The sequence below is a fragment of the Monomorium pharaonis genome, chromosome 6 (genome assembly GCF_013373865.1).
Source record: "Monomorium pharaonis isolate MP-MQ-018 chromosome 6, ASM1337386v2, whole genome shotgun sequence".
In the NCBI taxonomy this organism is placed as follows: Eukaryota; Metazoa; Arthropoda; class Insecta; order Hymenoptera; family Formicidae; genus Monomorium; species Monomorium pharaonis.
The window spans coordinates 1097004-1169092 of NC_050472.1; the positions used below are offsets into that span (position 1 = coordinate 1097004).

Here is a 72089-nt window from a genome sequence, read left to right on the forward strand (position 1 = left end):
CCTTTGTTCTAACATCTTCCTTGTCTATCCCTACACTTCCATTTTTTCTTCCTTCTCTTACTTTTTCATCTGGCTTCTTTTTACCTTTAGCTATAACTATTTCCTCCTACTTTTTCCAAATTCCATTTATTTTTACCCTGCCTGTACCTATCTTGACTATCCTACCTTTTTCTTTCTCCTTTTTTACCTAGCTATGTCTCTGCACACTTCTCTCTTCTCACGTTAAGTCCTGCTCTATAAAAATACACTCCCCAAGATGAGATATATTATTAATTGTAATAATTAATTTTATAGATTGTGTGTATGTGTGTGTTGTTACAAAGCGTTACAAGTCTTTTGCGGTCTTATTTGCATTCACTTATTCAATTGTAATATATAAAAAAATTGTGTAAATTTTCTTTAGCCCATTTGTGTCAAATAAATTATACTTGTTATTTAAATTTTATTAATTGTATGTGATCACTATTTGTAATTGTAAATATAAAAATATTCAAATTATTTAATTCCGATAAAATAATTGTTACACGTCATTATATTATTGTGATTTATTTTGACGGATATTTTGATATTACTATGATATCTTCACAATATTTCAACAACATTCATGCGCTGTATGTGTATATTATAGTTATTGAATCCCGATTGAAATCCCACAGTTACTTTTTATTAGTTTTGATTGTTATATACTATTAGTAATTTGTAGTGTTTATTAGTAATTATTAAATTACTGTTACAAATTATAACTGCTATATACTTTTGCCTTAGATTTCAGCGAAGCAAGGTATGGAGGTAGTCAAAATCGGTGGACCAGTTTATCGAATTGGTGTAGGCGGTGGATCCGCAAGTTCCATGGAAGTGCAAGGTGATAATAGCATGGAATTGGATTTCGGTGCTGTACAACGCGGCGATCCCGAGATGGAACAAAAATTGAATCGCGTTGTGCGAGCGTGTGCAGAAATGGGTGATAGTAATCCGATCCTTAGCATCCATGATCAAGGTGCTGGTGGCAACGGAAATGTCCTAAAGGAATTAGTGGAACCTGCCGGTGCCGTCATTTTCACGAGAAAGTTTGACCTCGGTGATCCTAGTATCAGCACATTGGAGCTCTGGGGTGCGGAGTATCAGGAGAGCAATGCTATTTTATGCAAGCCAGAGGACAGTGATTTGCTGAAGGAAATTGCTGTTCGTGAAAAATGTCCAATTAATTTTGTTGGCACTGTCACAGGAAATGGGAAAATTATTGTTTCTGAAGAAGAGAATTGCGATATTTCAAAATATCTTAATGATGAAAATAAAAATTTAGATGGCAGTAAGCATCCGGTGAATTTAGAGCTAGAGATAATTCTTGGAAAAATGCCTGGCAAGGTTTTCAATTTATGTGATATGCCGTTGCAGAGATCTATAATGAAATTGCCTAATGGATTAACCGTACTTAGCGCATTGAACAGAGTTTTACGACTTCCATCGGTAGCTAGCAAGCGGTATATATTTTATTTTATTATTATATACTTTTATTGCATTATGTTTTTTACCAATATACTTTATTTAGTCGAATTTTTTAATTCTTAATTTGTCAAGATTAAATCTTTCTATTATTAAACTCTTTCTTGGAATCTAAGATCACATGCACAGAATGAAAGTATCATTTTCATAGTTGACAAGTTAGAATGTGTACAATATAATTTTCATAGTTGACAAGTTAGAATGTGTACAATATAATTTTCATAGTTGACAAGTTAGAATGTGTACAATATTTTTTAGTAATGTGTACTTTATCTTTTAAAGATGTCAATAATAAGTATTAATATAACAGTATTAATAAAGAGATTCAATTGTAATAGTATAGTATTTGTTGTTTTATTATTCTGAATTATTTGTAGCAATTAATATTTATGTTGTGCTTCGATTATTCATATATTTTGATACAAATAAAAATTTTAAAAATTTCTTATTAAATTTATAATTGAATGATTCCTAGAAAGAATAAGCACATCTAAAGATTAAATTTTTAAGAAATAGAAAACTTGTCATCTTCATATACAAATATGATTCATATACAAATTCAAATATGATAATTTTTCTCAGAACGTATAATAAATGTAAAAACAAAGATCTGTAGATTTTTTATGAGTATTTTGATAAATCATTTAAAAGAAAGAAAGAAAAAAATTTTGAATTTGTATGGTTCTTGCCGAAATTTTATGTTCATTGGTTATTTATATTTTCTGATCTTTAATTCTTGCCAGAACAAAATTCTTTACGACGTGGCGCTACTGATAAGGAACGATTGGGTGTTTTATAATCTAGACTTTCAGGACTTTCTTTGCAAGAACATAATAATACTGAAAAGTGTGTGAAAATTTGATATCGTATTTTTGTTAGGTACCTAACGAACAAGGTAGATCGTTGTGTGACCGGTTTGGTGGCTCAGCAGCAATGCGTTGGTCCACTGCATACTCCTCTAGCAGACGTTGCTGTGACAGCCATTTCGTATTTCTCTACGAAGGGCATCGCGACTTCCATTGGCGAGCAGCCGATTAAAGGATTAGTGAACGAAGTGGTAGGCGCTCGAATGACAGTAGCCGAGGCTCTCAGCAATCTGGTGTTTGCGCGAATTTCTGCATTGCGAGATGTCAAGTGTAGTGGCAATTGGATGTGGCCAGCGAAGCTTCCGGGTGAGGGTGCGGCACTTTACAAGGCCTGCTCAGCAATGTGTTCACTGATGAAGGAACTTGGAATCGCGATCGACGGTGGTAAGGACTCGCTCAGTATGGCCGCGCGTATCAATGAAGATATTGTCAAGGCGCCGGGCACTCTCGTCATATCTTGCTACGCGCCATGTCCCGATGTTCGCCAGGTAATCACCCCCGATCTCAAAGCTCCTGCCATGGGACGGCAAGGTTGTCTGCTCTTTGTCGATTTGTCTTATGGCAAGAACCGACTCGGTGGAACTGCCCTGTCTCAAGTATACAGTCAATTGGGCAATGATGCGCCGGATGTCGAAGACGTGCAGGCTCTCAAAAATGCCTTTAATGCTACCCAGCGACTAATCGTCGATGGGAAAGTCCTTGCCGGTCATGATATCAGCGATGGCGGACTGATCACATGCCTTTTAGAAATGTGTTTTGCTGGAATCTCAGGGATAAACGTTAATATAACTCATAAATCCGCACCTGCCATTGACCTTTTATTTGCCGAAGAAGTAGGCTGGATATTGGAGGTCAACGAGAAAGATCAAGATGAGGCAATACAAATGTTCCGAAGTTATGAAATTCCAGTATATTTAATCGGAAAGTCCATTGACATTGGAATGAACTCTAAGGTCGTCGTTAAAGTTCGAAATGAGATTGTACTGAGCACTACAGTAATCGATTCGATGAGCATTTGGGAAGAAACTAGTTATCAGCTAGAACGGCATCAAACAAACATTACTTGTGCCTTGGAAGAATTTTCCGGACTAAGAGAACGAACTGTTCCAGCCTATCGTTTGAATTTCGATCCTGTTAGATATCGACCGATATTAAAGAATCCATCAGCGTGTATCAGAGTAGCGGTCATACGAGAAGAGGGTATTAATGGAGATAGAGAGATGGCGGCTTCTCTATTGGAAGCTGGTTTCGATGTCTGGGATGTTACGATGCAAGATCTGCTGAAAAACCAAATCACATTGGAAATATTTAGAGGCATTATCTTTCCCGGTGGTTTCAGCTATGCCGATGTTTGCGGATCCGCCAAGGGATGGGCAGCCAGTTTCCTTTTTCATCCATCTTTATGTGAACAATTACGGCGATTTGTTGCTCGTGAAGATACTTTTAGTTTGGGCGTTTGTAATGGTTGTCAATTGATGAGTCTGTTAGGCTGGGTGGGTGATGAGGACACTAAAGACAGACCAGGAATTTGTTTGGATCACAATCTTTCAGAGAGATTCGAATGCAGATGGACCACCGTTAAAATCGAGAACTCGCCATCGATCATGTTAAAGGACATGCAAGATAGTGTGTTCGGCGTATGGGTGGCTCATGGAGAAGGGAGGTTCACTTTTCGCGAACAAGTTTTAAAAACTCTCAAAGAAAATAACTGCTTGCCAATCAGGTATATTCTCATTTTTTATCATTCATAGTTTTTATTAGGTTAATTTTACACAATTAAACCTCTAGTAAAAATTTTAATTTAAAATAAAAATAGTGATTTTATGTAATTTAAATACATATTAAAATTAAAAAAAAAAGTTATATCCTCAATGATATAAGTTACTTTTTGCTTGTATAATCGATGCATGCAGTTCACACAACAAATTACATATGTTCATGAAGTACAGTAAGTTACTTAGTTTAAATAGCAAATTTTCAAAGATGCTTTTGTCTTTTAATAACTATCTATCTATTGATGTAACCTTTTGAGTTGCAAAATTTAATTTTACTTATCTAATTTTAACATTATTTCTTTAATTTTGAATATATGCCATCTTAAAATCTGCGAAAACTTAAATTACATAGCAGAAAAATTATTTAGATAAATTTAAATTAGATATTGTATTAAAAAGTGATTTTATATAAAATTCCTTAAAATTTATTTAAAAGAAAAAAATTTAGTTGAAAATATCGGGAATATTAAAATATTCAAGAACTATTATGTTATTTTAATAGCTCCTTTCATAAATCTAAGAATTAGAATCAGTATTTTTGGAAATGACAAGAATTACTTCCAATAGAGTTAAGAATTCTTTTTATATATTAAACTGATCATTAACTAGAATAAATTTTATTATATACACACATATATAGTTTATATATATTATTTACGTACTTTATATATAAAATATATAGTTTATTTTTACGTAATAATTTTACTTTTATAAATTCAAAGCTTTTGTATTGATATTTAAATAAAGCTATAATTCATGAAACATATTTTGATAAAAGTTAAATATTTTGTAATATCATATATGTTTGTAATAGGTATACGGATGATTATGGCAATCCAACTGAACGCTATCCTATGAATCCGAATGGTAGTATAAGTGGCATTGCTGGTATTTGTTCTAAAAATGGTCGACATTTGGCGATGATGCCGCATCCGGAAAGATGCACGCAAATGTGGCAATGGCCTTGGAAACCAGCAGGATGGAATTATGAAATCTCACCATGGCAGCGACTTTTTGACAATGCGTATACCTGGTGTCAAGAACACAATTAGAAAGTTTGTTACTAAATTCAATAACATATTTAATAAAAAACCTATTAAAAGATCTGAATACTGATCTTTTACTAAAATAATAAAAAATATAACAATGCATAGTTAAAGAATTTAATATAGATGTAAAATTTAATATAGATTTAATAAATATAAAATTTAATATAGATTTAATAAATGTAAAATTTAATATAGATATGTTAAATGCTGATACTGTACGTCAATATTTCAATTCAAAAAATAAATTTATATTTTAATTCCAACCTTTATCTGTAATCTTGATTTTAATTTAAAGTTAACTGTGTGTAGAATTGATATATTTTTTATGATAAAATAAACTTAGAAAAGAAATTATTTATAGATATAAAAGAGATGACAGAGAAATTTTGAATCTGCCAAGTAAGATTGGAATCCACTAATTGTGGTTCGAGTCTTGAGTTAAATGAGATTTGAGTTTCCACTAAATGGAGAGATATCATAAATGATGTATTATAAATATATCATAATTAAATATTAATGCTATCGAACTACTTGTTTCAAATATTATAAATATTATTGATTTAAATTTAAAAAAATAGTATAGCAAAAAATTTTTTTTTCTTATAAACAATTAATAGAAAAAAATCATGAAAAGGATTATTGTTACACTCGCGACTTATTCAGCGATACACACCTAATACTTCTAACAATATTTATATATTTCCAGTGAAATTTAATGACATTAAATGATTCCATCAAGGAAAAATGATTGAAATAGTTAGATTTTCATTAAATTAAAACTGCCAAAATAAATAAAAAATAAAGAAAAGAAACAAAGTTTTATTGCGAATAAAATGACATAAAATTGTAAAAATATGAAGTTTTTATAGATTTACTTAAAAAATTCGTATGGAACATTTACATAGTGCCTATATGTGAAATACAAATAATCTTTTATATAAGACAAAAGTTATTATATGAGTTATAAGCAGCATATATTCTGATTAATTGAGTAATATGTCGAGGGAATAAACATTTATAACGAATGTGATGGAGATATGTAATCATGTGAACTAACGTTTCTCAAGATCAATATTATCAGAGTTGAAAAAGAAAAAGGGTGAGAAGAAAAAAGGGAAAATATGAAATTTCGCAAATTATTTTTCTGTCAAACAAATCTTGGTTACAATGAAATTTCCTTAACTCTTACGTTCGTCGCTCACAAATATTCTCGGCACCAGGATAGTATGAGGAAAGATTTTTTTCCCCTTTGGCTCGACGCCATTCGTTCCCACTCCCGTGTAGCGTATGCGCTTTCAAATAGCAAGCATCCCCCGTACCAGGACAGTATGCAAGTTTGAATTTTTGCTACGGTGTAAATCCACGAATTGCCTTTCTTTTGCATCAATGACAGTGACGAAACTGCATAGCGTCCTTCGACACACTCGTCAATGATCTGTCACTCGTCAAGAGAGTGGCGCCAAAAGCATTCGTGCCACCAGGAAGCTATAACTCAGTCACACGTTCTCTCTCTCTCTCTCTCTCTCTCTCTCTCTCTCTCTCTCTCTCTCTCTCTCTCTCTCTCTTTCTCTCCCTCTTTTCCTCCCTCTCTTTCTCTCTGTTGCACGTGCGATATCAACTTCCGGTTACGCTTCAGCTCTCTGAGTAGGAGGGTGTTCCAGAAGCGCCAGGATAGCAGGATATCGCGTGGTGTGATACGCGCGCCTAAAAATTATCTGTAAATTACGTCTAACGGACGGGATTTCCATCAAGTTGAAGTATGAAAATAGTTAAAGCAAAGTTCAAGAAATTCTTAGATGGTCTTTTTTAAGATAAGTTTATTTCTAGTTTTTGCATTTTTAGTTTCTACCAAAACATTTCCGGGAACAGGATGAATTACACACGCGCGCGCGCAAGAGAGAGGGAGAGAGATTATGAAACTAAAAGTGAGTCAAGGCGAGAGATAAGACAGATATTGCTTTGTTGGTTTCCTATCGACTTTGATCCACCTTCTGTGCATCTTAATTTCAGGCGCTGATCACAGGCGATCATGAAACAGCATACAGCTGAGCCCGAAAAAAATATCCAAATATTCGAGCACATTTCCAATAACGCTACAACATGCGACTGTATCGGTGATAGGACATCGATGCGCAACACAACTATATCGCAATAGCTGTGCTATTTATTCCTTATTGGTAACGACTCACACAATTGTATATAAATTATTTCTGACAATAATCTATAATTTAGTGTTATCAAAAATATATCGTAATATTTTAAAGGACGTAATTAAAATTTTAGAATTACAAAACTCTTGGATTTATTAATATAATGTTGAAGACATGAAATGAAAGAAGTATATACTACAAAAGTTACATAATTGTGTGTGTGTGTGTGTGTGTGTGTGTGTGTGTGTGTGTGTGTACACATACACATTAAGGAAAAAGTTAACTAAATTTTTCAACTTGATTAAATTTTTTCACTTCAAGTATTTATGTATATTTAAATTAAATAGATATATAAATACCTGAAATGTATGAAGAACTTTATAAAAAATGAGTCAATTTTTAGTCGATTTTTTTTCTTTAGTATACATAGAAGAAACAAGTCGCTCTTTATCTTTAATGCACGCATACGCGCACACCATGCATAAAACGCAATTTTGCAAAAGTATGAATCGGAATTACACATGTTTTTACCAGAAAAGTGTTGTAAACATGGGTTATTTACGATTTCGAGCAACGAAATATCTGGCTGCGGTGAGCACTAATTGTAACGTTGTAACAGGATTTATCTCAATTTGTGCTTCAAAGCACGGTCTTGTTTTTTTACTAGGAGATCATACGTGCGACGGAGCCGCTTCTAGAGAATGACGTTTCCATCGTGAGCCTGGACGAGAGGGCAATGACCGCAGGTCGATACTTTGAATATCCTGGTAAGTCTCCTCGAGCGCAGGTACAGTGAGTAATAGATAGGCGATGGAATACTGTATATTTGAAATCAATAAACTTCCCCCCCCCCCGTTTGAATCAGATCGTTGACGAGACGTTTTCCTGCCGATTATTCGATGGAACGTTGCAAATTGCCGTGATCGAAAGACAATAGTAGTTGCGAGAAACGACAATATGATAGGATAACAAAAAGTTACTGTGTAGGACCGAGAAGGATGTTTGCGCAACAACTTGTGATGCTTTCATTAAATAATTCCTTTACTAATATTATTCCTTTATTTATTTTAATTAAAACGAGAAGAATAATAAGCTGATTTGAGCCAGCACAAGATATATGTGCGCGAATTATTTTTTATTTATTGACCTAGTTTACATCGTGCATTTGATACGCGTATCAAGTAGTGAATTTAAGCTGATCAGCCAATGATTAAACACATTCACTAGTTATTTATTATTTGATACGCGTATCAAATGCACGATGTAAACTAGGTCATTGTTAAAAGTGTTTAAACGTTGCAACGTGAACGCAATCTAACATTAATATAATGCGCAGACGTTTCGACTCCCGATTTGAGTCCTCTTCAGTGCTAATACATGTTTTAAAGTTGTCTCTGATTATGATTATGTCATATTTAAGCTGTGAAGTTGTCAATATATTGTAAAAGATTCACAGTCAAATGAGATTGAGTTTTTTTTCGAAATATACATACAAATAATTGTTGAGATAATTTAACATGATTAATTAGTAAGAAATTAACAATTGAGCGTGAACAAATTATAATTTACATGAAAAGTATTGAGATATAGATAATCTGTCAGCTGGCGCTTACCACTACAAGTCCATCTTTGCAAATGTCAAAAAAAATGAAGCTCTCAAGAATTGTAATGTACAATACAATAACATAGGGAGAGGGGCAAGCTACACAGTGCTTTAAACAATCAGATCTTCATATATTGAGTTGAGTCTGTGTCATATTGCATGTTAAGACCATTGTCTTGTTTTGTCTTTGTTTATTTATTTTGCTTATAAAAGTAGAATTATTAAAAAATTATTGGTTTGAGAGACATTTTTTACTTTGTTCTAACATATTTTAACATAATATAAAATATATATTATAAACTATTCATGTTTAATTATGAATATTTGCTTCTAACATTGAAAATTCTCATGATTGAGTATTCTAAGTGTGTAATAAAAACTAGTTTTGCAAATTTTAAATTTTCCTCATAAAAATAAATTGTTAGGAATTGTTCGTCTGTATATAAATAATTGTCTTGCTTTTAATGGTAACAATTCTTTCTGATCGGTGTTGGTATTGCATTCTTATCTTATAAACCGTAACAGCCTCTGGGCGTTTAAGTCCTCAAACCGTTCTAATTGAGCTTCTTCCTTGTTATGACGGAAGAGTTATTAAAAACAATGTCTGAGACAAAGAGAGAACAATTGGATGCTAACAAAGGCGCGTCCTTGCTTTGCCCACCGCATGATCTGACTACTTCTCCAGCTCCTGCTTGCCATTGTTCTATTAGCGTTGTAAACTGGATACGATGTCACGATAACAAATAACAAAGTGTCCAAAGAGATTTTCTCAAGATATTGAGACAACTATAGTGAACGAAAACGATGCACAACAAAAAATACCTCTAGTTTTTCAAGGATATTATTACTTTGAAAGAAACAGTGATATTCAGCAATAAGATACAATAGCAATTTTATCGCAACGAACTTTACTATCAAGCCATGTACGTGTGTGTTTATGTGTGGGTGTATGCGCGCGCGCGTGTGATGTGTAAAAAAAAAAATATATATATATGTATATATATCTGTTTGATTTTAATTTGAAACATTACAAATAATTAAAAAACTTTAATTTGTGAATTAGAAAAATTAATTTCTTTCGCTAGTAAACTTTATGTCTATTGCTGTTATTATTATTATTATTATTAATATAATATTATAAGAAATTAACCAAGTACTAAATTTAGCATATACTTTTATTTCTATGGTCATCACGCACGCATTTCCTATTTCAACAATGTTTTGCGGAGTTAATTTAATTAACCTTTCCTCAGAGAATTATCGTTGCAGACCAATTAAACTAGCTTGAAAATTAATTAAGCAAGAGTTTCCTTGTGAAAAGTTTCCTACTTAATTTCTCGCGCGTACAACCGCATGAAGCATGAAGGAAAAGAAATTTTTAACGGGGTTTCCCTCCTCTCTCATTGGAAAGAAGCAGCGGTCTTCGCCACATCTGCATTTCATTTAGATAGAGCATCCTTGCATATAATAAAACATTTCAATTAATTATTCCGTAATTATAACATGAGAAAGTAGTCATTGTCCGTATTTTCGCTTTACTGAGAAATTTTCTTCTTTTCGAAGTGTCGCCTCTTGTTGCCTTCTTCTATCTTTATTTATCTATTTAGAAAAATCATCTCCCTTTTACTTCCTCTTTTTACTACGTGATAGATTTTCTTGAGTTTTTTTTACATTATTAACACATCCAAATGCATATAAAATGTATTTAAAAATTATATTTTTGAATAATAACAGATAGAATAATTTTCTTTTCAAAATGCAACTTTCTCCCTATTATTTTCAGACATTTATTATTTTATACAAACACAATTCTTCTGCTATTTTTTATAGAAATGTATTTAACCGGAAAAGCCGACGGAAGTTACAAGGATAGCGATTTCACAGATACCGTGAACCAGTCGGCGCTAACTTTTCAATCTCGGTCGAATAATCCGGCGGAAACCCCCGTGGTTATTCGATGGTGACGATCTGGGCTCTTATTGGCTCATGGGCTTTCGCGCAAACTGTCTCCCTTCCTCCGTTTCCTCTTCTCTATCTCGTTTCTACTCACCCTCACCTTGTGACGCACTACCTACCAATCCTCCAGCCCTCACTGCCTCCGTCGCTACCCTTCTCGTGCACTTAGCCCCGTGGTTAACTTCAATGAGCGGATAACAAGCCGCCCCTCGACTGCGCCCGTGTAATATTCGCTCGTATAAATGGACCCGTGGCTTTGTCAAATCAACTGTCGCTAGTAAACAAGCTACCCTCCCAACTTCGGCGCACTGATACACCGCCCCGTTACTGGCTCCATAGGATACCATTCTCCTCGCGCGCCACTGCCCCGGGCTTTCAACAGCAATCTCCCCCCCTCCCCTCTCTCTCTCTCTCTCTCTCTCTCTCTCTGATAGCATTAGTCTCATTATCATTGTGTCGATCGTTATCATTCAACGAGATTTAGAATTACAATAAAAGTGTTTCCCAGACACTCCCATAATCAAATATCGTACGTTTTATTACTTAGAATTAATTACGATATTGATTGCTTACTAAATTCATGTTGATAATATATAGTTTAATAAAATAAATATATAAAATATAATAAATATGTAAGATTAAGTGTGAAGAGAAATATATTATGTTTAATCTGTTTCTCGGAATTATTACATTTCAATTTCTATTTTGTTTTCTATTTCGTTATATTAATTTTATTTATCTTATATTTACTACATTTATATTTTATAGATATTTATAATTATTGTTACAGCTTAGTAACTAGGAAATAAAACATGATAACTCGATGCACCTTAATGCTGCCAATGACTATATTCATGCAATTTCGTGGAAACTCTCTAGAAGAGCGAGAGACTTGTGTTTCTTCGCAGGATTCTGTGTCATCCGGTAGCCCAAGCATTACCGTACCATAAACGAGCCAATCAAGCACCTTTGTGATGACAATCGTTCCTTTGATTACTCGGCATTTTGCATGAGAGCAGGAACACGGTTACGTCGGGTAATCGGTGTCGTTCCGTTTCCCGACATCGACAAACTGCATTATGAAAATGTAAGAGCTAGATCCAACGATTAAAAAATCATTTAATGCTCTTTTTTCTTGTATATTATATTAAAATAAAAAAAGAAAAAATTATAATTAAAATCAATATATTTGTCTTTAAGGATGTTTTACAGCTACTGTACAACACTAGCTAAAAGTTATTAAAATTAAAAAATTGCAGACTTCTTAGATTTATTCGTCTTTTTTCTTAATCAAGGACAAAAAAATTTTTGTCGCAAATATTCGAATTTTGTTAAAATACCCCTAAAATCAGGTGTAAAAAAACAAAACAAGAAATAATTTTACTTATAATGGTTATTAATGGCTTATACAGAGTTAATGATCAATTTGCTGCAGTTTTAAGTAAATAATTTTTAAACGAGTACGTGGATCCAAACATACTTTTGCATTTATTAGAGTTGTTTTAGTATATAAAAAATATTTAATTTAATTCGCAATGTTATTCATCAAATTTGCAAATAAGTAGTATAAAACACGGTTTTGTATAAAATTATTTAAGAGTCAACGAAAAATTAAATAACTTTTAAACAAATTAAAAAGTGTGCTAAAATTAAGCACAAATATAATACCTAATATTATAATAAAGGGGGGAAATCTATATAATTTCTATATTTTTGGTAATGCTATGAAATACGATACTATACATTTTCATTCATCTCGAGATACTAGATGTAAATTTTGTGTAATTTTAAATGGCATTATTTTCTTTTAACGCAAAAGCAAAGATTGCGTGTTAATTGTATTAAAATACCGGAATAGAGTTCTTGCAGAGGAAGTTGTCGCCGCAATCGCGAAAATTGCGTATTTGCTATGGAAACGCGCTTACCGAACTCAAAAGTGGCTATGGGGTTAGAGTACGGTTCTATGAGGCACTGAAGAGTCCGCAGTTGTAGGAGGTGAACAAACAGGAGCGCCTTTCAATCGTAATTGGAACCGCAGGAGTCTGACCATCGTCCGTGTTCAAGCACTCCTTTTCTCATAACCATCATTCTTCGAGAGTGTTTCTATCCCTAGAAAAAATAGTCCGTATATAAAATAACGTAGAGAGAAAGAAAGAGAGAGAGGTAAAAAATTTTAAAAAATAATTATGTCACTATAAAAATGTGATTGCGTTTACTACATAAAAATGTTAATTTTATTTTTTTTCTGTCCATATTTAGAGAGAGAGAGAGAAAGAGAGAGAGAGAGAGAGAGAGAGAGAGAGAGAGAGAAAGAGAGAGGAGATGTTTTAAAACATTAATTTTTTAAATTATTATGATTTACAATAAAATTCTTTTATAGTTAATAGAACTAATAAGTGTAGGGTTATTATTACTATCATGGCAATAATAATTTTACGATAATAATTATTTTATGTAATTAATTATTGTAATTATTTTAGTACGCAATTATAATTACAAATACTAAACATTTTTCTTTCAGCACATTATAATTACATTTAATTTAATGAGTATGAATTAACTTTTTCCACAGAATAGGAAAAATCATATGATATTGTATTCATTAATATTAATATTAAATAAGTGTTAGACATGAATGCTAAATTATTTCATAAATCCTGCTATCAATGCGAGTTGAAGAGAGCGTGAATCTCTTTTTTTAAATCACTCTCTTCGCGGTGTTTACAAAACAAATATTTTCACTTAAAATCCGAAAGCTTTGTATTCCTCCATGAAAGCGGAAACGGACTGGACGGTGCCGCTTCATACGGAAACTTCACCTCGGCAGTTATATTCATATGCACGGTCGCACATCAATGGATCTCGCTTGCCACCGATTGTTAGCGATTTCGAAATTCTCCGCATTGAGACTCAACGGCCGCTCCTCTCTTTCTCATCGTTGCCGCTTCTGTTCTAAATCGCTCCCGCATGATTCTATTCGTATTTCTTTATCTGTATTTAAGAGGATATGTGTCACATTTCAAAGTATTACTGAAAATGTAAAAAATTTACAAGTTATTTTATCAATAAGTTATCAATATCTTGATAAAATTTAAACATGATTCTTTCATTAAGTTTAAAAGTTATTTTATTAATTTTTATTTACTGTTTAGTCTTAAAATTCTATTTACTGTTTTAAAGTTATTTCATATCTAAAACTGTAACAAAATATGATCATTTTCGCTACATAAACTGTTATAACTCAAATCTTTCGTTATTTTTTTCCTTTGTAGCAGATTTCAGAGCCAAAATTTGGATATTCATGACCAAAATTGTTATTTATTCGTAAAAATAGAATAATCTAACAAGTATGCAGGTTTTTAAATTTCGATAACTTTTAGCCGGTCTTTTAGAGTCTTTCTTATATCCGTAACTATATCAAAATGATTTGAAACTGGGCCTGTTATGGAAGATAGATCACCTTTGCATTTACAAAATAGATGATTTGGTGTTCAATTTTTAAGATATTCAAGTATTAATTTAATGGAATGTGAACGTGTTATTTAAATATTTTGTAATAAATTGATATTCAACATTTTCTAATGTTAAATTAATACAATTTAGAGATAAATAAATAACATAAAAATAATATAGTTTTATTTACTGTAGTTTAAGTAGTTTTAGCTAAGAATGATAATCGCCAAAGATTCAAATTCATTTAGAACATATTAGATTTTCAATTGATCATCACGTCTCAAAAGGCAAATCACCGAGAGTACTTTTGTCAAGACAAATCACGGAACATGGATCAAATATGGAATTCATGATTTTTAGTTATAAAAGTTCAACTTGATTTGAGAAAGAGAATATAATTTTACAATGTAAATGTTTCAAAATAAATTAATAAAGAGTACATTTAATTTAGCATATTAATTATTGTACATTAATTAATTTTATTAAGGAAATATGGTTCTACAATTTGCTTTCAAATTACATTTTCATCAGTTTTAAATTTTTGTGTTAATTATTTTCATAATATTTGTGTTATTTCTAACATATTTATCTTGTGTTAAAATTTAACACAAAAGTTTTTACTGTAGGCAAGCATATATTATTTCAGTATAATTATTTATCCATTAGTAAATTGTATTGTATTAAAATTTATCGGTGTACAATTTACTTATCTGTCCCTTGTGTGATCGCGGAAATGATTCTTTGCCAACGAGATTCCATTCGTGTAATACAAATGTGTAGAGAGGCGAAACGAACCGGGGAAGAAGATATACACCCCGAGATCTCGAATCCCACGGGGGAGCAAACGTCGCAAATTGCCGATAACGATCAGTCAGCAGGAGAGATGATTCGTAGCTAATTCTATACGAATTATAGCTCTGCGCTCTTATTATCATTAATTTGCCTTCATCCAGGATGGGATAAATGCGATAAACTGTTTCCGCGCGGTATTCCTCTAATGCGCATGTCGCATAAAGTCCTTCCATAAAGAAGTGCCCTAAATCACTGTAATTATAACATTTGCAAATCACACAATTGTTTTGAAGTCATTTCGAGGATACGGCTATTTTATACTTGGCTTAACTTTATGACTAAGATTCGACGGAAACATGTATACACTACATAAAGAGAATTTTGTCTTAGAATTTATCTTCAGAATCACGGTGATCATGGAACAACATGGAAAGAGTTTTATCACCCTTGAAAATATTTTATTAAAATTATAATTAAATTTTTTTAGCTTTTGTTTATTTATGATCACTAAGAATTCGAATGTAAATTTTAAGAGAAAATTTTGCGTGCCAACACGCATACGCACGATGATATAAATAACTCCATTGTCAAATTCTCTATTAATTTATACAAAAATCAAGATCATTTGATAAATATAGAAGTAGATATAGAATGCTTTTTCCTATATTTCTTTTAAGTTAGATATTTTTTAAAAATAGTACTTTTCTCCTATAATTTTTTGGGGGAGAGCAGTTATCGGTCTTTTATGTCCTCGATCACAATTTGGCTACCGATGGCTTAAATGATGATTAACACCATGTTACTTGCGCTGACGCAAACTCCGGCAAGCCCTTTGTTTCTCGCGGGCGTCGACGATCGTCCTGGCATACATTTATTCCTCCTTGGCGCCCTTTTTCCGCACTTGTAAAGCAGCGTCTGGCCGCTTTGCTGCCCCTTGAATTAATCTCCCGCATACGTTAAGCCTAATGAATTCCGAAACGCGCGCTTCAACTTCGGCTCGTCCGAAGTCGAAGAGTCTCTCATTCCTGGCAGCGCGCGCGACGCCATCGTCGCTGTCGCCATTAAAATATCATCGCTCGGTTTTTGCATTGGTGTTGCACATTACGTTAGCACGATACTTTATGCGATGACACGCAACGTTACACTCGCCGAAAAAAATTTGAGGGCAGAGCCATCATCTGCCATCCGTCGCTAGCTCTGCCACTTGTGTTAAGATAAACTCGCATGAGCGATCAGAATTAATTAGTACCTACTTAATTAATACTACATATTAACGCTCTTACGGTATTTCAAACTAGCTTGTATTACGATAAAATAATGACGGATTTGTATATTCTTGTTTAAGTCTATCTTATAAAATTTTAAACCATCCTCTTATGTTACAAATGTACAAATATAAATTATCTAAAGTTAAATACCAAAACTAAATTAAAACAGAGTAAAATAAAAATGAAATTGATCAAATTGTTAGTTACAAACTATTAATTTGGAATGCAGATGTTAGTTGAATCTTGAATAAAGAATCATTATTTCATTCACAGATATCGGAAATACTTCATATAAAATAAAAGAAAGAGGAACAAAATTTTTCTGAAAATACAATGGTATTTAACCATCCATATTTTTCTATTAAAGCAAAATTTAAAAGTAATTGTTTCGTAAAAAAAAGAATTGTTTTGAAATAATGTAACTAGAGAAAAATATCGAGAAAAAAAGAAATATTAAACATCGTTATATCTTGATTGTAACATTCATGAAATAAATGAGGATTATTGATTACTATACGAAAAAAGTGCTACGTTAATAGTAAAGTTAATAGAAGTCTAAATAGAAGTTATTTTTTAATTCAATAATGATAAAACAAATACGTCATGTTCTTGTTTTTATAAAATGTTATTTGCCATTTATTAAAAAATACTATTATGCATAAGATTATTTTCAGTTAGACGGCTATTAGCTAATAATATTGTAATGTAGAATAATTTTTTTCACTTTTCGAAAAAAAATGCTATTAGTTGATTCAGAGCTATCAACTGAGAGCATTGATAAAGATCAAAACTAATATCGAAGATAAAGAACTACTACATACACACAAAATTTAAGTTAGGTGAAAGAAAAATGAAAAAAGTTAATCGAAGTAATTTTTAATAGTTTGAGGAAAATGAATAAGTATTTGATATTGTTTTCTTTAATATTTTCCACTTAAATTTTCTTAGCAATTTTCTTATTACTACGTATATTTATAATTTCAAACAAAAATTCTACTAAAAATCTTTTTTAAATGTCTAAACGTAACTAAAAGAAAAAAAAATTTTTTTTCTCCACTTGTATTTTATCTTAAACAAAACTTGAATAAAAATCTCTGAGAAAAAAAACTTCTATGTATCGTATTTATTATCACATATATCATGAAAATACAAATAATAGCTTTTGTTCTTTCTTTTTGCATTAGCTTGCAAAGCACCACAGAATTCTCGATATTAAACATTTATTAGTAATTGATCAATTTTGTAAACGTAATTTGAAGATTGATAATTCTATTGATATAGATTAACTTCAATCTTGATTTTGCTAACCATTGAACTTTTTCTAATTCTAGAGGGAAAGTTAGAAAAGAAATTCTAAAAAATTTAAAAAAATATAAATTGAACGGAAATTAAAATAAATCTATATCGATAAAAATAGATATAAAACAAATTAATACGATGAATAAAACAACATACTATACGTCCTATTTGGTTGAGATAGAAAGCGTGCAACACTGCATTTATTATTTATGGTTTCGATAATGATGAGTTTTATTTTTATGTTTGTCTTCCACGATCGTCTTGACAAAGCATTCATTAGATACCTGCAGCCTGTACGCAACTTTTCTTGTCCATACTTTGCGAGATCGTAGCATGTTGCTGAATTCATCTTGGAGGCTTTCGCAACGCGGCGCCAAAATATATACATATACGGAGACTTTTTTTATATAAAATTTTTTTGCGTACACAGTAAAAAATTTTGTGTTTTCTTGTTAAAAAATATCCTGGTTAAAACTTTTATGTTAAAATTTAATTATGTTAAAATTTAACATTTGCTTGTTACTTTAACATATTGCTGTTGTGTTAATTCAAGTAAAATGTTAAATTATTAGAATAACTGAAAAAAAGTGTAATGGTAACACAATGTGCATGTACTTTTAATTTTACACACTAACTATGTTTCTTATTATTAGTGATAGGATTTATCTGTTAAAATTGACAGAAAAAAAAGTTGAATTTACTCTATAATTAGATTTTAACAAGAACCATTTTATTTTTAAGGACGTTACTACTCCGAGCGCATTTCTCGTGAAAAAGATTCACCTATTGGGTGAATAAAAGAGGCTTGCCAAGAACAGAGAACCAAATACAATTGCATTCACATATATTATAATATTGAACTGATCAGTCCAATGATATACACACATAAAATTTTTATCGATGATCCTGGAACAATCTATATGCAATTGTAAAAAAAATTTTCAACATTTCTAAAATAATTATTATTTAACGTATATAATATTTTAAATTAATATATATAACGTGTTAAAATAATATTATGATCATGTAAAAATAACATATATAATATGTTATTGTAACACATTATATATGTTACATTAACATTATAATGTTAAAGTAACATGTTACATGTGTTACTTTGACATAATTTTCTCATTAAATTGTTACATAAAAATTGTCAAATTAAAACATTTACGTTTATTTTTGTGTTAAAATATAACATAATATTTATATTGCTATTTAACATATGCTTAATATGTTAAATTAACAGAAAAATTTCTGTGGACCTTGCGTTTTGGACATGCGATATCTGTTAAATTTAACACAAATTTTTTTATTGTGTAGAGGATTATGTTTGCCGAATGTTTAAAAGAAGTAAGCACACACTGGGAGAGAGAATCAGCAAAGAGAGATGACTTCAATGCGGACCTCGTGACGATTGCGTGCACCGTACGTTTGTGCTTGCAAACTTCTTTTTGCCAAATGATGCAGCGAGGGGCAAAGAAGGAAGGAAGGAAGGAAGGAAGGAAGGAAGAAAGAATGTGTCACGTGCAAACGTTCCTTCGTCTTCACCACATACCGTATCCTGTGAAGACTATACGGTGAAAGATGAAATGCATTTTATGTATATGCTTAGACATATTTTTATAGTTTGCATTAATATAGAATAATTAAATTTGATTTTTAGAAATTATTGTGCCTTACTCGAAGCCACGTCCTCTCAGAGTTTTTCGTAATGCAGCTAACAAGCGCGAGCAACGAGACGACTGACTGAGCGACAACAGCGGAAGCTCAACGAGCGTCCGTCTTTCACTGGAGCACTGAAATTATAGAAACTATATAGCTATCGTACGTTTTCGCGAAAAAGTTTCACATTCAATTTGTTCCCCCCGTTTCACAGTAATCGCTCGCCAATGACTTCCCCTCCCAATCCGCATCCGCTCTCGTCTCTTTTCCCGCGTTCCTTTTCAGCTTCCATCTCGGTCTCCTTTTCCGCCACCCTCTCTTACACCTTTACCGCGGGATCCACTTAAATCGAAGCGTGCACCGGGATAGCAGATCGCGAATGTGGGGGAGGACTGGTTGTAGAATCTGCCAACCAATCGCGACGCCGGAATCTCACTTCCTCACCCCTTTGCCCCATTCCCTGCGAACCAATCGGAGAAGCACGCTGATGTCGTGTCGGTGGAGCATGGCGCTTCCACCCCCAAAATGGCTGCGAAATCGCGCGGGCATTAGGCAGCCCGTTCAAAATAAACGGGCGGATTAATTCGAAGGGTATTGCGGGAGCGGTATGGAAGGCTACCCTCGTCCCCTGTCTCTTCTTCCCCTTCCCGTATGTATACCGCGTGTTAACTTCGAGATTCTTGGTTTCCACCGCGTCGTTGTCTCCACCCCCGTGATAGTCGGTAGAGGCGATAAGAATGACGGTGATATCAGGGGTTCGGGGACCAGGTTTCCGGTCAGCTCCGCTCAGTGGCCGTCGGTTCTGACGCAGAACGACCTCGAGCGTTCATACGGTAGCATGAAAGTCATCAATTTTCCTACGGTGCGAGTGTGTTCACACGATTGCGATTGTGCTGAATTGTCGCGCTGTTGATTACTGTCACTTCTTCGGGGAGAACATAATTTCGATTGGCACAATTGACGTGAGCGTTGCGAGTGCACCGTTGACGGCAATGATGCAGGAGCATAAATCTTTCCTGATTAGAGATCTTTTGGGGGATGTATTGGCTGATCGAGTTCAAGGTATCTTTACTACTTGGAACACATAGCGCAGTAGATACTTGGAAAAAATGTTCTCTTAAAATTTACCCTCAACTTACTCTCGTGGTAGTGTAAGTTGAGGGTAAGGCAACACAGACTTGAAAGAATTTTACTATAATTTCACTAATTAATAAAATAATTAATAAAAAATAATTAATAAAATTATAATAAAGTCTTTCAAATCTTTCAAAGTCTTTCAAAGTCTTTCAAATCTATTTTATCCTTTTGATTGTTATAATTTTAAAGATAAACTTTAAGAGAAAATTTTCATCGTATAGAAATATTATTAATGCAAGATGATGCAAGACTAAAATAATGAGCTAACAATCTTCATTCTAATGTTGCGATGTAATGTTTTAATCATTTTCTAACAGGAAATAAAGAGTTTTTTCCCTACAAGTTTACAAAAATTACCGCGAACTGTACAATTATTACATTAAAATTATTACATATTATCTTTCTAATAAAATCATATAATATTACATAAATATAATATATTTATGTAAGAATATCTATATATATATATTTTATCATTTTTCGAAAAAGAAATTTAGGTAAACAAGTATTGTTCCTCTAATCATAGTCATGTCTCTAATCATAGTCATCAGGAACAAATTAAAAATTAAAGAGACAAAATAAATAAATTAAACAATTTAAACTTCTGTATATAACATAAATCACACATTTTCTATTTCATATTAAACAGAATTATAGACAAAGTAACTTTAACCAAAAATATAATACGTAAAATTATATTCTAATTTTGTTTATTTTATTCTAATTAATAAAATTCATTTTTCAATCTTTTCATTAGGCTACTATCAACACTTTAAAGGAAATGTATGTAATGAAACTTTTTTCCGCGATGCTGATTGATTCTATCACTTGGTTCACTTCATGTTGCTAGAATAAAAAGTTAGAGAATATCTTTTCGAGTATTATTAGAAAATTAAAAATTGAGACGTATAAATTTTTTGTTGTTTGTAATAAACAGTATTAGTGTGAGTGACGCTGTGTATAAAGATTAAAAAAATTATAATATAAAAACATTTTTTAACTGCGCGTACAGTAATCATTCTTTTTTGTGTGATTGATTCTCTTGCTAACTTTGTGAGCGGCAATCATCGCGGAGTTAGTAAATTAATGATAATGCGTATACAAGATTATCATCGCAATTTATTTTTAAAAAGCTGAAATAAAAAGCTAAATAGCGTGCGCAAAGCACGCGGCTATGATGTCTAGTTAGCTAAAAAATAGAGATATTAAACTATAAATAGCTATAAATAGAGATATCTCTTTTACAATTTGTAAAAATCTATAAAATAAGTTAAAGAAAATATTTTGTTAATTATAATAAAATATTTTATAAATATACTTTTATAAAAAAGTGATTATATATTATTATTATAAGTAATTAGTTTACAAACTTATAAATTAGATGAAAACCTTCTGGAAAAAATAAGCATATTGCGTTGACATTTTTATGATTAAATGGTTGAGTTAAAAACAAGAGAGGGAGAGAGAGAGAGAAAGAGAGAGAGAGAGAGAGAGAGAGAGAGAGAGAGAGAGAGAGAGAGAGAGAGAGAGAGAGAGAGAGACAGAGAGAAACCAATTATATTCTTAAATTAGAAGACTTAAAACAATTGACAATTGCCTTATAAGACTTATGACAATTACCAAAGTTTTGTTTATGAAAAAATTGCTATAGTTAAAAGCATGGTTTTACTTTGGAGAAATCTTTTTTGTATTTCTTATTAAATATATATGTATATATAAAATCATATAGAAAAAAAATTTACACGTTAAATTATCATGTTACATTCAATTAATTTTGTTACAAGTTGGTATTGTTAATAATCCAAAAGATATGTTTGCACCCGTGATTTTTGACAGATGAGAAAAAATGTAGGTACCATTATTTCAAGAATTATTTTATACTTCTACATATATTGTGTGATATATTGGACAAACGTTTCAGTTTACTGTACATTTTACAAACAAGATTATATGAATATATTATATTTTTAACAAAAACAATAAAGTTATATATAAGTAATAATTAATTTATTTCATAATATTTCTCTCTAACGCCTTATTGTCTCTGACGCATATAAACAATATCACATCGTGAGATAACCGAGCTGTAAAAGTACATATTATTTTTTCATTTCTCTCTCTCTCTCTCTTTCTTTTATTTAATTTAATTTAGAAAATTCATTCAACTTTTTAAATCATCCCTTAATTTTGCGGACAATAATTCCGTTCTTTTTTTATCATGCAAACATTTATCGAATACGTGACGGATCCTCAGAATTTTCGTTAGAAAGTGGATCCCGTGGTGCGCTTCTATTATTTAAATCACCGATGCAGAGCAACCAAGGGTGGCTAACCCCCTACGAGTACTCCATTAAGAACAATTCTACAGATGGTTCGAGGTGCCGAAAGATTCGTTAGAGCTCGTTAGTCTCGGGATTTTCGTGTTATTACCCCCTACTGGTGCGCTATTACAAATTTATTGGCTAATCCGGCAAGAGTGCGACAGGCCTTGGTAATTGAGATAGTTTGCTCTAACCGAGATCGATCATAATCAATTGAGGATTATTCTCCCGATAATAGACTGTCCCATCGACCAAATTCACCAATTAAATTAGCTAGTAAATAATTATTGACACATTGATGACGGAGAAACGCATTGTTTCACGTACCACTCTTGGGTATTTTTCGTTATAGTCAATCATACATTCGCGTTTTTTTAAACGTAAATATTCTAACATTATATTTCAATTGTTATTATTTCCTTTAATAATTTACAATTAAATATAAAAGTTGATAATATTCCATGTATTATTTAGATAAAAGTAAATGTAGAGACTCTCTTTTAATTGTGTGAAACGATTTGCGTTAAATATAATAATATATATAGAGAAACTAGATAGTTATTAAAAGATTAAGTAATTGTATTCAAATTTTGTTTATACGTATAAACACATATGTGTATATAAGAATAGAGTTGCTAAATTTTTTTATATATTGCAAAATAAATGTAACATACATTAAGGAGTAATTTTATATAGATTGATAAATTTGCACAGTTCGCATAAGCTAAAGATTGAAGAAATTCGCACAAAAATTATTATTATACATGTAGATATTAAAATTCACCAAAGTAAACAGATATTTCTTATCTTTCTTATCTTTATATTTGACAATTTCATCATTTATTATTGTTGATTAATTTTTATTTTCTTCCGTTAATTTATAATGCGATTTTAAATTACCAAATTATTTGTTAGATTATATGAAAAAATTAAATATATTTTTAGTTTCATAAATTTAGAGATTTCAATATCAATTATTTATTGTATAATAATTTAATTACAGCAAACATTAAAGAATATACCCTTTCGAGTAGTTTAATGTCTATAATATAATTATTACATAACGATTAGGGGAAAAAACTAATTCCTGGGAATATAAGTTTCATACACACAAAAACATGTGCAGAAGACTCGGGGGATGATTCAGCGGTCCATTCGGATTCCGAAGACACGATTGATCCTGGTAGCAGTCCTCGCACACGTCTAGGAAGTCCTCCACCGGTGCTCTCGCCGTCGCCTGGCCCGGCAACCACGTCGGGAAAAGCTTGCACAGTGATTGCTAATAATGCACCGTCAACCGGTAGGAAACCGCGAAGAAGACGAACCGCTTTCACTCACGCACAGTTAGCTTACCTCGAGAGGAAGTTTCGTTGTCAGAAGTATCTCAGCGTGGCAGACCGCAGCGACGTTGCGGACGCTTTATCGCTCTCGGAAACCCAAGTGAAGACTTGGTATCAGAATAGAAGGTAAAGAAAAATTTCGAGACAATACAAAGAAAGTCCAAAGAAAGAGGGGAACATAAAACGTTTTTAAGATTATTTTTGCAAATGTCTTTAAGACGTCTTCTGAGCAAAGCATTTTTCTGGCAACATTGCGCCACGATTTCATTGCAGGACGAAGTGGAAGCGACAGAATCAGCTGCGATTAGAACAGCTGCGTCATCAAGCCACCGTTGAGAAGGATCTTTTGGTACGCAGTGTGGGTCTCCATCATGGCAGCATAGACGCTTACTGTTCACCGTACAACTCACAAACGCAAACCAGCCATCCGCCACCGCCACCACCACCACCCGCACCACCATCTACCGCTTCCACAGCAGCGTTTCTCTCGACAGCAGCCGCACTTTTTCGAAATGTCACCTACGTCCATGGCTGCCCCCTCTAATACGCGTAATCAAAATAGCCTCGAGATCATTTCCGGATTAAAATGAACGATTTAGTTTCCGGAGTTCCGAAGAAACATTTCGACCAACTATTTGTGCCGTAAGTGCTGAACAGTGCTGCTAAAAAGCTTCGATTTGCTTTTTATTATTTCGGAGTTTCTCAAATTTTTAGTGAATTAATTGCAAAGATTTGTATTAACGAGTCACTTTAGGTATCTAATAACAGGTAAGAGAGAAATATATACACATTACATAAGGTTCTTTTCTTTCCGTGTTATATCTTTCTTATAATGTTACGTTTAAAATTTGGATATTGATTTGGTCTATAGATTTTTTAAAATAAGAAAATAAATAAAAAAGACAAATTATAAGTGTAAAAATGTGTTAATTATACATTAACATATCATGTTAAATTTCAGCGTGTTGAGTGTTACAGATATTTTTGCTTGCTTGAAATGTCTGTAGTAGTTTTTTCCACGTTTTATTTTGCATGTTAAACAAAGATCAAATAAAAATGTAAATATGTAATTAGAGTTTCAGTAGTCGTAGTGCAGCTTATCTTTCACATACGAAGTTAATAAAATGCTTACTATTTATATTTTATGAAGATTTACATTTCAACACAATTTCCATAGTCGATATTACAATAATCTCACAATATTATTATTATTATTATTATTATTATTATTATTATATGTCACTGTAGATGTGATACTAATATTGCATTTAAGAGTTGAATAAGAAAAGCAGCTATTTTAGCGTGAAAGAAACAATGTGCATTGCGACTTTGTATTATAAATTGAAGAGAAGAAGAGAAACAGAGATAGAGATAGGAAGGGGGGGAGCGAGCGAGCGAGCGAGCGAGCGAGAGAGAGAGAGAGAGAGAGAGAGAGAGAGAGAGAGAGAGAGAGAGAGAGAGAGAGAGAGAGAGAGAAAAGGAGAAAATAACAAATTTAATCCGTGGATATTTTAGCATATTATTTAGCATAGTATTCTCGATGTGTGGAGAAAAATAATATTATTAATTATCTAATGTGCAATGTTTGAGCACGTATATAAGGCAAACGCAATTATGTCTAGTAATTTAGTTGATTATTGTTATTCGTCGTCGATAATTTATTGAATACTTTTTCTGAAGCAGAAAGTTATTGTAGATAAATAAATTACTATTAAAATCTTTAAATTACATTCCTTATCTTAGATATGAATATTTAATTTATAGACTTGTTTATACTTATACAAATCTTGAGATTTATTTTTTGCTGGAGTTATTCAGTTGAAAAAAGGGTGTCCACACGTGACCTTTCGTTATATATCTTATAACAAAAACTCTTTTATTATCATCCTTCCATCTTCAAAATAGTAATTAACAAAAAATTTCAGTAATATAAACAATAAATTGTTATTTAAAAATATTTTCTTTGTAACACTAATAGATATTAATAAAATTAAAAAAGAATTATTTATAATAATGATTTAAATGTAGTAATAAGCAACGTTTTTACTAGCACTAGTATAACACATTTAAAAAGAATATATAAATATTATTTAAAAAAACTGAATAATAAAACTGAATAATAATTTAAAAAATAAAGAAAAATTAATATTATACATTAATATTATATAATTTATAAATACTTTATACTTTTACAAAAAAATTATACAAAACTTTACTTTTTTAATTTTAAGAAATGTTCTTTATATATAAACTTCATCCTTTCTTATCAATATAGTTTCCCAAATTCTTATATTTTGTTTGCGATTACTTAAGAATCTTCTTTCCATATGATTTTCTAAAATGCTATTCTAGAAAATTATTTAAATAAATTATATGGTTAAACATAAAAAAAAAATTTTATTTAGAGTAATTTCTGTATATATTATATCATAAACTTAAATCTCAAAATTCTTGATCAAATTCTTATATTATATAAAAAGCTAGAGAATCTTCTTAAAAAGAAAGTTTGGTCGAATAAAAAATTTGCAAATTTATTTCAAAGAAAGAAATAAATGGACACAGTTCTCCATTTGGGAGTTTAAGTTTATTTACTATTATATTTATAAATCGCGTTAATATTTATTAATATGAAAACGTTGTTACCTTGTCACCATTTTGTGAGGACATTTTTGTTAATTGTTTAAATTTTTATATCTTTTAAATTTTGTATTAAATCTAATAAATTTTGTATTACAAATTACTACAGAATCTATATCTAAACTATGTCAAGTAGAGTAGCAAATAATATCTATTATAATAGATACGTATACAAAAAGTTACGTCTATGTATTTTTTTAAACCTGAAATTAATTCGCAAATGGTGCTTTTAATTTGACTATGTTTCTTTTGTACCCTCTTTCCCCGCTCTTAAAGCTAGGCAATTTTCAAAGTGAATGTGATGTATGTATTTAGATACACTTTGCTATATTATTTTATATTTTTATCTTTTTTTTCGTTAGTTGATAAGTTCTTATAGACATACACGTGGCAATACGCACGTGGCTAAGCACGAATAATTGGAAACCGATACATGTTGAGTGGTTCGACAATGCTCGTACAGTCTAGAATTGATTCGTATACGGCGGATCTAATTGCATGGAAGTAATGAAAGAACGTGCAATAATTGATATAATTGTCATATCAATGATTTTATACCGAAGTGATTCAAAATATGAATCATTTCATTAAATTTTTTACCAATTTAATTTATATTGTACTATTTCAGCTTCAGTTTAAAATAATGTTTCAATCGTTTTAATAAAATAATTGTAGTTTGCAAAACTGGAAAATGCATACAAAATTCACATAGAGGAAATATTATTAAAAATCTCAAGATTCATTTTGACTGTAAAAAATATTTTTTGCTTATTTTATTAAGCAAATATTACTACATTACTATAATATATTATAAATATTATTATAATATATTGTTACAATATATTAAATAAATATTACTATAATACATTAGTATAACATGTATATTTAAAAATTAAAGAAAAATTAAGATCGGAGTACTAAAACTTTAAAAATAATAATAAAAAGTATAAAATAATTTAAATAAATTTATATTACATAATATTCACCTACCTATATGATATATACAATTATGCTTTTAAGATAAACATTTTTACAAAAAAAAAATAATAATAATAAATAAATAAATAAAAGTTTTCATCGAAAACTCAATTTTTTGCCTGTTAATATTTTTATCTATCTCCATAGTGCTCGATGTATAATCATCTTTATCAATAACTGAATGAGATTTCCAACCGGGATACGTGAGACAAGTGGCGTTCAGCCACGTGCATATTGTATTGTGACGAACAGTCGCGCGCACACGTGCGCATACGTGCGTAAGTTATGTTAGCACTTGGGCACGTGCTTTTTATTTCTCTTCGACTGGTTTCGTGTCTCCATAGTGCATCGTTAAATACTTAACTCAAAGGAATAAGCTCTGTACGTGCGTAGAAAAGAAATTTTTCGACTCATTTCGCATGACTCTTTGCATTTTCGATGGAACGTTGATGGTGCATAATATTCTCGTTGCTTGCCAATCTCATGAATTGTGATTATACCATTCAACAAAACTTTTCTTCGAGCACAAAAACGAAGGTTAATCATTTCCTATGGCATTTTTGAATACTAAATACAATTCCGTTTATCAAATTCTTCTATTACCAAGATTGTTTAAAAAGCTCACTTTTTTTAATTGAGAACTGTTAATTTGACATAAATGAAATTCACATTCAGCAAAGGTATATATTTTAACTACATATATATTTTTTCTATAAATTTTCCGTTTAGTCCTATGATCTTGCGCCATCGCGAAATAAAGACATGTACGCCATGCTTATGCCAGATACTATATCTTGTTCCGATTTCTTGCTAGTCCCACGTTTCCTTCAAATTTTGTTCCGTACGAACAGAATTTGAAGATGACAAAAGCGTTGTTGGGGTTGTCAAGAGATGGCTACGGGAACAAAATAAGACCTGGTACAGGGATGGCCTTGTTTCGCGATGATGCAGAACTGTAGAATTGAATAAAGAATTTATAAAAAAATAGTATATGTAGCTGAAGCATGTATAGCTGAAGCATGTATAGTGAATTTTATTTATACTGAATAAACAGTTCTCGATCAAAAATGAGGCATCATCTCGATCAATATGGGAGTCATTATTTTTTTGAACAAACCTAGTACATTATTTTAAGATTTATTTATACATAATTTATACATAATTAAATTTTGCAGTTTAAATTCTAAAAATGCTATTCTAATGATTTTTGTATTTTGTGCATATAATAACGGACAAAAAAGATAATTGAATACAAATATATATTTATATGTGCAAACATGTAAAACAAGTTTATATATCTTTTCTTTTGTATAATTTCTATTTGTATATACAAGAAAAATAATTAGAAGAGTAATTTTTGTATTATTTTTTTTATAAATAAGTGAAGTTTGAGGAAATGAGAAAAAATATAGATATAAGATCATACAATACATATTTATTTAATGCATAAAATATTATATGTAGAGTATATGTAAAGGCACTAGTTAAAAGGATAAATCTTTTAAATAAAATTATACGTTAGATAAAGTTTATCTAACAAAATATATCGAATATTACACAATAAAATATGTAAAATATACATTTATTATTAATTCGGCATTATATTGATTTTATTTTGTGTAATGCTAATGTAATTTACAATATTTTGTAAAAGTACCTTAAGACAATCCTTATAGTATTACATTTTGAATAAGTTAAAAAAAAATTTTAATTGACATCTTACGTTTTATTATTTGATAATTAATTTTATATTAATAAAATATAAATATAGTTTTCTCTTGCTATTAAAGAAGAAACTATTGATGATTGATAAAATAAATGCTAAAAGATTTTGTAATATATGTTCCATTTAACAAAAACTATAATAATTATTATATTTAAATACATGATAAATGATTCAAAACTCATTCCAATCTTCACTCTTACTCTCGTCATAGAATCTTTCCGGGGACGAATAAGTTTTCTTATTCAGATTTTAATCTATGTATGTACCAGAAGTGTAGGAAAAAGGAAGAAATATTATAGAAGAAAGCGCAGAAGCTTCTAATTCTTTAGAGCAGAAAGCAGCGAAGTAATTGCGGGAGAAAAATCTGTGTACCAATTTCTCTCTCTCTCTCTCTCTCTCTCTCTCTCTCTCTCTCTTTCTTTCTTTTCTTTCTTGATGAAAGGCAAAAGTCAGAAGTAAAAGGGGTCGGTGGCCTCGAGTTGAAAAAAGAAGACGGAAAGGGTGATAACGGGCGACGGCCCGGGAGCAGGATTGGTGAGTGTGTAATGAAGCTCTGACTTTTTAATTGGAATATATTCAAAAAGTGGTATACCTTTTCACCGCGGTATTCGATGCGATGTACGTCCGTGAATATGACTTGAATCAACGCAGAATCAAAGAGGCTCACTGATCAACTCCCAGAATTTCGCGATTTCGTAGGTGTCATGGAATGACATGGAAAGACGACATCTTGATGATGAAAACAAAGTCTGTTTGTAAATAGAAACAGTGAAGTAACTCGTCATTTGAGATAATTGCACATTTTACAAAAGCGCGGATTTATGTAAACAATGATTAATAAATCATGCAGTCATCTGGTAATTCATTTATACGTTTGTACATCGTTATAAATTTTCAAATACGATATAAACAATATTCAGTACGTTAATTAATTTTAATTTAATTTAAACTAAATTAAATTAAAATTAATAACTTCAAAAATTAATTTAGATACGTTAAAAATTGCATGAAAATTAAATGAAAAACTAACTCATACAGTGTTGAATTAAAATTAATTTAAGTTAAATTAAAAGTTAATTTTCTTAATTATATTAATTTATTCCTTCTTGACATAGATAAGTAAATCTGTATCTGTATATAAATCTGTAAGGAATCTGTATATAAATAAGTGCAAGTTTATGCACTCTATGTAAACATTCATTCAACAGAAAGCGATGACCGTTCTCACACCCGGATTAGGCGATATAATAATATTGTAAATTTTATATTCTATTCCACAGTTTTCAAAGTTGAAATTAATCTTTGTACAACTATCACTTATTTTTACATAGAGTAAATGTAAATTAAACTATTTACAAGTTTAATTAAAATAATAAAGAAATGTTCTTTTGTTTTATATGGGAATGTATTTTTTCTTTTATCATAGGTAAACTTTAATTTATAAAGAAGTAAACAAATTAAATTTATGTGTTTTAAAAATAATTAGTTAAAGTTAAAATTAATTTATTTAAAATTAACAATAAATAAAGAAGAAAAGTAATGTAAGTTAAAAGTTGTTAACTTTTTGACTTATTCTTTAACTTTTAACTTTCTAATTACTTAATTCTGCATGTAAAAAATAATTATTTAAAAAATATAATTTAGTAATAATAAACCATTGTATTTGTTATCTTTCTCATTTAAATGATTTACACAAAAATATAAACGTTAGGATTAATGTTTCTAAAGAAATGTTAAAATTACTATTGTAAGAAACCACAAACACATACAATGACTATCCCTTCGGAAAAGTGATGTGGCCCGCGGCAAATCGAGCTTAATGGGCTGTTTGCTTGCAAATTGTGCTACCGCTAAAGGGCAGCAAACAATTCACGACTCATTTTAACTTCTACATTTCAATTTGAAGAGTCGACGGATTCTTCTTGTGGACGTTGTATTTACATGATTGTTTCTTATGTTTTGTTTCTTTTCCAAACGAATCGCCCCCCCTTCCCCGTCCAATCTGTTCATCTTCTGTAAATTTTAAGGAACAATAAAAGCATCAACTCATGTCGCTTGTGGTAAGTAATTCCGAGTCAGAATCTGCCTTTATCTGAAATCTTGATTATCTTTCCATTGGGGGCGCAATAAAAGTTACAATAAAAAGAAAATTAAATCAAATTAACTTTATTTAGTGTGCAAAAAATGCGTTATTTATTGTCTATTATATATGCTTTATTCCTGTAACTAAAAAAAATTGTTTTCGTGTTTATCAGACATATTAATTCTATTTAAATATACATCGAAAAAAATTTTTTGCTGATATAGACAGATTTTTTGATGTCACAACCAAAATGTGTCGCAAATTTTTATATCTGCTAAAATTTTGGCTATCATAGAAAAAATTTATATTCTGCTTTTGTTAGTTAAATTGATTAAGTAAAATACATATACATATCAAAGTATTTGCTAATCATTTAGCTACCTCAGCTAATTTTTACATACATATATTTTTTGTTAAAATTGCAAGATAATTTTTTTGAGTGCATAAGAAATGACAATTTCTAGATTTTTTAATTATATTTATATAACATAAACGGTGAATAAAATATAAAATATTATGTAAAATATAAAATATTATGTAAAATATAAACTTAGCTTGCTTTCATGTAATAAAAAATATTAAATAATCCCCAAAAATGCCCCGGATAAAGATCGAACTCACGATCGACCTTAAGATTATGGACGGAATTCATAGACCAATCTTAAGTTCAAGAATTGTCTTAAGTCTACATGTGGAAATTCATCTAGGCATGCCTTATTTAATATTGGTCCCATACGGGCGTTACTTAGGCATCCAAAATAAAGGCTTTTCGGACTGAAACCTATTCAGGGCCTATTTAGGATATTTGAACCTGGGCTTGCCTAAATTGGGCCTGGTTTAAATTTACAACTTTTTCCCCAAGACTCACAGTTAGGTTTGTCCGGTTACAGCCCATATAGGACCTAGTTTGAATTAGATGTTTGCTCCAAAACAGTTATATTTAGGTTTGCCTAGTTATAGCTTTTTTTCTCAATTATTATATTTTAATTATTTTAATATATTAATTGTATTAGATTTAAATATTTCAAAGTAACATACCATTTTCCATGTCTGATAGACTGAAGTAGGTAGCTAATACATTATTTATAAAATCTATTTTATTGAGTTTGTTGTCTGTCAGCCTATTGCAGAAAATAATTTTTACAATGCTCTGTGTATTGTAAAAATTCGATATTTTCTGCAATTGTCAGCCTATTGCAGAAAATAATTTTTACAATGCTCTGTGTATTGTAAAAATTCGATATTTTCTGCAATTATCAGCCTATTGCAGAAAATAATTTTTACAATGCTCTGTGTATTTTATGCAACACTCTGTGTATTGTAAAAATTCGATATTTTATGCAATTGTCAGCCTATTGCAGAAAATAATTTTTACAATGCTCTGTGTATTGTAAAAATTCGATATTTTATGCAACACTCTGTGTATTGTAAAAATTCGATATTTTCTGCAATTGTCAGCCTATTGCAGAAAATAATTTTTACAATGCTCTGTGTATTGTAAAAATTCGATATTTTATGCAACACTCTGTGTATTGTAAAAATTCGATATTTTATGCAATTGTCAGCCTATTGCAGAAAATAATTTTTACAATGCTCTGTGTATTGTAAAAATTCGATATTTTCTACAATTGTCAGCCTATTGCAGAAAATAATTTTTACAATGCTCTGTGTATTGTAAAAATTCGATATTTCATGCAATTGTCAGCCTATTGCAGAAAATAATTTTTACAATGCTCTGTGTATTGTAAAAACTCGATAGTTTTTGCAATTGTCAGCCTATTGCAGAAACTTAGTTTTTACAATGCTCTGTGTATTGTAAAAACTCGATAGTTTCTGCAATTGTCAGCCTAATGCAGAAATTATTTTTTACAATGCTCTGTATATTGTAAAAACTCGATAGTTTCTGCAATTGTCAGCCTATTGCAGAAATTAATTTTAAAATTATAAAAAAACCCGATCCTTATTTTATAAAACATAAAATATGCGATATCTTTACAAAGAAAATTTAAAAACCTGTCCAATTCCGGGTAAAATATTGCAATGTATTGATCCAAGACGGACATTATTATTCAGTTCATGACAAATAGAAATAATAACATGAATAAGAAGAACATTTTTTTGAAAATTGGCCTAGATCAGTTTAAAATTCTCCGAGCTTACACAAACTTCAGCTGCATCATCTGTCTGTTGCTTCGATAGAGCGAGATAAAAAGTAAACAAAAAGGACCCGCCTTTTAATATTTAATTAATAATATTAAAAATAAAGCTTGTATTAAAATCATCTGAAATTTTTTAAACAAAATCCCGAATTTTTAAATTTTGTATTCTTGTAGTTGACATTGAATGTCAAAATAATGATGACATAAGAGTTTTTTCAATAGTTTGTTTTATTAATATGTTGTTTAACACAGAAATTGCTTTTTAAATAGGTCGTATATTTAAAAATTAAACAGACTAAAATTGGACCTATTTCGATTATTAAAAAAATTTTTTTAAAGGTGTAGATAAAGTGTTTGTTTTTAATGCAATTTGAAGTTAATTTGTTTACGATTTATTAATTGCATAAAATATATTAACAAATTAATATCTGTACAATAACATTAAAACACAAAAATTATTAAGATACAAAACTTTAAAATTATTAAGAGTTACAAAATAACTCTATATATTAATTTGTTAGTGTATTTTGTGCAATTAATAAATTCGTAACAAATTAACTGGCATTAATCAATTTGCATCAATTTGCAACAAACTATCTTTTTTTAAATTTTTTAGATGATCGAAATAAGTCCAATAAGACCAATGGTCTGTTTAGTACTTAAAATGGACATTTTTCAAATGTCCAGAAAAATAACACAAGGCGTTTTTAAAATGTTCTAAAGATGTTAAGTATCAGGGGGTCTATTCTTGAATTCATTCGCAAGAGAAACGTATTCGCAAATTCTGATCTTACAGAAAAGTTGAAAATTTATTGGCTATCGTATGGCTTTCAACCAATAAACTTGCAACTTTTCTGTTAGAGCGGGTATTTGCGCATACGTTTTCTTGCGAATAAATTCAAGAATCGAGCTCCTGACTTGGTTGTTTTAAACAAACATGATGTACGGAATGTGTACATTTTTAAAACGTTTGTGCTGCCTGGATATAAAGAAATGATAACTAAAACAGTTTTATTATATTATATTAAAAATATTACACTTTACAAGATAATTATTAAGTAATAATTATTTAATTTAATATATAATATCCAATTTAAAAAACAACAAACAGTTATGGTATAGAAAAATATACATTGTATACGGCAGCAGAAAAGAGGAAATACATTTTTTTCAATAAGTCTTGGAAATCCTACTTCGAGTTTTTTATTTACAATACGTGTTTTTTTTAGGATAAGAGTGTTCACTTAATTAGCATAGAGTACGTTCCGAATAAGCTTTCGCTAACTATTTTTTTAGTTATAAAGTTGGTAATCTTTTAACTAACTGTTTTGTTCCGTTATGCATCAGCTGATTCAGTTGAATTCATCGTATTTATTAATAAGCAAAAATGAATATTTCTGTATTAAACGAAGCCTTTTCAAGTTCAAGTTCAAGTGATAAAAATGATGAAAAATTAATGAATTTTATTAATATGGTTGAAAATAAAAACCGCTGCACACATAAAAAACCAAGAGTTGCAAATTTTATTGAAACTGTTGTTTATATGTATAACAATGAAGAATTTCGAGAATCTTTTAGGTATATAACCCAGATAGCACAAAATATTTATAAAATATTTATAAAATATTTATAAGAAGGAAAAATATTTATGATAAATATTTTGTACATATTTTTATGTCCGAGTTTGTCAGGTATAAAAAAAAATTATGATAAACATTTATGAAAATATTTAAAATAAATATTTATACCATTATTATCAAAGAATATAAAAAATATTTCAAGTTTATATACCATAAATATTTTTTAGTATATTAAAAATATATTCTATATATTGTTGATAATAATTTTTGTATTATTTCTAAATGGTTTATGAAAATAATTATATAATCTTTAAAAAATATTTTTTGAAAATAAATTTGTTCTAAAATTTCTTGAACTAAAATATTTATAAATATTTATGATAATATTTTGTGCTATCTGGGAATTATATGTAATAGAATATAAAATATTTTTACAAAAAAATTAAAAATTAATAAATAATAAAAATTGTAATTTTTTATTATGTTCTTGTGACGTTCCGTAGACGTTAGAAATAAAACGTTTTACCAAAACGTCTATGCAACATAGCATAAACATTCATTATAAAACGTTTTTAATGCGATGTATTTTTCTCGAATGTAACGTTTTCTAAAGGTTTCATGTTTAGTGGGTACTTATTATTGTTATTAAAAGATGATTTAGAGGGTGGAAAAAATTGTGGCAGAATGCCTATTTCTGCAGAAAAGCAATTGTACATAGCCCTATATGTGTATTAGGCACATCAGATTCATATAGGTAACTTATACTTTGATAAAGCTTCGTTTGATACAGCAATATTCATTTTTGCTTATTAATAAATATGATGAATTCAACTGAAGGGGTGCGTTCTTAAATTTGCAACGGATGTGGCCAGATACACAAGAATGTCATTCTATCTTTGTTCAACTTTCCGTAAGTAACAAAGATGTAATGACATTCTGGTGTATCTGGCTGCATCCGTTGCGAATTTAAGAACGCACCCAATCAGTTGATTTATAACGGAACAAAACAAAGTTAAAGGATTACCAACTTTGTAACTAAAAAAATAGTTAGCAAAAGCTTATTCGGAACGCACCCCCATAATCATTTCAATATCCCCACATTTGATATTAATTTCCTGTGAATGAATAAAGAGCAATGAATTTGAGATCAGAATATTTAAGAGCAAAAAATTAGCAAAAAATTTTGAAAATCTTGTTATATATTTAAAAAATTGTAAACAATTACGATACGTAATTTCAGCAGAGTGGGATAATATATTGACAGGTTGGTAGAATTTATCACACTCGGCATATTGTACGCATGCGTAAAGTATCGTCATCGGTCACGCGATTAATTTCAACAAACTCGTACTCTGTTACCTTTCATCTCAAATAAGTTTTAAAATTCATAAATGTATACTACATGTATTTTTTACAATTATTTATTCTTATATTAATAATGTGTAAGATATATTAAACATATGTATAATATTATGCATCTACATAATATATAATAAAGTTATTAGAAATTATAATTAATAAATGCTAATATATGCTAATATTATAAATTTAATATAAAGTAATAAAGTGTATAATTACATATTCAATATGAGATGTTAAATATTAATTAACACTATATTAAAAAAGAATACATATGAGTAAGAGAGATAGAAGTAGCAATAGAGATATAGATAAAGAGAGAGAAAGATTTTGACCATTAATTTAGCCATTTCTTCTTTTCATATAAATAAAAAATATCTTTTAGATTTTTAAAAGATATCTTGTAGTGATCTAAAAAGATATCGTCTGCAACATTTTGAAATATATCATTTCAAAAATCTATATAGAAATGTCTTGAAGATCTCTCTTTTAGAAATTTAAAACTCATATTATGTGACAAATATCTTAAAAATGTATATTAAGATATTTTTTAGACATCTTTTAGAAATATCTAAAAATTTGTAATTAAATATCTATAAGACCTAGGCCGGTATTCATAGTCGGATCTTATATTTAAGATTATTTAAGTACTGTCTTAAGATGCCACAAACCAATCACAAAGCCGTATTAGCATCTTAAGACATTGCTTGAGACGATCTTTAAATAAGATTCGACTATGAATACCAGCCCTAGATTGTTTTTTTAATTCTTTTTTCATGAGGGATATAACGATACCTGTTATTTTAATAAATACATACGTGATTGAGATTTCTAGCGTTGCTTCACTGCGCATGTCCTAGGAACTTCTAATATTCCCAAATAGAACTTAAAACCGAATCTTATTTTACGCAAGTTTACTGCAAGTATCACAAATTTTCATCATCGTTCAATTTCGCAGTTGTTTCCTCGCGTGTTTCAGTGACTGTTCAGTATGACAGACGCAAGAAGTTTAAAAGAAGCTATCGAGCAGTATGAAACCCAGGTATATCGATATTAAACATTAGTATGTTAACAATCGATATGCAGAAACACAATTCGCACATGAGTCTAATTCATCGTAATTATTTTTTCTTTGCATTCTGTATTTACTTTTGTAGCTATCACAAGTGGACACAACATTATCTATAACGCCGAAAGGTCCCGATAAAGATAATTTGCTCAGTCTCAAGTCTGATATCGAGGAACTTATTTCTTTGACGAAAGAAAGTTTGCAACGTCTCGAAGGAGAAAACAAAAATAAGAATGATAGTAATTCTTATAATCCTGATGACAAGGTGGAGGATCTATTGGATAGAGAATATCTATTGTTCAAGGTTTGTCTTAGAAATGATTACTAATTGTTGCCAGGGGACTCAGCTTTACCACCCTTATCCTTCCTATTAATCAAAATTAATTAATTATTATTGAGAAAATATGTGTGTGTATGTGTGTGTGTGTGTGTATGTGTGTGTAAAAAGTAGAACAATATTGTAAAGCATGTTTCATCAGACTACAGATATAGATTTTATTACAGCATATTTTTATAATTTTCGAGCATTATGAATATTATATATATTTGGTATGTAAAATTATAATATAGAGGCAGTTTTGATGCAATATTAAAAACACTTGTTTACATCCATCAGGCAGAGCTGGAAAAACTTGCAGACAACAGCGAGGATAAACAAGACGATATGACTACTGCAGCTTCTAATAGCATTGAAGTCAGTATACAATTATTCTCTATGTCATAGCAGTGATGCAATTATACGGTACAAGTTGACCTTTTAGGATGAATTAAAAGAGCTAGAGGGTATGAAATGTAAAGCTCCTCATGGCAGTACTTGGGGTGGTATCGGTTATCACAATGCTATGATATGTTCTGTTTATAGAGACAGTGATGAAACAATTAAAAATATCCATGACATTAAGGCAAGTTAATGATGCTAATTGCAAAATTGTTATATATTTTTTATTTCACTTCCAACGCCTAAATTATGAATTTACTAATTCTAGGTTCGAGTGCTCTTTCTCAATCCAACGCATAAAGAAATGGTACCATGTCCATATTTTCTCAACAGTAATTGCAAGTTTTCCGACGAAAATTGCCATTATTGTCATGGTGAAATTGTGCCATTTTCAAGCCTACAGGAGTACAAGTATTTCTTCTTAATTAAAAGATTTAAAGTTTTCTATAAAAATATTAAACAAGTCTTAAATTTTCAAGAAACAAAACTTCTCATTTTTCGTTTATTATATAAATATAATGTAATTTTCATTGAATATATATACACGTATGCGCCCATCCGCGTGCGTATATATAAGAACAAAGTTGTAGGCTTTGATTATTAGTTTTTAAATCCATTAAAAAAACTTCTTTACTTGTTTGGTTTTTGCAGAAATTTTATTATCGATACATATTTACATTTCCTATTTTTTTTTGTTTCTTGCTAGGATAAAATTGTGCATCACATGCTACTGATAAAAAAAGATTTGATATGCCATGATTCAAATTTTGTAAATAATAGACTTGTTTGGTTTTTATAGAAGAAATTCTATTTATATAATTTTAAAACTTACTTCAGAATAACTTTCAATTTGCAGAGAGCCTGATTTTTATAACATCAAAGTGGGAAGTAAAGTGTTAACTAAACAAAAAAATAACATGTGGCAAAGATCTGTTGTTTTAAAATTGCCTGAAAAGGGTGGAGATGAATATAGAGTAAAATTTGAGTCAAGCGGTAAAATTATAGAAGCTGGTTTACAAGATCTCTTACCACTTGGTAAAAATATATTAAAAATTAATTAAACACATTAAATTTATAAGAAAGAAATTTTTTTAGAAAAAAATATTGATTGTGCTCACAGATGACACAAACTTAGAAATGTCAGATACATCTAATGATACCGATGATGGCGATGAAGATATTAATAATGTTGATAACGATTCCGAGTCAAACTTTTATAGAAATGATCAATTAGTTCACAAATCTCTTTTCACGTTACAATCCAATGAGCCTTTAGGAAATTGGGAGAGACACACACGTGGCATTGGAAGTAAATTAATGATGCAAATGGGTTATGTAATTGGTACTGGTCTTGGAAAACAGAGTGATGGTAGAATAGAACCTGTTGAAGCCCAAGTTTTGCCGGCAGGAAAATCATTAGGTTTGTTTAAGTTTCTTCGATTGTGCAACACAGGGTTAATTTGTTTTACTTTTTAGATCATTGTATGGAATTACGTGAATTTGCTGGTAACGACAAAGATTTGTTTTCTGCTGAACGTAAAATGCGGAAACAACAACAAAAATTGGAGCAACAAAGAGAAAAACAGTATCAGAGAGAAAAACAAAAAGAGGATAATAATGTGTTTAATTTCATAAATAGAACGTTAGGTGATAAGCGTAAGTTGAAAATAAAAGCATTTATTGAATATAATTATAATTGTATTACATTTAACTATTATTAATTATTTTTGTGCAGCTAAAGAAAGTATAACAGCTAGTAGTTCGCAAAGTAAAAATAAACTTAGAGCAGAATCCAATAGGAATCTAAATGTAGCCAGTTTTCAAATTGGGGAAAACATAAATCGTTTAGAAAGGGAATCGTCGAAGCTCAAAGAATCGTTAACAAAGCATGCCAAGGGTAGCGTACTTTATAATAGCATTGCAATAAAATATAACGAGAAACAAAAGGAACTTGTTAATTTAAAAGCCTCTGAGAAAAGTATTGTCGCCGAACAGAATCAAAGGAGAAATAAAGCTAAATTATCTGTATTTTGATATTTGTACGACAGATAAAAAATATAAGTATGGCTGTATATAAAGTTAAATATATTGTTTTATCAATCCCTTTGCCTCACCCCTCTCCCCACCCCTCTCTCTCTCTCTCTCTCTCTCTCTCTCTCTCTCTCTCTCTCTCTCTCTCTCTCTCTCTCTCTCTCTCTCTCTGTGTGTGTGTGTGTGTGTGTGTGCGTGCGTGCGTATGCGTGTTTTACATGTACCGTGTTTTAAATGTTTACATTCTGTATCGGTTATATACCGACAGTGCAAAAAAAATGACAGTATAATTCACGCCCACTTTGTCAGTTGGCATCAGTGTGTTAAATGGGACAGTTTTTTTCGCGCATGCGCGAGAATTCGCAGTATAATTGTCTATTATTTTAGTTGATTTTATACAATTTTGACTTAAAAAAAAAATTTTATATAATTATATAGTCAAAATAAAGCTCCTAAAAAATCTATATAAATCAGATTTTTATATCTAGAGTGCGTTCGGGGAGACGCTATTAGCGCTACCAGCATCAGTCCGTCTTTATTACTCATTAAAACAAGGATAAACTGATACTGGTAGCGCTAATAGCGTCTCCCCGAACACATCCCTAATAATGTCATATTTGACGCGCATGTGCGAGAAAAACCGTCCCGTCTAACAATACTGGTTGGCATTAGTGCGCAAAGACTACTAACAGAGGAACCTGAGAGCAATCATTGCGTCGTTTTAAGGTGTTTTCATTCATCAGCGCCTCTATGTGCATAAAATGTGCACATTGAACTACGTAGTCAAATATCTATGAATCCCGTAGGTAATGTGCATTACTTTCTATGCTGTGTCCACGTTTATTTGGTTCTGTTTCATGCTATACCCGTAACTTTTACAATTATATATGGATTCATATTTTAAATCTGTTTTATACAAATGTGCATAATCGTGTTCTATAAATGTGCAATACCACATATACATAATATAAATTCAAATAATTGATTTGATAAAAATTCACTCACCGATTGCTGTCGCTGCTCCTGCTGCTGCTACTGCTACATTCCTTTTCCGGAATACCGAGTCGCTCCATGGATGCCGCTTTCTGCTGATATCATCCTGCTATTCTCGAGCCACACATTAATAACGATCGCCCGATACTTTATTCGGCAATCCTGATATTACGGCTAATATATCACACACGAGTAAAACGTAAACCGCGCGCGAGAATTTTACTTAGCGCGACCGTTACATTTGAAAAAATACGTGAAAAGTACGACTTGTCTAATTGGCGGCGAATCAAAAAAGAAAATATGGCAGAAAAGTAGTATGATGCGTGATGTCACGAAACAAAACTCGAAAAAAGCACCAAGAATCGTTTGAATGCACACGTCGAGGCACACTAAACAGAAGTAAAGCAATTCGCTCCCAGAGTTTTGTATCTCTGTATGATTGCGCAACGACTAGTAAAGTTTCATTATTGGCACGATCGACATTCTACCGAACGGATTGCGTACCCCCCTTGAGCGAATACGCGCACATGAAAACTTTGCTCGGAATGAAAATCAACATATTGCGAAAGTGGCGTGACGTAACGTAACTTCGTGGAAACGCAGGCCAAGGAAAACCGTTGAATGAAAATTACGCGCCGAGATACAACGAACGGAGACAAATTTGTTTCGAGAATTTTGTATGTAGCTCGCACGACAACTAGTAGCACTTCACTTAATTAGCATTTGCGATATTCTATCGAACGTATCCCCTTTGAGCAAATACTTTGCTTGAATGCGCACATGAACACTTTACTCGAAACCGAAGGCAAACGCATGATGCCGCGCTTTACACATAAATACGACCTCTATTACGTACGATCTCACATGGCTCGCGTCTCGTCTGTTAGTACGACGGCACCACTCTCAACACCACTCAACACCGTACCTGCGCACAAATCGAATTCTGAATATCTGAATAGCGCGAGACACGCACGGAGTTAACAGAGCATCTGACCGGCGCTGAAGCGTAAACTAACATGATGGCAGCGGCGGTCGTGATCGTTGGCAGGTAGACTCGGCGGTACTCGGCGCTAGTCGGCGCCACTCGGCAAATCAGTCGTCTAGCAATGCCGAATGGCGCCGATTAGCGCCGAGTACCGCCGAGTATGTACCCTTTGGTATTGTCTATCCTTTTCTCGCATTTCGTCAGCGCTGCTGAGCGCTGTTTCCAGTATGTCTAGATTTCAGTGGTCAATTCATAAAATTTTTTGTTCTAATTGGTCAATAAAATGCTTTAAAGCATTGTAAAGTGGATCGCACCTTTGGTTTTCAGTTCTCTCTCCCTGTTAATCCTGTTATGTGTGATTTGTGATTTAGTTATTGCATATTTTTAACCTAGATTAAAGTGAGGCAAAGTAACGATGTCGGAAGAAATTTTATCGAAGGACTCAAGTCATGAAAAAGATAAGAATGATTCCACAACATTGTCAGAGTTATTTGACAACGCTTTTGAGTTGTTCAATACTATTAATGCTACTGCAGAACCAACAAACAGTTCGAAAGTACAGGTAAAAGTTAAATTCTTTTTCGATTAACGCGAACACGTTCAATATTATTGCATAATATTTAAATATTGCAGTTTTATTACTAATCATCTGAAGGTTATACATTGAGTTTGTTTTGAAAAACTTTGTCGAAGAGAAAAATATTATACAATATTTATTTATGTACAATTTCTATATGAAATAAAACTTGTTTCTATCTCTTATTGCAACAAAATGGAATTTTTACCTTTTTTTCATTACTATTTACAGTTGGATGTAAAACGGGCAATGCATATGTTTGAAGATGCAACAAGACTGGTGTCTATGGTAGATATGTTTAGCAGCAATGAAACTTTTGACGAAGTGGCTACGGAGAATATCAAGTACTTCTTATTACCAGCTCTGTTGGGCAAGCTCACTAATCAGATATGCAGCACCGATGACAGAATGCATCTTGTTAAAGTAGCAGAAGTCTATTTTGTAGACTTTTTAAAACGGCTAAAAGCATACAGTTTGACAGATGTTGAAATACCAGAAATAAGTTCAACTGATGAAAAGAAGGAGGCAGAAGCTAATCAAAGTCATAGTACACCAGAATCTTCATCGAGAATGTTAGAAAATATGGTTGGTTCCTTTTTTTATTATAACATGTCATAAATTTATATAGGGCATAATTATTTTGATTTTATTTTAGGTGATTCGTAGAAATGCAAAGTTGCAAAGATATCAACAGGAAAAAGATTTAGAATCTCGTTTGGATATTTTGAAGAAAAATTTAGACAATCCAAACATTGATGACGAAATCAAGAGGGAATATTTCGTTACTCTTGTAAAATTATATGCCATCCGAATTGTCGAGGAGTTAAATTTATTAAAGACGGAGAAAGAGATATTGGAAAATATGAAGATGGAACCAATGCACACTTTGGCTTCTGAATCTCAAAGGACTCAAAAGCGAAAATCATCAGCTCCGAAACTGCAACCTGTTATTATTACACGTGATGAAGTGCAAAAGAAAGTTTTTGGAGCAGGCTATCCGAGTTTACCAGTTTTAACGGTACAGGAGTTCTACGAACAAAGGATTAAAGATGGAGAGTAAGTATAAGATATTTATTGATTTTTTAATATTTGAATATTCTTTAAGATTTTTTCAAATATTTAGAAAAGATATTTTTGATATAATTATTGGTAAAGTTATATGAATATGTCAGAAAAGTAGCAACTTATTGTTGCCATGATTAAAAATGTAGAAATTACCTAAATTTAAAAAAATTAAAAAAATTCTTAGCTTACACAAATGTAGTTCTCATCTGATCTACATTAAGTTAAAAAATTGATATTTGTGTACAAACATAATGTTTTTGCACTTTTCAAAACATTTTGATTATCTTTTTGTTTTTTCTACGAGTTTCTTTTCGAAAAAAATCGAAAGATTAGAATTTTTTTATTTTAAATCAGACAAAAAAAATGTGATTAAAAATGGAAAACATCATTTTCAGTCAATTAGACAAAACTAAACGAGTTAGCCTAGCAACAGATTTGAAAAAATGATAAAATGCATTAAAAATTTTGCAAACAATTTATAAATTAAAATAAAAACTTTAACGAAATATTTAAAAATAATAATCGATTTGTTGAAATCTATAAGCGAAAAGCTTGTCCCCTTGACAAAGTATTTTTTTATTCAAAATTGTGATAACATAAACTTTGTGTATTTTTTTAGTTGGCCTGATCCATCACAGCATAATGCAAACAATTCTCGCTGTCTGCAAAATATGGCAAATAAAGATATAGGCGCAAACAGTGAGGACAACGAAGCCATTTTGAAGGAGGAGATGGAAGAAAAAGATGATTCCGAATATCTCGAACGCGCGCGTGCGATGGATGAATATAAAGACATACATCGACGCGGATGGGGTAATCGTGCTAATAGAAGTTAGACATATGAGAGCAATTTAAGATCAATGTATGTTACATATTATTCTATATCCCATTATGTGTGTGCGCACGTGTGTGTGTGTGTTGTATATATACTTCATATCCTCATTCAATTGCGTGTTTTTATTTCGATATTTGAAACTGTGATTCCAGTCATGTTTATCGAATTTGTAGAAAGTTGCGAGCCTATCTTAAAATAGACTGTGAAATGCGTTTTGGAAACATAAAAGATGCTTTAAGAATTATTAATGTATCTTATCAGTTAAGCAGTCTCTAACGATCAATAATATTGTACAATATTGTATTCTTCTAGAATACTCTAGATAATTTAATATTGTGCAATAGATATTATTAATAGCAATAGATATATCAAGTGTCTACAAGGGTTGTTTTAGTAAATCTATTAATATATATTTTTATAATGATGTGGATAATAATTCAATATCTCCTTGAAGTTATTGGCTGAAAAAATAATTGAAGTCGAAAATGTTTGCAAGGCTGTGTATTTTATGTTTCTGTGTGTAACATGTAAGATTTAATCGAATATGCAAGAAACCCATTTGGGACTCTTCCCCACTCTTCTCATTTAACATTGAATGTACTATTATTTTGCTCGTCGCAAGAAAGAAATAAAATCATGAATTATTTAATACGAATCTATAATAAATTTTATCTGTGGGAGTTGGTCAAACAGCATTCTAGATTTCTCAAGAAACTGCGTCGCTCGGGAAACAACTCGCTTGCCTCGAGGTTCACATCTTGATCTTTATGTTAATGACTGAATGATGACACATAATCCTGTAATATGAATCTGTACTTGTCACAGTTAAGTATTTGCAAATGGTTGTCTCGATCACTAGCGTGCATTATGTGTCTCTTGAAGAAGTCTCTTGCAAATGTGCGCGCGCGCGCATTGTGTGTGTGTGTGTGAACAGACAGTTTCCATGTATTTACGCATACTACACACACACACACACACACACCGCGCGCACAGTTAATATGATCGACAGTACCATATAAGTTAATATACTGTGAATGATAATGCTCGATTGGCATATAATCAAGTTGATAATTGCAAATGTAATTTATATCATCAATAACAATCAAATTTTTGCATTGTTTTAAGTATGATTATTTTCATTATCAATGCGAAAGATACATAGATTCAACAGAAAAAGTAGCTTTGCAATTGTTGTAAATTTTTATTATATGATTGGTATATACATTTAAATCCGACATGAACCAAGAGCAAGAATCAATCGTATTGAAGAATTAAAGAATTATACAACAGTTACAAAGCTACTTTTTCTTCTAAATGCAGTCATGAATTTGCATTATGTGCATAATTTTTTTATATCTGTGTATATATTAAATATAATGTATTTTTTTGCACACAATTGGTTCAATTTTTATTTCTCGAAGTGTGTAAATTTATTAAAAAGAGCAAAAAGAATTATTCACAAAAGAGACATTAAATTTTATATTGAATTACAAATGAGTAAGATAATTATTAAATAAATCTAAATTTAGAAAAAAGATATTTAAATAAAAATATTTATAAGTTATTTCTTATTATATTTGCTAACAAATTTTATTATTTTTTTATCAATATATTCTTGATGCACAGTCAAAAGAAAAAATGGAAGGAAAATTTGTAAAATCTCTTTATTTTAACGTGAGTAAAAAGAATGCGCTTTAATCTGAACATTCTGTTTTGTTAACAATATAAGAGACATGAAAACCTTGTTTGGCGAGACAGCGAGACAATCACTGATACCCATTGAGGTATAAAATGAACAAAAATGCATGTATTTATATGTGACAGATGACAGATGATTTTGGCAGTGGCACCAAAAATCGCAGTTATCTTGCTGCCGTTGCTGCTCGATAATGGCACCTAATCCTGAAATTGTGTATGCAGGTGTCATTCAGGAACGACAAAAATGCTACGAGCCGCGAGTCAACGGTGCATATGCACATACATATATGTGAGCTGGTGTGCGCGCAACAGGTTGTCGGACGGTGTTGGAAATTTTTTTCCGCAATGTGCTTGCATGCTTGGAAACACGCATGCACGCATCCATGCACGTACATACAATGTACATAGCGTTCAATCCCGCCCGATTAATTCGAGTACATTAGGAATTTTCGGAAGTGGCTAGCCACGAAAAATCGCGCTCCGTATTCATTTTTTGTGCGATAGAAAGTCTATCACTTCCCACACGATTCATCTTGCCTCGATCCTTAAAATACCCTCTGAACGTCTTTAGGACGATCCTGCATGGATGTCTGTGCCGAGCCGATGCACGATGTATGAGCTGGTATGAGCTCGCAGTAGAATGTTCATCTTTTCTTTTATTTCCACTTCTATAGTTCTATGTCTCTAATAGCTCTCTCTCTCTCTCTCTCTCTCTCTCTCTCTCTCTCTCTCTCTCTCTCTTTCTCTTTCTCTCTCTCTGCCCCCCCTCTCTCTCCCTTCCCTTCTCTCTCTTTCTCTGTTTATATCCTCTAGCCTCCACCTCCACCAGTATCAACCAGTATCTCGAAACTTGCTTTCGGAGGCATACGATGAGCCTGCACATGTCATTAAGTTCCTCCGCAAAGGAATCTCGCTCGCGACGCGCATACCAGCGCACACCAGCGTATACTCCATTCATGAAAGAGACGTCACGGGACTCACGGGGTCAACCGAGTTGTAGCGCAAGTCGCAAATGATGAATTAAGGTTATGTATCAAGATCGGGATATACGCGGCAAGTACATGTTCGTAAACACGTTCATTTCGCGTGTGATGATTCCACATAGGGTGTGTTCGAGGAGACGCTATTAGCGCTATCAGCATCAGTTTATCTTTGTTCTACTTTTAATGAGTAATGAAGATGGACTGATGCTGGTAGCGCTAATAGCGTCTCCCCGAACGCACCCATAAGGTGTACTTTTGATTAGTATATATGGTGCGCGCGAACGCGAACGCAAGCGCGAGCGACTTGTGGAAGCTGCGTGTTTACACAACGCACCTGGGATTGCCTTGCATTGCCTGCGATCTGCGATGCGTACCGTCGATTATTCGAGGGAGGGACGATGTGCGTTGCAAATAATTCAACTTTGCGCCTCTTGCATTCTTTTATATCTGTTTAACTCTTATTACGTTTCTCGAGGAGAGAGATTGTTCGCTGTTTACGAGCGCGTTGGAGGTCATATGCCTGTTATTCACGTTATATGCGTGTACCAAATAAAATAATAAATGATCATGGTGACTGTTAAGTATATCCAAGTTTGCGCGCGTTGAAACGCGTGATGAAACGCGTATCGTTCGCCAAAGACATTTTACTGTGAATTTACTGTTGTTTGTTCTCTGTAATCGCACCAAAACGAGCGCATCGATAAAATTCTTTGGTATAATCCAGAGTAATTGTGCCATAAATTTCAAAATTACAACCACATAGGTTATTGTTTATATTACGAACCTTCTTCGGATAGACAATATGCAACCTAAAAAGTATTATAATTATATAAATATTATATATAAATGGAATATACTATTTATTAAGATTGGGTGTAAAATATAAATTACCTGCATTACGTGCATACAATGTAAATTATATGAAGATATAATACAATACTAGATAGCGTCATCTATATAATCAATAATTTATGAATCAGTGAACCTTTAGATTTCACCAGAAAAATAGTAGAAATTATTTCATTTTTAATTTTTAACATTATTTATATTTATTTTATCAAGATTAAAAATTCAGATATTAACAATGTTTTCAAACTAAACGATGTGTAAATAATCCATGGAGATGCAGTATTAAAATTTACAGCACAATTGTAATGAATTGTTTAGGTTTACACAAACCTTTTTCATATGCAATATGCAATGACAATTAGATATAATAAAATAAAATACAGAAAAAATAATAAGTTTTAGAATTGTTAATAAATGATACAAAACGATATATAAAAAATAGACACATGATATACTAATCTAAAAGTATTCTGTACATTACTTTGTATCTTCACTGTGAACTTTTAAATGACAAACAACGTAGTACTTGGTTGTAATATGTAGTCACAGTTATAATATAAGAAAAAAAATGTCAAGATTTTTTAACCATTATTTTTTTTACAGTAAATGTTAAAAATTTTGTTGAACTGAATAATAGCAAATAAAAATAAAATTACAAACAAAATATAAACTTACGATATTTCTATCTAACGAATTATGAATCTATGATTTATAAATCGCTCATTGTTTACACAGATGACATTAAACATAATTTAAATTACATACATACACGTAGATAATTTCACATGTAAGAGCCCTGATGTAAATTCACTGCATGTGTCTGCAATGGCAAATTACGTGAATAAATTTCTGTATTTAAATTTATTTATTATATATTCAAAATGATATTTTGTCTTATAGTAAATAAACATGGGGGATGAATAGAAAAAATTTATCTGGTGCTGTTTTTTTATCCATAAAGTCTTATTAAAAATCAATAAAAGTTTACAATTTTATACTATTTAATGTGTTGTGTTGTGTTGTGTGTGTGTGTGTGTGTGTGTGTGTGTGTGTGTGTGTGTGTGTGTGTGTGTGTGAAAATTACTATATAATTAATAATCATACATTTTTTCAGGCTGTCTCTGATATTACTCATAATTTCATACATTTCCTTACATTAATACGACATTTACACGTTGATGTTATCTCTCTCTGAATCATTCGAGATTAGGCTAAGAAAGACATCAGTGATATATAAGTGAAGCAGAGCTTGTGTGACATGATTGATATCATCTTTTTTAGATATCAGAAAAAATATTTTCAGGAGTGAGAGTTTTTCAATGTTTTTAAAGACTCTTTAGTTGATGAACATTGTGCACACACACACGCGCGCACACACAGTATATGTATTATATATCCATATAAAAGATATAAGAGAAACGGAAACACAACATGGATAGAGAACATGGTGCTACCTATGCAGGATGTGATAGCCACCTACTCGAATACTGGGAGGAATATCAGAAAATGATAGAGGAAACAAAAATATTGGATGATTATTTAGATGAAGAGTGCAGCCCCCGAAGTTATGATGGTATATATATGTATTACTATAATTTAAGGATCTAAGCTATATATTATATACAATAGCAAGCAAAAAATTAATGACTTAAATTTGTCATTTTATTTCATGCTTTTGAAAAAAAAAAAAAAAAAAAACGTTTTATTTTATTTTTTATGCATATATTATTTATGCATATATTTTTTTGAAAGGAAAATACAAGATTTTAATTGCTTGATTTTCTTATGTGTCATGCATTATACGTTATGCAAAAGTCTGTGTTTCTGCCTTAATACTATAACGTATTGTAAAAATATATATAATCTATCGTACCATTGAATAATGCCATAGAACAACAATTATGCAGACAAAAGACAGAACAAAAATGCAGATAGAGTCTTGTTTTGCTCGCTACTGTATAATATAAAAATTGTATAATATATAGTAAATAAATATTACACACACACACACACACACACACACACACACACACACACACACACACACACACACACACACACACACACAGAATTAAATATATTTTAGAATTAAAAAATGTATAAAAGATTCATACAAGTCTGCATTACTGCACATACAATGTAATATTATATATTTGAAATATATAAAATAAATATATTTATAAAATCTTTTTTTATAGAAGGAGAAGAAGAAGCTGAATGGTTACGTGCAGCAGGCTTAGAGCAATTAACAGAGGCATGGAAAGCAGGCAGGGAAGTGCAACCTGAAGAATTAGGAGTGGCTTTACGTCCTCTATCGCGGGTCCAAGCAGAGGTTGTGAAACGTCGCGTGAGATCACTTAACCATACAGTCAAGCAACGTTTTAATCAGCGCCAACGTATTCGCAAACCAGATATTAGAGATGTTTTTAAAGATGTAGAGGTATATGATAAATAATATGAATAAAAGAATAGTATGAATAAAAGAAATTGTTAATAATTTAATTTTTTAGACATTTTTTGATCGATTATATATAAACAGCGAGTATTCCATTTAAGTTGAACATTTTGAAATCTTATTTGTTTTTAATGACACAAAAAATAGAATTTATAGAAAAAATTAGTGTTATATACGCTCGCTTATTTATTTATTTATTTATTTATTTATAGGTATCCAGCACAGGTACGCGATCACGTAGTGCCACACCTGATTCTTTAGATTCAATTCGGGGCGCTACACCAGAAAACGCATCACCTCCTTCACCTCCGACAGTCACTGTGATTGAAGATGTGCATCAAAAGTAAGTTATTATATTATGACCAGCATATCTGAAACTAACATATTTTTGTAATATAATTTATTTTAATTATTTGAAGTGCTAGTGTTCCAAGTTTTGTTTCTATGTTCCATCGAACATCAAATGAAGGAAAAGTAACGGTTCGTAGGACACCAAGTGTCCCCCAAACAGTTCTCAATTCTATTCCAGTATCTACTCCAACTTCTGTACCCGTACAAGAAATTTTTAGGAGAACTGGCAATTGGTCAAGGGGCAATGTTGCAAATGATTCTGGTATTATTTTTACATTTGCATTTAATCATTTTTAAATGCTCAACAGTAATTTTAATTTTCTAATTTAAAATTTTATACATTATTACAGAAGGAATTCAGTTAACCGGCTATCATAGATTAGGAACGATACACATTGCCAGGCCAATTCAAAGGCATAATAATGATATTAATGATGTGGCAAATTTTGATGCCGAGTCAGTTAGAAAATTAACTGTACCAAAAGAATCGACTCTTCGGTATTTTCTTCAGATAATTAAATAATTGTTTTTAACTGTTCTTCCTCAGATAATTAAATAATTGTTTTTAATTGTTCCTGAAATGTTATCATCATATTTCAGTCGGAGTTCGGGAAATCACACAGCAGTAACGCGAAGTCACAGCAGTTTATACGGCTTGACCAGACCGGCGGATGGAAACTTAATAGCTCGTCCATTAAGTCGTACATCGTCACACGGTCATCTTAGTTTCGAAGAGATGTGTAAAACTAATGAGGCCAAATCTCAGGTGTGGTCCTCCGACAGTCTCATGACCGATGATGATTATGCTCGGCAAGATGTAGAATTGTTGTCGCAACGAGATTTTACAAAATTACAGCCCCTTTTATGGCTCGAATTAACGGCGATTTTTGATAAATATAATATACCTCTTACAAGACGAAAACCTAATAAGCGACGGAGGAAAAGTACGTAATGTAATTATACTTGTCTTTCATGAGCCATGATTCTCTGGTGATGATTGTCTATTGTATTTTATTGTAGCTGGAAATTTGTTTGGCGTTTCTTTATCGACGTTACTACTTAGGGACAGTCAATTAACAAGCGAAGAGAACAACATACCACTGGTATTTCAAAAGATTCTTAATGAACTGACAAAACGTGGAATAAAAGAAGAAGGTATTCTTCGTGTTGGAGGCCATAAGCAGAAGGTAAACATATACACAAAGTCATTAGTTAGAATTTTTCATTATTTGTATATTATCAGGTCAATTGTTAAAATGGCAATTATTTTTAGGTGGAAATAATTTGTATAGAACTAGAAACAGATTTTTATTGTAAACCAAAGGAAATGGACAAGTTGTTTAAACATACTCCATGTCACGATTTGTCAGCTGTTTTGAAAAAATTATTACGAGATTTGCCGCAACCTCTTCTTACTATCGAATTAATTGATGCTTTCTATCAAAGTCATGGTTAGTGGATTGATTATACGTTATTATTATTATTATTATTATTATTATTATTATTATTATTATTATTATCATTATTGTAACAAGTTATTTTGATTTGTAAATGAGTATAGGACTCTCTAGAGAAAAGAATAATAGCCAAAATCGGATCTTTACTTCAGATACTAGTTATATCTATAACATGAGATTTTATGTATATACTTTATAAGAAATAATTTCATGTTACATAGGTGTCAAGAATCCCAATGACTTAGTATATTCTCTCAATTTGTTGGTACTATTGCTGCCTGTTGAGCATCGGTGTACTTTAGAAGCATTACTGAATTTCCTGAAGCTTGTCATCGAAAATCAAGCATCGAACAAAATGTCAATACATAATGTAGCAATGATAGTGGCACCATCGCTCTTTCCACCCCGGTATGTTCATCCTCGAGATCACACTGATCTTACCGCCCAAGTTAACATGGCCGCTATATGTTGTCAAGTAACGGAAGCTCTGCTTAATAACGTCGATAAGTTATGGTATGTTCCAATGGAACTCATTAATCAATTACGGAGGCAATCCGAGGTAGATAGATATCGCAAATACAAGAAAAAATATTTTTGATTATAATTAGATAATTTGGGTTATTTTATACACACACACACACACACACACAATATATTTTTACATATGTATAATTTGAAACTTACATTTATATTAGTGGATAGATTGTGCAACACATATTGACAGATCAAATTTTGTAAGGATGATTTTAAAGCCATTCTACATAAGACGCAGGTCGCAAAGTTTATAGGCACATTACTCGCAAATGCAGACTCGATAGCCTACTAGAATTGTCAGTAATATTATTAACGCTTTTATTTGGCTGTCGCATCCGCGTTTGCGTCTTACGTAGAATGTGACCATTAGGTGATTCTAAAAGTATGTTGCACACATAAAATATTCTGAATAAATAATAATAATAATGTCTATCTACGTATCATGAGATGTGCATTATCTTTCGTTTTTTAATAAATTCTAAGATGTACAATTAATTAATGTTACATAAACAAGTTTTTTCATTAGTTAATTATGAGTAGTACTACATTTCATTTCATCGTTATATTTAACTATTTACTAATTCGTCTGAAAATGCCATAATTTAACATATAGATTTTTCTCTGTTAGTAGATTAAAAATTAAATAAAACGTTTTTTTGCGAGAACAAATTTTTTATACGTAATACAAGTAAGTTGAGAAATTTTATTTTAGTTGAGATCTTATATTGCAACAAATATGGATTGTATATTATGATTGTATTAAGTATAAATTCACAAAAGAATATTTATATTCTTTTATTGTATCCATAAATTGTATTCTGTTTCTTAAATATAAATTTTATTCTATTATATATTTATGATTGGTAATATAGCAAGATAAAATATATAACAGTACATTCACGTATTACGTAATTTTTTATATTATATAATACAAGTGGCGTTTCAGATGTTATAGCATTAAATTTCATAATTTATTATAATATTGTTAATTACATTAATCTGTACGTGGAACCTCATTAGAATAATTAGAATTTTAATTCTTTGAAACATATTTGTTTTCAATTAAATTACGCGACAGTTTAATAGAATCAACTGGTAACAGTGATATCTTGGTATGTAAAAAAATGCATAGCAGACTAGCATTGGGAGAGATATATATTATTAGGTTTTAGTATATTTTTAAAGAATCTAAGATGGCGTTTAGTATCATTTATTATGTGTGATCACAATCATTTCATATTTATCCGATGATATCAGTAATGTGTCTAAGGTTTATAGGATTGGAAACTATTGGAAACAACCAAAATCCATTATATATAATATGTGAAGTAACATTATGAAGACAAAAAGATAACATTTTGAGAATGTGTGTAATTATTGTGACATGTTTTCAAAAAGTTTAGTATTATTTTTACCATTTGATACGCCATATTATTATAAGACTTTGTATGTATGTATGTATTTCGTAAATTTTTATATTCGCGTTAATAAAGTGCCAAAGAAAACAAAACATTGTGTAGATTATATAATCAATGTCCACAAAAGCCATAGGTAATGTCTATGATTTTGTGGTTCTCTTCTATGCTATAGGTAGTCTAGCAGTGAGATAGGTAAGATAGACAAAGGCAAAAATCTAATAGACGTTTTTGCCCATTTAACTCGCTTACTCCTGCATTTACTGCATGAGAATGACCTATGTTCAAGATTTATAGATATTAGTTATGTCTACATGCTATATTTCATGTAGAAACATTTGAAAGTAAAGTCACAGTTGTGACTATTCTCAGCTTCTCTCTGTGACGTGTGTGTGTGTGTGTGTGTGTGTGTGTGTGTGTGTGTGTGTGTGTGTGTGTGTGTGTGTGTGTGTGTGTGTGTGTATATATATAATATATAATCTTTTGGAATTAAAGTGGAACAATAAAAATCTAATTAGCCACAAAACAACATTAAATATTTAAGTCTGAAGGAATCAGGGTGTTTCCTGGGCAAAAGGCCTGAATAACATGCTGAACCTCTGTGCTAAGAATTGTGTTTGACATGAAAAACAGATCACAAACTGGGGACTAATCTAGTCTTATAGATTTTTGTTGCTGAAAATAGTCTGTAAATAAAATTGTTCTATCATATATATAGATGCACACACACACACACACACACACCCATTTTGTCTTAATTTATATAAAAATTCAGATTAAAAAATTCCGTTCTAGATTTACTGACCCTGACATACAACAATAAAGTTAAAACGGCATTAATTTATAACATAAATATATGCAAGTTAAAATATTGTTAGCAATCAATAACATTTCAAAAGATAATTATTATATGTGCATTCAGTTTTTTATTCGTTCATTAAGCAGATGTTTAATTAAAATTTTAATTATACTTAGAAAAATCTACTTTTTTAAACATAAATTCTCATAGAAAAATTCTGCAATTACAATCAATAATAAATTATTTACCTCCTCTCAAATCTCGTTCCTTCGTGGCATTCACGCAAAATTCACCGAATATTGTACATTAATATTTAAAATGTAAGATCCAGTTCGACATTGCTTCTTCATGACACTTGTCACACAAAATTTATTCGCGAAGACACAACGATGACGACGATTACCCGGCATTCCCGACTGCGGATCAGCGCGGATATCACACATGAACTGCACATGAACACATAAGCGAATCGGTACAAAATAAGTCGCGAAACGCCCGCGAGAGTTTAACTTGTCGCGATGCAACAAGTACCAGCTTCCATATAAGAGTATCTTGGCGCGAACGTTCCTATTTTTTCGCATCACACTGTGGTGTTAAGATGACGACCGTAATAATAATAGAGTTAATTAATAATGATTGCAACTCGACTAGTTGGCGACGTTTCATGAAAAACGCGTGCGTTTGATTCGAACGAAACTTACGTTCAAGAATTCGAGCGACGTGACAAGCCACGCACCACAAAAAGAATGCCGCGCGCTTTATGAACGAGTAATTACGATCCATTTCCGCAAACGATACTGTGTCACTCGCGTCGACCAAGATTATCGTGCGCTATAGTATTCAGAGTATTCGGGATTCTCGATGTCGTGCCCGTATTCCGCGTACGATTATAATTCGAACTGCATAGAAACGGAGACGGAAAGTCCGACCTGCGAGTCCTGCGACCATGCAATGGAGCAGCAAAGAATACTGACATGGCGGCAACAACAAAGACGATAGTGGCTAAGATTCTATAATTCAAATTACTCTTAATTGGATAGCGGCAACGGTGAAACCATAGACGATCGGCGATTAATAAAATATTCTCAAAAATTGCACGATTATTATATTAAAGATTTACATAATGAATATAAATATAGAATTGCATACCATAATTATTTTTTATAATTAAAGATAAAAAGTTAAAAAATATTGCTAAATTATATTTGAAAAAACAAGTCCACATAAACAAGTTAGACATCAAATAAAAGCGATAGACTCTAATCCTTGATTTTTATTGATTATAAAAACCCGTTATTTGCATATACAATTTATTGCATTTATTTGATTATTTTATTCTTTATTTTTTTTTAGTTTATCGTTAGAAAATGTAATGTACATACTTTCTGTAAGACAAATAAAAATAAGTATTTATTATAATTATGGAGGAATGACGATAAAGATGTTAATGTCATACCATCGACGAGATAGATAGATCTCATTAGTGATTTTACTCGTTTCGAAAATACAAACTTGGCGCCACTATTTACGTCTTCTAATTACGGTGTCTGTTACCACCGCGCTGCGGCGCTACCTTCGAAATCGACAGCAGAGTCGCGAGTCACGCCGCCGGCGTATGTGAGTATTGCAGTTGCGTGCTCTACTGCTCTCATACTCCTAGCAGTGAATTGGAGTTTGATATGTGTGTGTGTGTCGTTGCATTTTCTCTTGAAAGAAAAACGTTTTTTGGTAATAGCGTTATTTCCTGTCAAGTTTAAGTGCGTGACTCTCTCCCTCCTTTCTTTCTCGTTTTTCTCTCTCTCTCTCTCCTCTCCTACTCTCCCCCCCCTACACACACACGCGCGCGCGCGCACGCATGCACGTTCACATATCCCTTTCACTCTCTTTTTTTCTGTCTTACCTTCCATCTGTCTATCTCTCTATTTATTATTCGCTTATGTATTTATCTATGTATTTATGCCCATCTATTTCTCTCTCTCTCTCTCTCTCTCTCTCTCTCTCTCTCTCTCCTCCCTCTCTTCCTTCTTGTCTCTCTGTTGTCTGTCTTCTATTTATTTATTTACCTGTCTCTTTTGAAGGTACCAACGTCCTTCTTCATTGGTCAATTAAAGAACAGAAGTACACTTTCGATATTGAAAAGATCGAAAAAAGGGTAGGAGAAAAAGTATAGTAGAGGAAAAAAAGAAAGAGAGATGAGTGGAAAAAGAAGGAAAGATATAAACAGAGATACAGATGCAAGAAAAAGATGAAAGAGAAGAGAGGAAGAGAGTGAGCGAGCAAGAGAGAGAGGGTGAGAAAGGGGGGGAAGAAGGGTATCTGTATGCGTAATGTATGCATGCGTGTGTGTGTATTGCGCGCGCGCCTCGCGTGTGCATGTATCGGATAGTGACGAGCGGTAGAGTGCAACGAGGACACACCGATCAGTCGTGCTTTCGCGAGAGGTGAGGTTAAACGAATGTTCGGAAATTCGCGACTATTCCTCGTATGCTTTTCTCTTCTTCAGGAGACTCGTATTCTCGCAATTTCTCGGTTTGTGTCTCCCCGTGTGTATGTACGTAGTGCGCAACGAAAGAAAGAAGCAAAGTGACAAAGTGTTACACGTGCGTGCGAGTGTGTTAAGTGCCATCGGAGTCCGACATTTTCGAGGATCGGAGTGGAGTAGTCCTGTTGGAATTTCCACGCTACATATTCCGCTATAAGTAAGTACGCGATTTCTTGATAAACCTTTATTGTGTTTATTATATATAGATAATATTGTACCGACTTGAAATTGTTTGAAATTATTTATCTTTTGGGGAGGGGAAGGCCGATTGGCCTAATTTTTAATTGACTGATTTGATCCTTTTCGCCTATGCGTATGGAAGGATTGATTTAGTTCTCTCCTTTTCTATCTTTTTTTCTCTTTTCCTCTCACATGCTTTTTGCCTTTCTCTCTTCGTGTCTCTTTCTCGCACATCTGCTATCCATTCGCTTGGCGCGACCTTCGAGCTCTAGGACGCATCCCACGACGAGAACGTTCCTATCGCGCAGGTACGAGACACAAATCTTCTCTTTGATTCTTGTAATATATCAAATCTTATTGTTAATAAGAAATGCGCCATATAACAGAATAATTATGATCACTTAAATCTGGAAACTGTAATTAAATGATACGTAAATGTATCATTAGACAACATCACAAGATAATATATACATTTACACACACACACACACACACACACACACACACACACACACACACACACACACACACACACACACACACACACACACACACACACACACACACACACACACACACAAGTGTGTGTGTCGAATAATTTAAATCATAACCTAAACTTTATACTATCTAGCTAGATAGCCTTTGTGCATGATAAAAATGTAACAGCAAAATTATGTACCATTCACTGGTGAATTCTAGGGGGAAGGGAGGTTAAACTCCCCTTCCAAATTAAAAGAAAATCAGTTTTACTGGATCCATTTAAAAAATCTAAGCAAAATGATGCAGGCCGATTAACACAAGCGTCTATGGGTCAAATTCTTATGCATAGGATTCATTGTGTTCAAACTATCCGATGTCCGATATTATACGATTTGATTACCTCCCCGCCCCGCTATTATCGACGTCTGGATCCGCTAGTGGTGCTATTTATGCCATTTTAATATTTGTTAAAAAATAACATTTTGTACAGTTTTTAACAGAAATTTTTGTTTGATAGAAGAGCAAGCACAGCTAATAACTCATTATGAATGCATATAAATTAATAATTCTATTAATACAAACGTTTCATTCTTAACTATTAATTTTGTAAAAATCAACATAAGCGGCAATAAATTTTTTATAAAAAAATTTGTTAATTTTTAAGATTTTTTAAAATATTTTTTATATATTATTTATTTTATATTTTATTCACAATAATTAATTTTATTAGTTATATGTGATATCTAAAAAACTTGGAATGTATAATTATTGCATTGAAATTAATGCTTTTAAATATTTCTTTATTTTATTAGCCTTATCTTTATATTCTTTATTTGTGTTTTGTATTTTGTATGCACAAGCAAATAAAATAAAGATAAATAAAATTAGCTGACTTTACAAAAAATAAAAATGTATTTTATATTATTTCTATTATTTTATATTATCTCTGTTCATAGACATAAATAGATGCCTATTTACCCTGTTTTTTATTTCATGTATATCTAAAAGTATTAAAAAAAAGCGTAAAATAATTTAAAAATGATAAATTTTTATATATAAGGTATTTCAGTTTTATCACTATTTGAAAGGGTATTGTGTGTACCTACTTATTTTCCTCTTAAAGTGTTTAACTGCTGTAAAGGTGATACTTTTAAAAAACTTATTTATTTAATTTATTTTTAAAAATAATTTCTATGACTAATGATTTTTGAAAAAGAATATGTTTTAATCATATTTGTTACTTTCTTTTTTTTAATTAAAAATTACGATGTAATAACATACAACATGTGTATTATCAGAGTGCATATTCATACAGTGTGTGTGTGCTATTTGTAATAACAACAAAAAGGCCAAAAATAAAAAGTTAACCGCAATGTAACCATAAATTTGATAAATCTCTCTCAAATTTAATATTTGCAAAATATCTTTCTTTCAAATTTATTGCTTGGGCAATAAGTTTAAAAATTACCGAAATGCCTTTTAAAGCTACAAGAGTAAAATATATTAAGTAAATTTGTTCTTGTGTTAATTTTGATATTAACATGCTTTTAGAATGAATTCATTAAAAAAAATGATCTTGCAACTTTAACTTCAACAAAAATTATATGTGTGTAAAATCTAACTGAAATAGATAAATAATTAGCAAGTACTGTAATCTGTATTGCACCTAATCAATCTAACTGATAGAAACAGAATTTCTATACGTGACAGTCAAAATTCTAGCAGATACAAAAATTAGCGATACATTTTGCTTGTAATATCAAGAGCTGTCTACATCACAAATAAATTTTTTTATGGGTGCTTTCAAAATATATTATTTCTGAATTTATCGCTATATTATTTAACAAACGATAATATTTGTCATGCCAGCGTAGAACAAGATATATTAAATGTAGAGAAAACAAAAATGTAAAAAAATTAACATTGTTATAAACTATTATTTTGTAAAATTAGATTTGTTTATAGATTTATGTACACGTGCGCACGCATCCACAGTAAAAATAAATTAAATAAACAAAAAAAATATTAAAAGCAGAAAAATGTTTAATAGTATTCAAATATTAAATTTATGCTTTAGCTAATTTTATTTAGCCATTTTTTAAATAATATATACTAACAATTAGTAGAGAGAGAGAGAGAGAGAGAGAGAGAGAGAAAGAGCGCTAAAAGTGTAAAAACGAATGGAATTTAGAAGAAAATAGAACAAATAATAAAATTCATAAAAACAACGCCTATTGAATGCATATTGAACATATTGAACATTTTTCAAATCAGAGTTCAGAACATTGTTTTGTTATCAAGATATCTCAGGATTACTCGGTCGTCAGCTTATCTTCGCTAAATTTTCACAGCGCGTAGTCGTTGGAGACACACACTGAATATGCACTCTGATAATGCATAAGTTTTATTGCTTCCAAAAAAATTACAAGTTTTGTATGATTTCGAATGATTCGCGATTATCGTGTTTTTTTATCATGATCGATATCATTTTGAAAATTTAATGGAGTATTAAAATATGTTGAAGCAGGTTATATGTTTATAAGATATACATATTATTTTAGTATACAAATTGTAGATAATTAATATTTTGTTTTAATTAAAAAAAAAATTTTACTTAACTATTTTATCTAAATGTTTTATATGAAGTATGAACTATTTTAAATTTGAAGACATTTAGAAATCGTTAATTTTTACACAAACATATTTTTAAACAGATTATTGAATTCTGAAATATTTCTAGAAAACCTCCAGGTATGTGAAGTCTGAAATAAAGTGACATTTAATATTTTGTTCTCCCTTATAGTGATTATTTTTGATCAAAAGACTTTACAACCTGACATTTGTTTATAATGTTTTTTTTAAGAAATAAATTTTAAAAAATTATATTTAATGTAATTTTAAGTGACTTAATATAAATAAAAATAATTATTAATTACAAGAATATACAAACGATGTAAATTTGTAACATTTATGATTTACATATTTAATAAGCTATTATTACACAAATTATAATTATAGTTTAATATACTTTAATTAAGTTATAGTTTAAACAATTTTAAACAAGAATGCATGATTAATATATATAAAACTTGGATTTCTAGGTATAATATAAAAATTTAATAATGACAATTTAGACTAATTTACCGCATGGATAAATTCATTACAAATTCAGCATTTGCCATAGACACTTGTGTTTGGTCGTCACTTCGCGCGCATGCTGCGTCGATCATCGGCCAAGGAGCTGACTCGTCATGACGTCACTCTCCGTGCAACGTATCATTTTTAGTTCACATACATATACATATACATATACATATACATATACATATACATATACATATACATTGACTCACCGTAACGGAGCGAGTGACCGCATATTCGTTATATGCTCAATACGCGCAATTGCGACAATTCTATCATTGATGATTAGTGTATCGCTTATGAGTTAAAAAAAAGTATTATTCACACAGGATAACCTATTATATAGCGAAGACATCATAATAATGCGTATGTTTTAATATACTTTTAATATACATTTTGGTGTTTTCTATGCCTCTCAGTTTTAAGTTTAAGCATATTTTTGTTGAACGTATTGTATCTAAATATTTAGAAAATGCTCTTTATTAAAAATCCACAACCATGTTTTTATTCATTATCTCAAATTTTGTTGTGTGTGTGTGTGTGTGTGTGTGTGTGTGTGTGTGTGTGTGTGTGTGTACGTGTGTGTGTACGTGTACACACATATAAATGTGTAAATAAAAATAATTTTTGAACGTTTTGAATGATTAAAAATATCTTAATAATTGGATAAGTAAATTGATTTAATGTTTTGAAAAGTAAAAAAATTGCAATATTTTATTAACTTATTCGTATCAGTTTACTCTATTTTTATATTGCTGTATATTGGCGCTGATATCAGATATAAAATTTGAGGATTGGTAGTCTTGAGTTGGCATTCTTCTCTTTCCTCAAGAAATCCACAAATTCTGGATTTGTGTCAGCTACCTACATTTGCTCTATACTCTCGCTATATCGCCATATCGAGTCTGTAGTGGCGCATGTTTTTATGAACGTTTGTAATAATCACGTATTGCAACGCGAACACGCTTTCCCTTGACACTACTGACCGAAGTGAAAACATTGTATCCGTCTTATTCGTTTACCATCATCATCACTACCATCACCACTATCACCACTACCACCACCACCACCAACACCACCACTGCCACCACTACCATCATTACCACCACCACCACCATCACCACCACCATTACCACCACCACCACCATCACCACCACCACCAACCACCACCACCACCACCACCACCACACCACCACCACCCACCACCACCACCACCACCACCCCACCACCACCACCACCACCACCACCACCACCACCACCCACCACCCCACCACCACCACCCACCCCCACACCCACCACCACCACCACCACCACCACCACCACCTGACCACCCCATCCACCACCACCGACCACCACATCACCACTCATCCATTCCCTACGACTCACCACCAGCATCATACTACCTACGACGATCATCACTATCACTAATCCTACCTACTGATCACATCATAACACACTACACCACACCATACCACACCACATCACACACCACACCACACACCACACTGCATCATATTACGCCACACATCATTTTATTATTGTTATCATTACTACCATTACTGCATTACTGTTAGTACATATGACTGAATATTTTTTTAAAATGGCCAGAGATAAAGCGCAGACATATTTTATGTTCTATCACACAGGCATAGATTGTAAATTACGGCTTAAATACAGATTAAATATATGATTCTACAATTAGCATATCCAGTCAAGCATGTCCAGTGCACTTTATATATATATATATATATATATATATATATATATATATATATAAAATATATATTGTATATATATATAATATATATATTGTATATATATATAATATATATACAAATGCACTATATATTACAAATACTGCTCATTTTTTAATTCAAGACTAAACTTAAAAAAATTACATCTTTTAATAAAAATACTAAAAATAATTTTGAAAAAAAAAATATATATAAATGTACTTTATATTTCAAATACTGCTTATTTTTAAATTTAAGACTAAAGTTCAGAAAATTACATCTTTTAATAAAATTACTTAATTAATTTTAAACAATTTTAAAATAATTTTAACCAATTATTTTTAAATATTTTTTACATTGAGAAAATTTAATTCTTAACATATTAATATACAATTCAAACAATATCATGTATGAATTTCTGAAAAAATTTTCTTGTTGTATAGATTTGTATAGGTTTTTTGTATATATCCAAATAATGTATAATTCTTAAATAGTTAACGAAATTTGTGAATTTAAATTACTAAACAAATTCTTTGCTTTCTGTATGAAAAGAAGATTAACGAATTGATGTGACCTGACCCTGACCTGACGACCCAATTTTATTATGAAACCTAATTTATATTCTCTTTCATATAAGAAGGGATTTTAGAAATATTTTAATTTTAATTTTCTGAAGCTTTTGTAATTCCTTAAGTTTATAAATTTTATTCTATTAATGTTTTCCAAAAATCATAATTTTTCTAAATTTAGAATGATCAAATTTAACCAACTTGTGCTGCAATGGCACAACTAATTAACAATAAAGTAACATTAAAATTTTTTGTTTTGATTTTTTCTGGCTATGGTGCATATTGTATGTATATGTATATGCCCGCACGCGCGTTAACTGTGAATTTAAGTTGGCACAGCTACTAATATATGTATAAATTATTTGACTAAGTAATAAAATCTTAAGTTTAGTAACAAATTAACAATAAAAACCATTTTATGTTTTTAATTCTGCTGTTACGGCTGTGTTAATTCAATAAATGTAAAATTATAATATGTTGTAATCAGTCATTCTTTTTTAATTATTCTATATATTTTGTACGCTTTGAAGTACAAATGAAAGATTAATGTAACGATCAATACAGAGAAATGCGAAAAATTCTTATAAATATATTGGTTTAATAATATAATCTATTATAGTTAATGTATTATGTTTTCTCTTCTCTTTTTACAGCTGTTTTATATTATTTAACTTAGATACGCAAGTCGCATTTATTTATACTACTATTGTATTATATATCATTATAGATATTATTGATCATTAGCTTTATTCCCAATGTAGGAATATTAAGAATGTCTAAAATTATGAGTAGAAATATTAAGAATGTCTGAAATTGTTAAAGATTCCACACACGCAATGTTAAACTTATTACAAGGGTTGCAATGAATCTACAACTGCTCAAATGTTAAATGGAGTTTTTAATTATACAGTTATTCTTATATTCTTCTGCTTGTTTTCAATATACTCTTTTTATCTTTTGCAAACGTTTACATGCAATTTTATAATAATAAAAAAATAAAATAAAATAAAATAAAATAAAAAAACCCTGAAAGTGTTTACATGTAAACTTAATGTAAACATACAATAAAATGTTAACAAAAATGATAAAAAGTTTATTTAGTACAAACAATGTGAAAATGCCAATAAAAATTAACTTGAATTGTGGACTCTAAAAATGCAGTAAAACATTTGCACAGAAATAATATTTTAGGTTTATTTTATTTTTCGAATTTTTTACAATTTTTTCGATATTTACTATATTAATATCAATTCTCTTACTTGTTGCATAATTTAAAATAGATTTAAAAAAGAGGATAAATCTTTGGGAAGAGGAAGAATCAATTACAGATTGTAACACAAATTGCACCAAATTTTCGAAGCGCACTACTATAAAATCAAACAGTTTATGTCATTTTTACATAAAACTTTTTTTAATTTTAAGAACGTAAAAGCAAAACTACATATATCAAATCCATTAAAAATAAACTTTTTAAATTATTTTATACATCTCTTACATTAAGTAAATGTTTTTTTATCTAATTTTATATTAAACTTTATATAGACTATTGTTTGTTTTCACAATATTTTGTGTGATTCACACACAAATAATTTACATTTAATTTAAAAACAACTATCTAAACACTAACTGTATAAAGTAAACTAATGTTATAAAATAGTCGTATAGAATTACTTAATTGTTTTTATTTTTGTTAATGAAATTTGTTTTAATTTTTTAACATTATATCCATATTATTTTACAATGAGTACAAAACGTGGGATAATTAATGAAATTTTATTGACAAGGTTTTTAATCTATTAAATTGAAATTTCATTTTGTTGAATTCACAAATTTTAAATTTTAAATAATTAATTTCTTAATTTGAGAATTATATTAAATTCTTGAATTTCTCATATTTAAACTGTTTAAAAAAAAAATCGTTTGTTAAGTATCACGAGTTGGCACTATCAATCCAACGAGGTTGAGAGCATTTTGAATAATAGATACCATGGACTATTTATATCTGGAAATCAATATTCTCGTAGCTATATTGTCGGTAACATGCACATTGTATAGCGTATAGCGTCTTGTTTCAACTTAACTTTACTAACCTACGTGAAATTCTTGTAGCTTTCTTCCATGTCTATAATTAGTTACTGTGAAAAGGGGCAATATACAAATTGTTCTTTATATATTTGTATTAAAGAAACTAATGAACATCATAAAAAACAATGTAATGCAATTGAATTTTGATTATTTACATATTACATATTTCACTATTACGTTTCTACACTGAAAAAAATGCAATATATCCAATAAGATATGTAGTTGCGGGCTGCCAACTACAGATATACTCAATACAATAATATATGCTATTGCAGTATCAACTTGCATTAACAGTAAATATTATTGTATTGAGTATTTTATGTAGTTGGCAGCCCGCAATTACATGTGTTATTGGCTATATTACTTTTTTTCTATGTACAAATGATGTATTCTTTTGTTTTATGTATATAAAATTAGATTGAAAGTAAATAACAATTAATATAATATTATATTGTACAGGAAAGAAGAGAGAGAGAGAGAGAGAGAGAGAGAGAGAGAGAGAGAGAGAGACAGAGAGAGGAAAAATAAATTATTAATTTTTAGCCAATACGAGCAAATACTTTTATCTTGATTTTTTAATTTATATGTTTGTGATTTTATTTTAAGATTTGAATTTATAATTCTTTGATTTTTTAAATATTTGAAGTATTATGATATAGATACTACTGAGATATATATATATATAAAGAGGGTTAATAAGGATCAAAATCAGTCTCCTAGCCAAAATTTTATGGAATCTGCAGAAATCAATGCTATGGGCTTGGATATGCTTAACTTCGATCCTTTCAATTAATTCTGAAAATTTGGCTGATATCAAGCGTAGTTTTTCTATTGATTTCAAATAAAATGTTACTTTGATGCTGCTTCTCCTTAGTCCATTTACGTAATCAAAAAAACTTTCTACTTTTGGCGTTTGAGTAACACGATTCGTCGCCTCTCATAGACTATGTTTGTTATCAGTCACTCTCAGAATTGATTGAAAGGATCGAAGTTAAGCATATCCAGGCCCAGAACAATGATTTCTGCAGGCATTGATTGCTGTAAAATTTTAACTAGGAACCGATTTTGGCTCTTATTGATCCCTCCCCCTTTGCTTTAATAATCTTTGATTTAAATAAATATAGATTATAATACATATTTTATGTATATCAATAATATTTGTATTATAAAAAGTAAACTAGAATAATAGAATAAATAAAAATTAAATTGAAAGAGTTATAAGAAGATAAAAAATAATTTCTTAAGTTTTTTAATTTTATAAATTCCGGAAGTTACAGCTTTTAATTTGTTATATTTTTATTATTATTTTAAACTATATTTTTTATAACTCTGAATTTTTTAACTTTAGTTTAATACTCATAAACTTGTAAATTTTAATTTTAATTTTTGTTGAATTTTTAAGCTTTTTTTTTAATTTTTAAATCTATAAAATTAAAAAATTCTGTTAAGACATTAAATTTAGAATTTGTTTATTTATTACAAAAATCTGTATGCTCTTCTTTATTCTTTTTTTGAATGTGCTGCATAGTCCAGTGCTTAAGATACGAGTTTTTGCAACTTTTTTAGTCTTTAGATTGAATCTGTGAAGCTGGCACGATATTCTGTTAATATAAAAAATAATTAAAGTTCTAGTAGCACTTTCCATAGTTTTCGAGTTCTTTATAAAAATAAAAAAGAGTCCTGCAATTTTTATATAAAAAAATAAAAATGAAAAATGTACTAACTTTACTATTTTTTTTTATATTAACAGAATTACGTGCCAGCTTTATAGATCTTTTCAGATTCTGGTTTCTAATATTGGAACTTTCTGAATTGTCAGTTTATCTTTTGATATTTTTAACTTTTCATAAAGAATAACGAAAATACGATTGTTGCATTGCAATCATTATATATTAGGTGAACCTGCTGTCATACAACGCGTCACACAAAGTTGTCCACGTTTACACATCTATGTTCCGTTATGACTGATATGGAAAACCGGTCTCTCTTTCTCTTTCATTTTATGAAAGTGTGAGTGGTTAAAACGGATAAAATCGTATTATCGATTGAGTCTACATTAAGCGAGAATCTTTGCAGTGATTTATTTATCTTATTTCTTTCATATGCTCGCGACAATTTGATTTTATAGAATTATCAAAATTCTGAATTCTTGAACTATTTAATCTTCATCTTCCGAGACCATATGGTCCGAAATTTGTTAAAATGTCATAATTAATGTATAATTAATAAATAATTAACTAAAGTTTTATAACAAAATGCCGACAGAAATATCTGTAATTTTGAATGAAATTGATCAAGATGCGGAGCGGTTTACTTGAAACATTGGTAAAATACTAGCAACGTAAGGAAATAGAATAGATTTGAGAACAATATACGAGATAATAATCCAGGAGCTTATGCGTCTGAAATAAAAAGGAATATTATTTCAAATTTTAAACATTTAATCATCTTATAACTTTTTATATATTTATTCTTTATGAATTAAAACAATCTTGAATATCTTCAAAAATATTTATCGAAGAAGAAATGTTTTAGGCAAAAGTTGTTTAATTTTTTGTGCTCTCTCGCCAAAGGTGCTACTTGATCTCGCTTATTAAAGATTTTTGCCAACCTTTCTAAACCATCTCAAGGGTAACAAGAGACGCATTAACAGACAGTATAATATTATCAAGTGGATCTTTAAAACTTTGATAGCAAATATTTTTTTTACAAAAATGCATCGTTTACGAGATATTAATGTCTCGGAACATTTTTATCATCCTATGTATTCGATACTAATGTGAATTTCCATGTTAACATATGCTTGGGCAAAACGCATTCGAAGATGAGATCATCGATCCTGTTGCTAGGTTCAAGGCCGATTGAGACCGCTGGTTCTTACTTTCGCTTCTCATAGCTGCTGATGGGAAACAGCGGAACGTAAACTATTCCTCTTCATTCCTCTTCAATCTTTCCTGTTTTTTTTTTTTATATATTCTTCCACTCACGGTCGACTACATTCCTACGGGATCAAACCTGTAACAACACATACAAATTTTTAGATCCTTGTTGTAATTGATCCCTTTGTTGAATACTTGTAAATTTTTTTAATTTTTTAATTTTTAAATGTAATCTGCAATTTAGAATTTGTTTTTGTTTAGGCATATCACTTTACGTTTTTTTTTACTTAATTTTATAAATTCTTATATTAGATATTTTGAACTTTAATTATTTAGATTTTTGCATTTGTATGTTTTTATTTTAAATTCTTTTTATTAAAAATTTTTATTAAAAATTAAAAATATATATTTTATCGTTACTCCAATATTTTTTTATATTTCAGTTTAAATATTATAATTTGATTTATAGTTTTACCTTAAATTGATAAGTTAATACAATATTACATATTCTAGTATTGTTTAATTTTCAACAAATTTAAAACACGGAAATAAAAATATATACATATACTATAACACACACACACACACACACACACACACACACACACACACGCGCGCGCGCGCGCGCGCGCGCGCACACGAGTTATTATACAATTAATTACTAAATGAATAAATAAGTAATTTGCAACATGTCCAAGATAAAATTGTGTATTTAATATTTCTTTAATATTTTTTTCAGTTTTTGAGATACTAACAGAAATATATGATAAAGTTTTTTTAAAGACTTTTTTATGTTTATTCTCTGAAACATAAATAAAAAATATTTAAATAAAAAATAACTTGTTTATTTAAATTTATTTTAAATTATGGTTTAAAATAAACTAATAAATTTGATATATTTTTAGATGGATTTATTAAATTTTAATATTGCTTGTACATGTGCAAAATAGTATGTTTCTTAATTTTTAGGGTGTGTAATTAAATATTGTTTCAATATTGAATTTGAAATAATGTGTATACAGATTGTTTTTGTCATGCTATCTGTATCTGTACATGGTGTAAGCATCAGTTGGTAGTCTCAACTAGAAAAACGAATCTACGAGAAGGAAATGGAAATCGATTAATCTCTTGGCGACGTTGGTAACGGTGTCGACGTCGGGGTCAGCCGCGATATGTCGTTAGTCGCGTACAGAGTGCATGCGCGTTTTGAGTACAATATAGTTTGTGCCTTAGCCTCGTTAACCAATCGACTTTATATCGTGTTTGTTTCTTTTACACAATAATTTTATTAACTAATTAGAAATCATTCAAATAGAACTAGAATTTAGTGTTTAATATTTCTTGTATGATTTTATATACATCTTTAAGTTTATCAAACTATAATACGCATCGAATAAATTTTTACTCTTAAAACACGGTTTTAAAATGAACGAGTAGTAATATTACAATGATAAAATTTATAATTAGTTTATTAATAATGATGTTAACAAACATTTATTATGTTAATAAAAATCCCAGTTATGCTAATAGGAACTCCATCCCTTATATGTATACTCTTAAATATTTTTTGAGAAGTTTATTTCTGAATATCTTATTAAGCAAAATTATTCAGTAATAATAATTATTTTGTGAGGGATTAAACTTATTTTACAATTTTTTCTATGCAAAAAAGAGACAAAAAAGAAACAAACACTCATAACTTGTAAAAAATCTTGTAAAAGATGGCAAGCGCGAGATTCAAACAACACTTAACGCATACAGGATCTATTCTGTAACATTTGTAATTGATTTTTTATCCGTATATCATGTCTATGATAAATTTGCATTTAACTAATATTAATATGATATCTTCTGTGTTTATAATGCCTTTTGTTGTAAATAAACTGTAAATAATTTTATTAATTTTAAACGAGTAATATATGAATCAGTGTAAACAGTTAACATTAAATTGCATTAATATTAACATTAAATTATGCTATGGCTACATTGAAAACTAGCTGAGTATTCTTATTTACTGAGTTTATTATTTACTACTAAGAAACATAGTTATTCCTCATTTAATATATTTGATCTCTTTTAAAATTGCATTAATTTTTTATTATTTCTGTTTTATCAATTATTTTTAGTTTTTTAAAAATGATTTTACTCATTTTTGTGTATCATTAATTTATTTTTATTTGATTTATTAATTAGGAAAAGAGAGATGTATGAATTGAATGTTTTAGTACCAAAATTGGCAACTAATATACTTTACAAAAGTCTTACAATTTAAGTAAGATTGAAAACTTTTTTGACTTTTAAATTTATTTGATTGTGTTTTGAATGAAAGGATCACGAACCAGTTAGTTTTTATGTTTTCGTAAACCAGATTAAGGCACTGAATTAGTTTCGTTTCGTTAAGATCTGATAATGATGGTGAAGAAAATTAGTAATGGTAGTGGTGATGACGATGCTGGTAATGGTAATGTCGATGACAGTGGTGGTGATAATGGTAGTAGTGGTAATTATGATGGCAGCAGTGATGGTGTGATACTGATAGTAGTAGTGGTGCAGGCTGGTAGTGATGGCGTTTGTGTCGCCTGTACGGAATCGATCCGATGCCCCAGTTACCAGGAGAGGGTCAGACAAGAGAAAAACACCGATAGATGTGTAAAATGTATAAATGTATAAAATGTCTCAGAAACACACACACACACACACACACACACACACACACACACACACACACACACTGGTTTTATTACTTGTCATAACGCCATGTCTGAGCGCGCGAAATGTCAGCTGCATACGAACTTTAATTGCTTATAATTTAAAAATTATGGTAGCTTTGACACTTACGTATTAAAATTTTTATTTTAGAATATTTCAAAGAATTTGTTCTCATAAGGACATTTAATAATTTTAGGATATCAATTTTAGGATACACAATAGTTTCTCATACGCAATCGTAGTTCTACTCGAGAAATT

At 30.6% G+C, this 72089-nt stretch overlaps 7 protein-coding genes and 1 long non-coding RNA gene across 30 annotated transcripts in view; 7 read left to right on the plus strand and 1 right to left on the minus strand.

Moving 5' to 3' along the window:
* LOC105834573 (phosphoribosylformylglycinamidine synthase) overlaps window positions 1-5456 on the plus strand; it is a 13633-nt gene extending 8177 nt beyond the window's left edge. For 4 of the 7 annotated variants that reach the window (XM_012677151.3, XM_036288079.1, XM_028190589.2 and 1 more), the window contains 3 exons: window positions 766-1481; window positions 2383-4092; window positions 4959-5196. In XM_012677151.3, the coding sequence (XP_012532605.1) occupies window positions 766-1481; window positions 2383-4092; window positions 4959-5196 (2664 nt within the window). Of the gene's footprint in view, window positions 1-765; window positions 1482-2382; window positions 4093-4958 lie in introns of all 7 variants that reach the window. The other 3 variants (XM_036288080.1, XM_012677153.3, XM_012677152.3) reach the window with 1 other exon arrangement.
* Window positions 5457-7714: 2258 nt separating this feature from the next.
* Window positions 7715-19403, plus strand: LOC105834575. Of its 2 annotated transcripts, none has more exons than XM_036288088.1 (3): window positions 7715-7934; window positions 8011-8110; window positions 19038-19403. In XM_036288088.1, exons 1-3 carry the CDS (start codon window positions 7731-7733, stop codon window positions 19106-19108), a joined length of 375 nt encoding a protein of 124 aa, XP_036143981.1. In that variant the 5' UTR covers window positions 7715-7730; the 3' UTR covers window positions 19109-19403. The 2 variants fall into 2 exon arrangements, with proteins under 2 accessions (XP_036143981.1, XP_012532611.1); XM_012677157.3 differs by lacking the exon at window positions 19038-19403 and adding an exon at window positions 11693-11827.
* LOC114254409 lies at window positions 11618-19525 on the minus strand. 4 transcript variants are annotated; one of them, XR_004963604.1, is made up of 4 exons: window positions 19398-19525; window positions 13722-15399; window positions 12828-13011; window positions 11618-11974 (listed from the first exon to the last, which is right to left on the minus strand). It is a non-coding gene; the product is annotated as an uncharacterized LOC114254409 (long non-coding RNA). The 4 variants fall into 4 exon arrangements; XR_004963605.1 differs by lacking the exon at window positions 19398-19525 and having other exon boundaries at window positions 13722-13932; window positions 15151-17400; XR_004963603.1 differs by lacking the exon at window positions 19398-19525 and having other exon boundaries at window positions 13722-17400.
* Window positions 19526-20093: 568 nt separating this feature from the next.
* On the plus strand, window positions 20094-25902 carry LOC105834574 (barH-like 1 homeobox protein). Its single transcript, XM_012677154.3, has 3 exons — window positions 20094-20441; window positions 23964-24303; window positions 24451-25902. Exons 1-3 carry the CDS (start codon window positions 20372-20374, stop codon window positions 24719-24721), a joined length of 681 nt encoding a protein of 226 aa, XP_012532608.1. The 5' UTR covers window positions 20094-20371; the 3' UTR covers window positions 24722-25902.
* An 11788-nt stretch (window positions 25903-37690) lies between these two features.
* Window positions 37691-40570, plus strand: LOC105840329 (zinc finger CCCH-type with G patch domain-containing protein). The gene is made up of 9 exons (XM_012687230.3): window positions 37691-37741; window positions 37857-38072; window positions 38385-38462; window positions 38530-38670; window positions 38755-38897; window positions 39343-39521; window positions 39607-39906; window positions 39963-40142; window positions 40222-40570. Exons 1-9 carry the CDS (start codon window positions 37691-37693, stop codon window positions 40518-40520), a joined length of 1587 nt encoding a protein of 528 aa, XP_012542684.1. The 3' UTR covers window positions 40521-40570.
* A 2104-nt stretch (window positions 40571-42674) lies between these two features.
* On the plus strand, window positions 42675-45652 carry LOC105840028 (immunoglobulin-binding protein 1). Its single transcript, XM_012686747.3, has 4 exons — window positions 42675-43057; window positions 43304-43657; window positions 43728-44128; window positions 44757-45652. Exons 1-4 carry the CDS (start codon window positions 42911-42913, stop codon window positions 44971-44973), a joined length of 1119 nt encoding a protein of 372 aa, XP_012542201.1. The 5' UTR covers window positions 42675-42910; the 3' UTR covers window positions 44974-45652.
* A 906-nt stretch (window positions 45653-46558) lies between these two features.
* On the plus strand, window positions 46559-54809 carry LOC105840027 (rho GTPase-activating protein conundrum). Of its 9 annotated transcripts, none has more exons than XM_036288084.1 (10): window positions 46559-48053; window positions 49617-50075; window positions 50701-50942; window positions 51170-51300; window positions 51377-51570; window positions 51659-51806; window positions 51909-52252; window positions 52329-52495; window positions 52582-52759; window positions 52987-54809. In XM_036288084.1, the coding sequence occupies exons 2-10, from the start codon at window positions 49934-49936 to the stop codon at window positions 53361-53363; spliced, it is 1923 nt and encodes a 640-aa protein (XP_036143977.1). In that variant the 5' UTR covers window positions 46559-48053; window positions 49617-49933; the 3' UTR covers window positions 53364-54809. The 9 variants fall into 9 exon arrangements, with proteins under 9 accessions (XP_036143977.1, XP_012542198.1, XP_012542200.1 ...); XM_012686744.3 differs by having other exon boundaries at window positions 49784-50075; XM_012686746.3 differs by having other exon boundaries at window positions 49806-50075.
* Window positions 54810-57092: 2283 nt separating this feature from the next.
* LOC105840026 (ecdysone receptor) overlaps window positions 57093-72089 on the plus strand; it is a 52004-nt gene continuing 37007 nt past the window's right edge. Inside the window, exons 1-2 of one of the 5 annotated variants that reach the window (XM_036287856.1) lie at window positions 57093-57241; window positions 57592-58212. The gene's annotated coding sequence lies outside the window, so the exon portion shown is untranslated. Of the gene's footprint in view, window positions 58213-72089 lie in introns of all 5 variants that reach the window. The other 4 variants (XM_036287859.1, XM_036287858.1, XM_036287857.1 and 1 more) reach the window with 4 other exon arrangements.

Excerpts from the sequence above, each read along its gene's own strand:
- LOC105840329 (XM_012687230.3), top strand. The coding sequence starts at position 37,691 with ATGACAGACGCAAGAAGTTTAAAAGAAGCTATCGAGCAGTATGAAACC. Across the intron at positions 38,463-38,529 it reads CAGCTTCTAATAGCATTGAA|GATGAATTAAAAGAGCTAGA; the intron begins GTCAGTATACAA and ends TTGACCTTTTAG. Across the intron at positions 39,907-39,962 it reads GCCGGCAGGAAAATCATTAG|ATCATTGTATGGAATTACGT; the intron begins GTTTGTTTAAGT and ends TTTACTTTTTAG.
- LOC105834574 (XM_012677154.3), top strand. The coding sequence starts at position 20,372 with ATGATGCAGGAGCATAAATCTTTCCTGATTAGAGATCTTTTGGGGGAT. Across the intron at positions 20,442-23,963 it reads ATTGGCTGATCGAGTTCAAG|AAGACTCGGGGGATGATTCA; the intron begins GTATCTTTACTA and ends AAACATGTGCAG. Across the intron at positions 24,304-24,450 it reads ACTTGGTATCAGAATAGAAG|GACGAAGTGGAAGCGACAGA; the intron begins GTAAAGAAAAAT and ends ATTTCATTGCAG.
- LOC105840027 (XM_036288083.1), top strand. The coding sequence starts at position 49,934 with ATGGATAGAGAACATGGTGCTACCTATGCAGGATGTGATAGCCACCTA. Across the intron at positions 51,807-51,908 it reads CCAAAAGAATCGACTCTTCG|TCGGAGTTCGGGAAATCACA; the intron begins GTATTTTCTTCA and ends ATCATATTTCAG. Across the intron at positions 52,496-52,581 it reads TTGGAGGCCATAAGCAGAAG|GTGGAAATAATTTGTATAGA; the intron begins GTAAACATATAC and ends AATTATTTTTAG.
- LOC105840028 (XM_012686747.3), top strand. The coding sequence starts at position 42,911 with ATGTCGGAAGAAATTTTATCGAAGGACTCAAGTCATGAAAAAGATAAG. Across the intron at positions 43,058-43,303 it reads CAAACAGTTCGAAAGTACAG|TTGGATGTAAAACGGGCAAT; the intron begins GTAAAAGTTAAA and ends TACTATTTACAG. Across the intron at positions 43,658-43,727 it reads CGAGAATGTTAGAAAATATG|GTGATTCGTAGAAATGCAAA; the intron begins GTTGGTTCCTTT and ends ATTTTATTTTAG.
- LOC105834575 (XM_036288088.1), top strand. The coding sequence starts at position 7,731 with ATGAGTCAATTTTTAGTCGATTTTTTTTCTTTAGTATACATAGAAGAA. Across the intron at positions 7,935-8,010 it reads CAACGAAATATCTGGCTGCG|GAGATCATACGTGCGACGGA; the intron begins GTGAGCACTAAT and ends TTTTTTTACTAG. Across the intron at positions 8,111-19,037 it reads TCGATACTTTGAATATCCTG|AGGATTATGTTTGCCGAATG; the intron begins GTAAGTCTCCTC and ends TTTATTGTGTAG.